The sequence below is a fragment of the Xenopus laevis genome, chromosome 8S (genome assembly GCF_017654675.1).
Source record: "Xenopus laevis strain J_2021 chromosome 8S, Xenopus_laevis_v10.1, whole genome shotgun sequence".
Classification (NCBI taxonomy): domain Eukaryota; kingdom Metazoa; phylum Chordata; class Amphibia; order Anura; family Pipidae; genus Xenopus; species Xenopus laevis.
Window position 1 is genome coordinate 103,654,458 of NC_054386.1, and position 51,369 is coordinate 103,705,826.

Sequence of the window (51,369 nt, forward strand, 5' to 3'; positions counted from 1 at the left end):
TGATCACTATATATAAATATATAAGGGGATGTGATCACTATATATAAATATATAAGGAGATATGATCACTATATATAAATATATAAGGAGATATGATCACTATATATAAATATATAAGGGGAATATGATCACTATATATAAATATATAAGGGGATATGATCACTATATATAAATATATAAGGGGATATGATCACTATATATAAATATATAAGGGTATATGATCACTATATATAAATATATAAGGGGATGTGATCACTATATATAAATATATAAGGGGATATGATCACTATATATAAATATATAAGGAGATATGATCACTATATATAAATATATAAGGGGGATATGATCACTATATATAAATATATAAGGGGATATGATCACTATATATAAATATATAAGGGGATATGATCACTATATATAAATATATAAGGGGATATGATCACTATATATAAATATATAAGGGGATATGATCACTATATATAAATATATAAGGGGATGTGATCACTATATATAAATATATAAGGGGATATGATCACTATATATAAATATATAAGGAGATATGATCACTATATATAAATATATAAGGGGGATATGATCACTATATATAAATATATAAGGGGATATGATCACTATATATAAATATATAAGGGGATATGATCACTATATATAAATATATAAGGGGATATGATCACTATATATAAATATATAAGGGGATATGATCACTATATATAAATATATAAGGAGATATGATCACTATATATAAATATATAAGGGGGATATGATCACTATATATAAATATATAAGGAGATATGATCACTATATATAAATATATAAGGGGATATGATCACTATATATAAATATATAAGGGGATATGATCACTATATATAAATATATAAGGGGGATATGATCACTATATATAAATATATAAGGAGATATGATCACTATATATAAATATATAAGGGGGATATGATCACTATATATAAATATATAAGGGGATATGATCACTATATATAAATATATAAGGGGGATATGATCACTATATATAAATATATAAGGGGATATGATCACTATATATAAATATATAAGGGGATATGATCACTATATATAAATATATAAGGGGATATGATCACTATATATAAATATATAAGGGGATATGATCACTATATATAAATATATAAGGGGATATGATCACTATATATAAATATATAAGGGGATATGATCACTATATATAAATATATAGGGGGATATGATCACTATATATAAATATATAAGGGGGATATGATCACTATATATAAATATATAAGGGGGATATGATCACTATATATAAATATATAAGGGGATATTATCACTATATAAATATATAAGGGGGATATGATCACTATATATAAATATATAAGGAGATATGATCACTATATATAAATATATAAGGGGATATTATCACTATATATAAATATATAAGGGGATATGATCACTATATATAAATAAATAAGGGGGGATATGATCACTATATATAAATATATAAGGGGATATGATCACTATATATAAATATATAAGGGGATATGATCACTATATATAAATATATAAGGGGGGATATGATCACTATATATAAATATATAAGGGGATATTATCACTATATATAAATATATAAGGGGATATGATCACTATATATAAATATATAAGGGGATATGATCACTATATATAAATATATAAGGGGATATGATCACTATATATAAATAAATAAGGGGGGATATGATCACTATATATAAATATATAAGGGGATATGATCACTATATATAAATATATAAGGGGATATGATCACTATATATAAATATATAAGGGGGGATATGATCACTATATATAAATATATAAGGGGATATTATCACTATATATAAATATATAAGGGGATATGATCACTATATATAAATATATAAGGGGATATGGCTGATTAGTGCACCGTGGGGTGTCCTGGACTCTGTATATAGAGAGGATGTTGATGTGGGAGACCTGGAACAAGAGTTAGATATCTGCCCTGGTGAGAGTCAGAACTGTGGGGTCTGCATTTGAACCTTACATACAGACATGATTGTGTTGCCTGTTACTCTGCAGAAGGACATATAGAAATGATATACGAGACTTTGCTGGACCTTGAAATACAACTTTCCCAGGAATGTCCTGCGGATCAACATCGTGATCTACACTGATTTACCCACAGAGCACGCGAGATGGATGGGGATTCACTTGAGTTGAATCTCAGTGGGGGTGGTAACTGACTTTATTTTTTACTTATTTTATTATTGTTTCCTTTTCTTCATTCAAGTATTGTCTTGTGCTATATTTATCTGTGATTGCACATGTATCTACAACAACGTGGAGTGGCAAGATGGTGGGCTTTAGTATAATCTCATTGCAAACAAACCATGAGGCTGTTACTAAGGGTTCACTGTCATGTGAGAAGGAACACTTATGTCAAGTAGCAAGCGGGACTAGATTGTGTTTTGAGGATCATGGGGACATATATATGGGGGTATTTTTCAAGGGTCGAATTTGGAGGGGTTAAAACTCTTGAAATTCGACCATCAAATTGAAATCCCTCGACTTCGATATTCAAAGTCGAGGGATTATAAGCGTATTCTATCGATCGGATAGAAATCGTTCGATCGAACGATTAGATTGTTCGAATCGAACGATTTTTAGTGATCGATCGAAGGATTTCTATTCGACCAAAAAAACGTAGAAAAGTTCTGTGGAAGGTCCCCATAGGCTAACATTGCACTTCGGTAACTTTAATTCGACGAAATATGAAGGCAAAGGTTTTTTTTAAAGAGACAGTACTTCGATTCGAATCGAAGTCGAATGGTCGAATATAGCCTATTCGATATTCAAAATTTTAACTTTTTTTGACATTTAAACCATTCACTCGAGCTTAGTAAATCTGCCCCATAGAGTGAGCGACATGTGAGCAGTCTGATAGGGGCATTAAGGGTACCGGTGGGCTTCAGGGAACGGTGGGGTTTTCACTAGCCGTTAGTAGCACAACTTGTAGTACTGGGAGGTAAGGGAGTAACATTCAGCTTAAAGGGGATGTTCACTTTCCAAACACTTTTTTCTGTTCAGTTCTTTTTAGATTGTTCCCCAGAAATAAAGACTTTTTCCGATTACTTTCCATTATTTATTTGTTACTGTTTTTTCCAAAATCTAAGGGGCAGATGTATTAAGGGTTGAATATCGAGGGTTAATTAACCCGCGATATTCGACTGGCGAATTAAAATCCTTCGACTTCGAATATCGAAGGATTTTGCACAATTTGTTCAATCGAACGATTCGAAGGATTTTAATCCATCGATCGAAGGATTATCCTTCGATCAGACCTTCCCCATAGGCTAACATTGACTTCGGTAGCTTTTAGGTGGCGAACTAGGGGGTCGAAGTTTTTTCTTAAAGAGACAGTACTTTGACTATCAAATGGTCGAATAGTCAAACGATTTTTAGTTCAAACCGTTCGATGGTCGAAGTAGCCAAAAAAATAATTTGAAGTATTTTTTATTCTATTCCTTCACTCAAACTTAGTGAATGGGCCCCTAAGTGTAAAGTTGAATGTTTGTGTCTCTGGTGTGAGTCCGACAGCTCAGTAATTCAGGTGCAGTCTCTAAACTGTTACAGTTTTACAACATTTAGTTGGTACATTTAGTTCTTACACTTAGTTCATACATTTAGTCGTTACATTTAGGGGCACATTTACTATTGGTCGAAGTAAAATCCTTCGAATATCGAAGTCGAAGGATTTACCGCAATTTGTTCGTTCGAACGATCGTAGGAAAAATCGTTTGATCGAACCATTAAATCCTTCGAATTGAACGTTTCGAAGGATTTTAATTCATCTATGTAACAATTTTCCTTCAATAAAAAAATACTTACAAAGCCTATGGGGACCTTCCCCATAGACTAACATTGGTGCTCGGTAGGTTTTAGGTGGCGAAGTAGGTGGTTGAAGTTTTAAAGAGACAGTACTTTGACTATCGAATAGTCGAATGATTTTTAGTTCGAATCGTTCGATTCAAAGTCAAGTAGCTGAAAAAATTCGAAGTTTTTTTCTTCAAATCCTTCACTCGAGCTAAGTGCCTCATAGTTGTTACATTTAGTTGTCACATTTAGTTGTTACATTTAGTTGTTACATTTAGTTGTTACATTTAGTTGTTACATTTAGTCAATACATTTAGTCGTTACATTTAGTTGATACAATTAGTTGATACATTTAGTCAATACATTTAGTCGTCACACTTAGTTGATACATTTAGTCGTTACATTTAGTCGATACATTTGGTCAATACATTTAGTTGTTACATTTAGTTGATACAATTAGTTGATACAATTAGTCGATACATTTAGTCGTCACACTTAGTTGATACATTTAGTTGTCACATTCAGTTGTTACATTTAGTTGATACATTTAGTTGTCACATTTAGTTGTTACATTTAGTTGTTACATTTAGTTGTCACATTTAGTTGTTACATTTAGTTGTTACATTTAGTTGATACATTTAGTTGTCACATTTAGTTGTTACATTTAGTTGTCACATTTAGTTGTCACATTTAGTTGATACATTTAGTTGTCACATTTAGTTGATACATTTAGTTGTCACATTCAGTTGTCACATTTAGTTGTCACATTTAGTTGATACATTTAGTTGTTACATTTAGTTGTCACATTTAGTTGTCACATTTAGTTGATACATTTAGTTGTCACATTTAGTTGTCACATCTAGTTGATACATTTAGTTGTTACATTTAGTTGTCACATTTAGTTGTCACATTTAGTTGATACATTTAGTTGTCACATTTAGTTGATACATTTAGTTGATACATTTAGTTGTCACATTTAGTTGTCACATTTAGTTGTCACATTTAGTTGTCACATTTAGTTGATACATTTAGTTGTCACATTCAGTTGTTACATTTAGTTGTCACATTTAGTTGATACATTTAGTTGTCACATTTAGTTGATACATTTAGTTGTCACATTTAGTTGTTACATTTAGTTGATACATTTAGTTGTCACATTTAGTTGATACATTTAGTTGTCACATTTAATCGATACATTTAGTCGATACATTTAGTCGTCACACTTAGTTGATACATTCAGTTGTCACATTCAGTTGTTACATTTAGTTGTCACATTTAGTTGATACATTTAGTTGATACATTTAGTTGTTACATTCAGTTGTTACATTTAGTTGATACAATTAGTTGATACATTTAGTTGATACATTTAGTTGTCACATTTAGTTGATACATTTGGTCAATACATTTAGTTGATACAATTAGTTGATACATTTAGTCGTCACACTTAGTTGATACATTTAGTTGATACATTTAGTTGTCACATTTAGTTGTCACATTTAGTTGATACATTTAGTTGTCACATTCAGTTGGTACATTTAGTTGATACATTTAGTTGTCACATTTAGTTGATACATTTAGTTGTCACATTCAGTTGGTACATTTAGTTGATACATTTAGTTATCACATTTAGTTGTTACATTTAGTTGATACAATTAGTTGATACATTTAGTCAATACATTTAGTCGTCACACTTAGTTGATACATTTAGTTGATACATTTAGTTGATACATTTAGTTGTCACATCTAGTTGATACATTTAGTTGTCACATTCAGTTGTCACATTCAGTTGATACATTTAGTTGTCACATTTAGTTGTCACATTTAGTTGATACATTTGGTCAATACATTTAGTTGATACAATTAGTTGATACATTTAGTTGTCACATTTAGTTGATACATTTAGTTGTCACATTTAGTTGTCACATTTAGTTGATACAATTAGTTGATACATTTAGTTGTCACATTTAGTTGATACAATTAGTTGATACATTTAGTTGTCACATTTAGTTGATACATTTAGTTGTCACATTCAGTTGTCACATTTAGTTGATACATTTAGTTGTCACATTTAGTTGATACATTTGGTCAATACATTTAGTTGATACAATTAGTTGATACATTTAGTCAATACATTTGGTCGTCACACTTAGTTGATACATTTAGTTGATACATTTAGTTGTCACATTTAGTTGATACATTTAGTTGTCACATTTAGTTGTCACATTTAGTTGTTACATTTAGTTGTCACATTTAGTTGTCACATTCAGTTGATACATTTAGTTGTTACATTTAGTTGATACATTTAGTTGTCACATTCAGTTGGTACATTTAGTTGATACATTTAGTTGTCACATCTAGTTGATACATTTAGTTGGTACATTTAGTTGGTACATTTAGTTGATACATTTAGTTGTCACATTTAGTTGATGGTTCCTGCTACAAAGAGTTGCTGGGAAATAGTTCTGGCCCCGCCTACAACATTCATTGGTGGATAATATTGTCTCTCTTTGGTAGGGATGCTGGAGTCTGACACATAATGTGAGTGCAATATTGGCTCCTCCTCCTGCAGCCCCTCCCCATATAACATGAGATTGTGTTGTGGTTGCAGCTGGTTGGTGGGCATATATTTCCCAGAAGGCTTTAGAGTGATGCCCCCAGGGATTACTGATTAGTGATAGTATTTATTGAGGGGTATAGGGAGTAACTAATTAGTGGCAGTATTTATTGAGGGGTACAGGGAGTTACTGATTAGTGATTGTTCTTATTAAAGGGGTACAGGAAGTTACTGATTAGTGACAGTGTTTATTGAGGCGTACAGGGAGTTACTGATTAGTGACTGTGGGTATTGGTGGGTACAGGGAGTTACTGATTAGTGACTGCTTATTAAAGGGGTACAGGGAGTTACTGATTAGTGATAGTGTTTATTGAGGTGTACAGGGAGTTACCAATTAGTGACTTTGCTTATTAAAGGGGTACAGGGAGTTACTGATGTTTGAGGGGTACAGGGATTTACTGGTTAGTGACTGTGCTTATTAAAGGGGTACAGGGAGTTACTGATTAGTGATAGTGTTTATTGAGGGGTACAGGGAGTTACTGATAAGTGGTGGTGGGTATTGAGGGGTACAGGGAGTTACTGATTAGTGAATGTGCTTATTAGAGGGGTACAGGGAGTTACTGATTAGTGACAGTATTTATTGAGGGGCATTGATGTGAGGGATTGCTGCCCCCGTGTGTATTGTGTACAGACTGTACCATTTTGCCGTGTCCCAGGTGGTGCATGAAGATGAGCTTTATTGTGGGTGGGTAGGGGGGTCCCTAGAGCGAATTCATTGCGCTCATGTTGTATATTCCCCATAGAAGGAGGTGATGTTATTATCCAGCCAGACACGTGCTCATGGCGCCACCTAGCTAACACTTGCAGTATGACACTGGCTTTGCAGCACTGTTTCCATGGCAACTCAAGCAGCCATGTCTGCAGCCTGATGCATGGATACTGTTGCCAGGGAGATCTCTGGGCACGGGCCAATCACTGTGTGTGTGTCACTCCTTGCTGTGTAGCTGAAGGGGTTAGCAGAAAGAATCAATGCGAAGTGCAACGTTTCGGGGGACACGCCCCTTTCTCAAGCATGAAGCAGGGTTTTACATATGAGCTGTTATATGCATTATATTTTTTATAGAGACCTCATTGTTTAGGGGTATAGTTTTCCTTTAAGATTGTTCTGTGGTAAAGGAACATGATTGTACTGTGAGAGAGCTTCAATCTCACTGACTCTTCTGGCCAAGTTCATCACCAACAAACACTACATTTTAAGTTGAGCAATTTCATAGAAGTGTTCTCCAAAGGCTCAGGTAGCAAGAAGGTCAAAATATTCAGTACCAAGTTAACATCCCAAGGTCCAAAGGCCCTCAAGAGAAATTCCACAATCTGAACTTCTGTAGCTCTTGAAGGGTCACGCCCAGACTCTTTAGACTAGTCTGAAAACATTTGACAAATCAAGAAATATATTTGAATAGTGGAAGGCTTCCTAGCTGGCAATAAGAGTGGAAATCGATCTAGTAGAGAGAGACCTCAAGATTCAGCCTTTCAAGAGTCAAACCATTAGAGCCAGTTCCTCTGGATGGGGGTATAGGATCCCTTCTTGTCTGAGAAGTTCTGGTCATGCCAGAAGCCCAAAACATGAGGGATTTTGAGAATATGGGGAAATACATACGCCCTGCAGAATGTTCCACTGGATGGAAAAGGCATTTATCATTTTGGCACCTTGTTCTTGATGCCTTGGAGAAGAATCCCCAGAACTGAGGTACTAAGATGATACTTCTGGAGCCTACATTTTGGAGAAGAGCTTGTTTCCAGAGAAAGATGAATAATCTGTTCTCAGCACAAATGGTTGTGACCACATTTTGAAAGAAACTCATGCTGTAGCGTTCTGGAGTACCCATTGCCCATTTCACATACTCCACTCTTGCTCCCACTATTCCCAGGACCTGTTGGCAGAATCTTGCTGCCGAGGTGGGAAAATTGATGAGACAAGACACCGCCACCCGAAAGTCTGGAATTTTCCTGATGGGAGGAGTCAAATTGAATGAAGATCAACACTCCAAGGATCTCCAGACTCTGAGTTGGAGATGAACAGCTCTTCTCTTCCTCTAGTTGGTAATCCAACCCAAGACCAGTTTCATTTGCTGAACCAACATACCCTTGGAAGGAACCCTTGTAAAGATGTTTTCCAGGTAAGAAAAAGATTGGATGCTGATTTCACCCTGAACGTGGGAATATTGAGATATTGATGGAAATCTCTTACATTTAAGATCACTCTATAAAGTCCCCATTTGGCTGTCTTATGAGAAAAAGGTGATATACTTCTATCTGCCTGTGGGCCATGAAACTGCCACCCAGCGTGAACTGCCTGCCCAAACAGCCCTGTCTAATGGGTTTGGGTAGTAGGGATGGGATTGGGTTGCTAGGATTCTGAGGGTTTTGGGTGGTAGGGATTGGGGTGCTAGGGTTTCAAGGTGCTTGGGTGGTAGGGATTGGGGTGCTAGGGTTCAGAGGGGCTTGAGATTGGGGTGGTAGGGTCCTGAGGGGTGTGGTTGCTAGGGTCCCGAGGGGTTTGGGTGGTAGGGATTGGGGTGCTCAGGTCCCGAGTGCTACAGATTGGGGTGTTATGATCCCGAGGCGGCTTGGGTGCTAGGAATTGGGGTGGTAGGGCCCTGAGGGGTGTGTGTGGTAGGGATTGGGGTGCTATGATCCCAAGGGGCTTGGGTGCTAGGGATTGAATGGGGGTGGTAGGGATTGGGGTGCTAGGGTCCCGAGGGGCTTGAATTTGGTTGGTAGGGTCCCGAGGGGCTGCAGTGCTAGGGATTGAATTGGGGTGCTAGGGTCCCAAGGGGGTTGGGTGCTAGAGAGATGGGGGGGTGGTGCTGGTGGGAGAAGACATCTCAGGAGCCAATCAGTGTTGGGGGTGTTGCTCAGGACTATGTATTATATTTATATATTTGTATAGCGCTCCTTGAGGGCAAAGCACTGTACAGCAGAACAATTAATTAGTAGTAACAAACAAGGGACTAATAATAATAATTATTAGAAATACAATTCACATAAATATAAAATTACATTCAAGTAAAGGACTTGGAGCACCCTACCCCGTAGAGCTTACAGTCTAAATGACTAGAGAGGGAATTTCCTGTGTTTTGCGGCTGGTGGGCAGGGGCCCCGAGGGCCACTAGGAAGCGGTTCCTTGTGCAGAGTGAGTGGGCTTGGGGGCGGGGCACTCTGTAATTGGACAATAAAGTAATGCAGCACTTAATTCGATTTGTCCCCCAGCAGCGACATGGAAGGGTTGGAGGCATTTGGCCAGGGAGAGGCATATGGGGAGGAGCTTGAGGACAGACTCCATTTTCTATGGAGGCGGAGCTAAACCGGCAGGATGTCTGCATGATAAGTTTCCTGGACGGGGCATTCTGAACTGTGGGACATACCCTGTACCAGCCCCAGAAAGAGTGAGTATAAGGGGTGTATTTACTCTGCCCGGGGGCAAGTGTCACAGGAACCCTGTGTTTCTCCTCCCCCAGGACCTACACATGTACCAACTGCATCATGGGAATTGCCCATCTGGCCAATCACAGCTCTCTGTCCTGTCACTCTCACTTCCAACCTGGGCCGGAGACCTGACCCACCTGCTCATTAGTGTCACCCTCAGTCTCATGGCAGTGCCGCTCTCACCCTGGTGCAACTGGCTGACCCCTCAACTTGTCCAGCAGGAAGGTAAGTGGGTGGGGCTTGTGTTTGCACTGAGTGTGAGCTGAGGGTTGCTGTGTGTCACTCAGTGAGTGCTTCTGTTTCAGGTTAAGATGGTGGCTTCCTCCCTCACGGATCCATTAGCCATATCTAGTGGCCCCACCATGGACATGTTTCACTGGCTATGGGGGGCAGCAGAAGCTTCTCCCAGTCAGTCGTTGTGAGGGGGCCCATGAGGACTAGCACATCAGGTAACTATGGGCCCAGGAGTTTTCTTATGCATTGCCGATTGGCTGAGCTGAGAATGTGTTTCCACCAGACCCCTCCCTCCCAGGACAAAACCCCGTCGGTGCTCCATACGTGCAGCTCAGCTGCCAACCCTCGTGTTACCTGCAGGTGAGAGGCAGGAGGATGTTAGGCCACACCCACTCACTAATAATTTGGCTTGTGACTTACAGCTTGGCCAGTGTTCTGCAGAGCCCATGTAGCCTGAGCCTGACCTTCCAACAATCCTTTTCTTCCCACGTGACCCGAGACAGAGTGAACGTAACCATAGCAACACATTCCTCTCACTGCCCCCCAATATTGTAGCTGGATGGGGTAACCTCCTCCCCTTGTTTCCCCTCCCCCGCAGCTGTAGATTCCACATTGCAGATGTCGCTGTCCCTGGGGCCCCTGTTGCACGGCTTATATAAGGAAGTGCGCCAGGTTGATGTGTGGCGCTAGCGAAGCTTCCTGAGAGCAGGGTGGAGACTGAATATGCCCCACCACTGGACTATTGCCCCACATAGGGTTGTATTTACAATAAAAACCCCATGCAAAGAGCAGGAATGTCTCACTGTAACACAAAGGGGAAGTATTCCTGCAGCATTTAATACCCCGGTAACCCCACCCACTACACACAAGTCCAAGCCCCCCCCCCTAAAAAGTCCTTCCTTTCAAGACAATTACTGGGCTAGTCCTCGCCCTCCACTTCCTGGTCGGACAGCATTTCCGTCGTACTTCCTGCTTCCTCCTCTTCATCAGAGCTGGTAACACAGGCCGTCTGGAAAAGCAATACCAGTTCCTGGAAGCGCCGCGACACCTGCACAAAACGCACAGTCACTATCACGCCCCACCATGATTGGCTGAAACTCTGCCTCCCGCCCACCATGGGAATCTCACCTCATCTGCGCTCTTGTTGCCCAGGCTCCTGGAAATTGCAGCAAAGGTCTCCGGCTGGGCCCCCCGCTCCTGGCACATTGTGAGGATCACTCGATCGGCCTCCCTGCCCCAAAAGCACATGCTCGTCAGTCTGGAACCCACCTGTGTGCCCCACAAGCTTGCAGTCTACTCCGTGAGTTTGCACATTATTCAAGATTATTTAAGGACAGCTACGAGAATGCTCTACAGATGGAGCCATGTTACTATCCTGTGATACGGATGGGCCAAACTACCAGCATGCTTATAGATGGAGCCATCTGGATGTGCCCAGCTATGAGAATACTCTACAGATAGAGCCATATGGATGGACCCAGCTATGAGAATGCTCTACATATGGAGCCATGTTTAGTATCCTCAAATATGAATGGGGCCAGCTACGAGAATGCTCTACAGATGGAGCCATGTTTAGTATCCTGGCATATGGATGGGCCAAACTATCAGCATGGTCTACAGAGCGAGCCATAACTGGACTGTTAACTGAACTTTTCTTTACACACCTGGACTATCTCAGAGACACACTCTGATATCTGTACTAGCTGGAGCCACGTCATCTTGTCTCACTGTGTATTCGTATACTGCGGCGATGACGTTTACTTTGACATATGGATGGGCCCAGCTACTAGAATGTTCTACATATGGAGCCATGTTAGTACCCTACCATATGGATGGACCCAGCTACGAGAATGCTCTACAGATGAAGCCATGTTTGAACCCTGCCATATGGATGGGCCCAGCTATGAGAATGTTCTACAGATGGAGCCATGTTAGTATCCTGCCATATGTATGGGCCAAACTACCAGCATGCTTGCAGATGGAGCCATATGAATGGGCCCAGCTACAAGAATGCTCTACAGATGCAGCCATGTAGTATCCTGCCATATGAATGGGGCCAGCTATGAGAATGTTCTACATATGGAGCCATGTTAGTGTCTTGCCATATGATGGACCAAACTACCAGCATGCTCTACAGGTGGAGCCATATGGATGGGCTCAGCTATGAAAATGCTCTACAGGTGGAGCCATGTTCGTACCTTGACATATGGATGGGCCTAGCTATGACAATATTCTACAGATGGAGCCATGTTAGTATCCTGCCATATGGATGGGCAAAACTAACAGCATGAACTACAGATGAAGCCATATAGATGGGCCCAGCTAAGAGAATGCTCTACAGATGGAGCCATGTTAGTATCCTGCTATATGGATGGGCCTACAGATAGCCATGTTAGCAAAGCATGCTGGTAGGTTGGCCCATCCATATGGCAGGGCAGTAGCAACAAGCAAAACAGATGGAGTCATTCCTTGCTTTATACACACAGTACCTGGTCCACAGAATGACCTTCTCTCCGCTGGAGCTGACTTTGATGTTCTTGGCACACATAGTTGAGGTTTGCTCCTCGAGGGTGGGGGAAGGACTTTTCTTGTCGATGTTCGGATATAGGGGCTTGGGATAAGGAGGAACAGAGGCAGAGCTTCCAGATGAGCTGGGAATGATGGACACTTCGCTCCTCTCAATCACATTGGGTAGCGTGGGGTTTAGCCCCAGGGAAGGTGCAATGCTATTGGGCAGTTTCTCAGGCTCCTTCATGCACAGAGATCTGCGGCTACTCCTAAGAGGGGCAGAAGTGCGGGGGGAGTCTCTGGTGGCAAGTCTGGCTTTGCCAAGGGAAGTGCAGTCTGATGCAGATGAGCCTCTCTGGGTGGGGGCACGAGTTTTGTTACTATCTGCCCCGCTGACATCACTGCTGCCCCTCTGGCCTACAGACGGCTCTGCACAAAGTCTGTCCTGTGTGTCCCTCGGTGGAAGAGTGCCCTCGCCAGGAGCTGAGACAAGAGAACTTAGAGATGGACTCCCAGTATACAGTGGGTCAGTGACCCAATAGTTTCCATGGTTACACTCACCCAGTTCCTTCAAGCTGGAACCCTGCCGAAGAGATCGGGGCGGCCCACCTACTGTTGCATCAGGAGCTTCTCTGGTTCGCTGGGCGCGGCTTTCACACACCTAAATGTGCAACACAATGAGTGGAGTTTATAGGGCAGAGCAGGGAGAACAATTGCCCCATGGTCCTGGCAGGAAAGTGAGTCTGACCTTAGTGTTGCACTGGCTGCACGTCCTCCTCTTACTCCGCTTCATGCGCTGCTCTGCACTGCTGTCCTGGTACAAACACGGGCACTCCTTTCCCACTGTGTCCTGCCACTCGGCCTCCTAAACACACACAAGCCTGTTAGTAGCTCCACACCCCCCCCTCCCGAACGCCCCAAAAATACCCACTTTTTCTTGGTGCACATCCTTCTTTCTCTTGTTCCGGGGTGCCGCCGCCTTTCCCAGCTCTTCCTCCTCTTCCAGTTCTGGCAACGTAACCTCTTCATATCCATCGAACTGTGGAACAGGGTGCACTGTCAGTTACCCCTGTGACCCCCCCTCACCCTACACGACAGGTCAATGGGAGAACTTTATAAGGACATAGACGACTGCCCCAAGCCATCAGTCTAGCCATATTTACCCCTAACCCACTATAGGCTCCACCCAGTGCAAACCTTATAGTCTTTATCTTCTGGCCAGTGCATGACCTCAAAGTCCCCGAGGCAACTTGCTGGCGGCCTCAGCTGATCAAAGAACAGAGAGAATTCATCCTGGAGATGATTGTGGCCCCTCAGCAACTGCCACATCTGCGCCTTTAGCTACAGAGAAAGCAGAGAGTCAGGGGCATAAGTATGGACAGTGCCAGACAAAGAGAAGGGCACCCAAGGGCAGCTCTTCTCGCCCAACAAATTCATACATACTACAGTAGGCTAGCGATATATCCTGTAGGGTGCAGTACAGGGACTGGGGGTACCATGTTATTTCCTGTAGGGGGAAGTAAAGGGGGTACCTTTGTTATTTCCTGCAAGGGGCACTCTGCGCAACTTTGCAGCAGTCTGATGATCTTCTGATGCTGCGCGGGATTTTCCATGAAACAGATTTCCAACTGGCGGAGGAACTTGCGGCTCTTGTCGAATGCCTGCTGCTCCTCAAACTAAGGGAAAAATGGGGCGTCACAGGCTAAGTGATCTGATTGGTCTCTGTAGGGCAGAATGTGGGGTAATGGGAATACAGAGGAACAGCAGGTTTTGTTTCCAGCATATTCCTGAGTGCAGTGCAAAGCATTTACAAACAAATGATTGGACAAGCATTAACAAGAGGTGGGAGATCAGAGGGTCCTGCTTGTGCACCCCAATATCTGTACATGCCATTCCTCTAACTGGCCTGGCAGGGCCCTGTTTGCTGCCCCAGTTGGCAGAGAACCAATGCTGCCCCTCACTCATTTGGGCACAGGCTGTTGCTGGAGCACAAGGCTGGGGTGTCCACTTTCCACCTAGTTGAACCACTGACAATACCAGTGTGCTCCCTGCCCACTCTTAAAGGCCTGAAAATTGCCAATACTGAGCACGCACATCCCTTTATGCCAATCATATGTTATTATAGTGAAAGGGCACACGGTCATTTGACCCCACAGTGCCAACATTCCCCAATACATTTAATGTCGCACCAATCACAGAGAAGATGGACACTCTCCTGCTAACCATTTGGGGGTAGAATAAATCTACTAAAAATGATTTTTCTCCCCAAATACCTCTAAATCCTCCACAACCTATTTCACTAAACTACTCCCTAATCAAACCTCACTCGTCTGGGGACAGAAATCCCCCCGTTTTGCCCAATAGGAGGGCCTGTTGGAGAGTTGGGGGTTCTTGTTGTCTGCACATTATGGTGCTTCCACCCACACCCCAATAATCATTATTATATGGAGTCCATACAACACAGAAACACTGCTTATACAACATTCAAAGCAACACAAACATCTTTCACTTGATACAGTCAATGAGTTGGGAAAGAACAATGATATTCCCTAATATTCCCTTCACTTTCTCCTAAGGAATAACACACATTTCATCCATTTTTCTTCAAGATTTGGAATACAATGTGCAATGTTGCCAGTGCATTTGCCCATATGGAAATAAAACCTATAATAAGGATTTGGAGCAACACCCTGCTATTATTCTGAACACACGTGTGTACAAAGAAACAACCCCCTTACAGTTGCACCCCCATGGCTTGGGCTCTACAGCTGCACCAATAGTGCCCCCCACTGTTGTCCCTAAGCCCCACCCTATGGGATGACTCCCTCATGTATAGGAGATGTCCCAGGTCAGAGATTAGAAGCCTCGGGAGATGCCACGTCATTTGGCCAAAGCCTGACATCATTAATGGTTGCCATTCCTTCCCAACACAATCACTTCACCCACATTTCACTGTGTGTTACACATTTACGGCTCCTCCAAACTGTTCAGCAAGTTACATTGTCAATTCATGGCTACAGATTGTCTTGAGGGCATCACACTCAGCAGCAGTGTCTACTCCCAAGTTTCTACTGAGTGGGACGTACACAGAAGCCAAACCAATATCTACTCACACATTCATCCAATTATTATTGCTCCAACTGAAAACGCCAACTGTCCCACTGGTCTCTGGTGCCTCTCCAACCCTTCTTTTGCCTAATATGCCTCTCTAGCTGTCCCACTGGCCCCTCTCCAATCCTCTGTTTGCCTGAAATGCCTTCACACCAGCCTCGCTGGTCTCTGGTGCCTCTATTTACAGAGAACATTGTACAGAATAAGTTGACTCACCAATCCGCACTCCAGGGCTTCCTCTGGGAGAAGAAAGGCAGCAAAATCCCTGACGAGCTGTGGCCAGTCCCTGAGAAGCGCCCGGAGCCTCTCACACAGATCCATGGCCGTCCTCTCCTGCCTGCTCATCTCAAATTGGTAAATGAGCTGCAGGAACTGCTCATACTTCCCCGGCACCAACTGCAATGCCTCCCGCACCTGCACCCAAACACACGGCCAATGAGCTGCATGCCTCCCTATTGGTATCACCAAACCTCTGGGACCAATGGGATGGACTCAGAGCTGTAATGTGCATAAAAGCACAACCCCCATAAGGAATCTTAACCCCAAAATTAGCTAGGCACCCCCCCCCCCAGGAGATGAGAGCAGACCCTTCCATGAAGAAGTCCTTACCCTGTTGAGATACGACTGTGCAAAGGCCATGTCCTTCTGCGCCCTCAGAGGATCCTTGGCCAGAATGTTCTCATCATAAAGCAACAGTAATTTAGAGGCATCTTTGCTGGTTCGAGCCCGCCCCCTTCTGCTTCGGACCCTGTGAGACCCGGGGCCCCTGCTCCCACCTCTGCGCCTCTCACCTTATCAGAAAAGACAGGCAATTTTAATGCAAATCCTCATTTGCATATTTCAATATAAACAATAACAAAAGACCAATGGAAAGGCTTTCAGTCACCTTGGGTTGCCCATTCTTGTCATTTGGCATAACACTCACCAGCAGGAACTGCACTCGTTGGCGCAGGAGTCGGTAATGGGGGGCACAGGTGACTCTGGGCACTTTCTGCCCCCCCTTCAGTCACTTCATCTGTCATTTCTTCCTCTTTCTGTGAGGAACGTTCAATGCCTTCATCACCCTCCTCCTCCTCTTCCTCCTCCTGCTCTGAGTTCTCCTCCTGGGAGTTTTCCTCAGAGTCTCCCTCCTGACTCAGTCGCCTCTCTGATGCCAGCCACGTCAGCTTCTCCATGGTCTCCTGGCACCACAGACACAACCTGTCACACACCTGCCATCTTTACAGCCTCCAATCCTCTCTCTATATATACACAGTATACAGTAGAACCCCCATTTTACGTTTTTCAGGGGACCAGAAAATCCAGGAAAAAGTATTATGCATAATATATAGGTGGGACCACAAAACAACAATGTAGAATGAGGGAAAACTTAAAATTAGGGGATGTAAAATGGGGATATATATATATATATATATCTTACACTACCCCAGTAACTACAGCTTGAATTCATGTTCCAACTGCCACCCCAGTAACTACAGCTTGAATTCATGTTCCAACTGCCACCCCAGTAAGTACAGCTTGAATCTCTGTACCCAGAGACAGTGCCCATAATGCCCTTACCTGGAGCTCTGGCACAGACAGAACAGACTCCTCCGAGGCTGAGGAAATTTCTTCTTCATCCTCATCCTGGGTCAGGTCATCAAAGTCTTCCTCCTCTTCCTCTTCAGCGCCATCTTTGTCATTGCCACTCTCAGGTCGCCCTGAAGGGCTTGAAGAATCGTGCTGTGTCCCGGCCGGGCTGCTTATGTCCATATCTCCATCTGTGGATGAGGAAGTGTTTTTAGGAGACTCTGCAGCTTCGGGATTCTGGGTGTCATCGGCCCCATCCTCTTCCTCCATAGCTTCATCTTCAGGCTTCTCTTCCTCCTTATTATCAGACTCCTCCTCCTTGAGCACAAGTGAAGTGCTGGCTCTATTCCCATCCTGCTCTTTGGTTTTGTCACCCATAGTGTGGCCCCTGTGCCTCTGGCCTGCAGAGAACCCTGAAGGCTCCTGGGCTCCAGATCCATCCCCTACAGTCCCATACCCCTCCTCCGGAAGCCCCTGCCCAACCTGCTGCTCACACAGTCCAGAGCCATTTTCACAAGTTGGAGCCCCCTCTCGTTGCTCTGTTTCTAGGGGGTCACATTCAGAAGCGGGTTTCTGTTCTGCTGGGAACAGTGGAACTTGTGTTAGATTAAAGGGGCAGCCTTTCTTTTCAGGGGATGTTTTCTCTGGGCAGCACGGAGAGGCTTCCTCCTCTTTTATATCATTTTTTGCTGAAGTCCCTTCTCCCCCACAGTCTCCGTGCCCCCCAGGGCCCAGGCTCCCCTCCTCCTTCACCTTTATAGTAATGGAGACGCAGTCCCACTCATCGTCTTCTTTAAAAGTGGTCTCCTCTTGCCCTTGCACGTCACCCTGTGTAGAGTCAACATGGCTCTCTGGCTCAGTGAGGTGGGTCTGGTTGAGGGGGGAGGGGACGATGGTCTGGCTCAGAGGGATTGTTGGGGGGTTAAGCAGTAATGTGGTGATTGGAACTCCTGTGCTGCTGCTCATTGGCTGTATCACACCACATGGAGACCCAAGACTCACCAGCTTTAACGTGGTACTCGGTACGGCAAAAATAACAGGGGTAGAATGAACGAGGGGGGCAGATTTAAAGGCAGGGCCTCGGATGGCACTCCTTCTTTTGGACATACCACCCAGGAGTCTCCGGGCTCTTTGGTTCAACATTGCAGGTTGCAGCACTTTGGCCGGGGCAATAGGAATAGGGGCAATAGACGTAGGGTTTAAACGAGAGGGTCTGGGGGCACAGAGCGATGTGGGGCGTACTTCTTGAAATTTACACCCCACTGGCACATCCACAGGACGTATTCCCAGAATTCCCTGCACTGGCACGACAGGTGGCACCAGACTGGGCACCCTGGTATATAAACCAATAGGGAATGGGTCTTGGCCTGAGACTTTGGTCACCGTTTTGGGAAGGAAGTTTGTGTTGTTGCTGGTGCTGCTGCTATTGGGCCGGATGAGAAGGGGCTTTAGAATGGAGGGTCTCTTCTGTCGCCAAGTTCTGTGCAGAAAGCGCTGAGGGAGGGGCTTCAAGTTAAGCTGCAGGCCTGGAGGTATCATTAGGGGGAACTTCTGCACCTCCTTTTTGTACTTCCCAAACTCTTCCTCGATGCTGCTCAGGTTAGCCTGTCCGGAGAGAATAACAGATCGGCCATGACCCTATCCAACTCCCTATCCACCAAGTTATGTTTATCAGTCACCTTTTAGGAACTATTTATATAAAGAGTGTTCAAACAAATCCATTTAATCCATGGGCCCCTGTTACATAAAGACCTGGGATTAGTTTCTTGCACTGCAATTACCTTGAGCCAATATGGCAGCCGATGTTTCTCCCTCTCCACCGGGGCTTTGGCATCCCGCCAGTGGGCATCATCACACAATTTAAACATTATTGGCAGAAGCTTGGTCCTCTTGTAAAACTGGCGGAAAGAAAGCATCAGCGTATGTGAGTGAGGAGGTGCAGCATAGGGCTGATCACTGGCAAACTCTGCCCTCAATGCACCCACACAGTGCCCTACTATTCACCTTAATGATATTATCTGCACTCACCTTAATGATATTATCCGGAGTCTTTTTCATGGTCAGGTTCTTTATGCGCACAGTCAGCTGCTGGGCACTCTTGCCCGTCACTAGGTACTTGCTGATCAGGGGCTTATAATAGTCTGTCCCCTCAAAATGCTTCAGGCCTAAAGCCAACAAACTAAAGGACAAATGTTAGACACCAGCAGGATGGTCAGATGGGTGGGAAGGATATTCTGCCAGGGTCACACTCTAGCCCCATGGCACATCACACCACAACTAACTAGAAATACAATAAAAGGAAGGTCTGGAACCTACTTGTCCTCAGCCTTTGTGAAGTACACTCTGTCCCGAGGTCCTTTCTCCTTCAGGGCACAGATAGGCAGCAGCTCCGGGTACATAAAGAGGGGACGTGTAGCCATGATCCATGCCACGTGCTTGGGTAGGCTGGTAGCCTCACTGGCTGTAAGGAATAGGTAGCAGAGTAAGAGATGGCACAGACACACACACATGCCAAGTATCAGACACAACAGGACACACACGTGGCACATACCATCCCCTGCCCCACAAGGGAAGCAAGCTGGCACATACCATCCCCTGCCCCACAAGGGAAGCAGGCTGGCACATACCATCCCCTGCCCCACAAGGGAAGCAGGCTGGCACATACCATCCCCTGCCCCACAAGGGAAGCAAGTTGGCACATACCATCCTCTGCCCCACAAACAAGCAATCTGGCACATGCCATCCCCTGCCCCACAAGGGAAGCAGGCTGGCACATACCATTTTTTTTTAGGGGCTTGGGTGGGCACCGCTCTTCAAGGACCTGTCGGTGAAAGTCATGGAGTAACTGCAGAGCTTCCTTAAGGTTCCAGGGTTGGAAGGCGCTGTGGAACTGTGGGTTAGTCATGCGATGGTGCATCATGGACTTCTCCGCAAAACTGGAAAGTTCCATCTTTAAAAAAAAAGGGGCATCATCCAATTAGAGAGCAAACAGACATAAGGAAAGACTGGGCAAAGAAATGACACAAGGCAGGTAAAAATAGTGATTTATTAAGGCCACACCATCTCTGAAGTAATGGAGGGTGCACCAGAAAGGCAGGGACTGCTGCTTATGGTCAATATAGAAAGTATTTTAGCAGCTTTGAGCTACTGCCTCTGCTGCACACAACACCCTTTATAGCTGAATACAACTTATCTGTGTGCCAGGCTGGCTGCCATTACAATTGCTGGAGAGATGGGCACAAGCCCCCTTACCAGAAACATGCGAGAGAGCTCCGCTGGCTGGCTCAGCTGCTGGTTCTGGCAGGTCAGAAGGTGCATCTGGCTCAGAAGTTGGATGTGCTGGACAAAAGCAATGGAAGAGAGAGAATGGAACCTTCTGCACTGTCTGGGGGGCTGAAACCAACAGGGAATTGTGGGGTGACCCTGCTGGAGGGAGAAGGGTGGGATGTTCTCACATGCCATGAACACAGGGGGAGCAGAGTGTATGGCTTAGAGAGGTAAGCTGTATTTTTAGGGTTGCAGGCTACTCCAGCAGATGCTTATTGATTAATGACAAGAGGCTCCTGGGTAGTTTAAATAATCAGTGCGGCTCTTAAAATACTGCAGAAGCCCCTGCAGGTGGGCAAATTGGGCAGGGGGAGGAGCTTTGGGTCTTACTGGGGCAGGTGTGTACCCAGCAAAGGTACATGTTTTACACACACATTTACCTGTTGCATTTGCTGCTGCAATCTCCTCCTCTGTGACACATCAAGGAACATGACCGGGGCAGCCTTGGCAGGGGGAGGAGCTTTGGGTTCCTCTGGGGCGGGTGTGGACTCATCTGTCCCCTGGGGTTGGGACTTTGGCAGAAATTTCCTCAACCTCAGAAACTCAAGCTGCGCCTTGACTGTGCGGTGCTGCTCATTGAGTAGGTTGGCAAGAGGCTCTTCGAATCTGTACGGGACATGTAGATAAACATCAACTCTAACCCTGTCAAGGAGAGGCACTGACGCATGCCAACCTTAGTAGCTACAGCATGGGTGCCATAGAGAGATGCCCAGCCCTCAGTGCAGGATGAAAGGGGCTAAGTAGCTACTATGGAGGGCAAGCAGAAGCAAGCAACTCTCTCCAACACTACGTTCACACACTGGCATCAAGAACTACAAAGATGCCTCCAATCTACAGCCTGGTCACCAAGTGTTCGGTAGCAGAGACCAGAATTAGCTAAGGTGCCATGCACGGGATGCAGACATGATGGCCACACGTCTCAACCATGGAGTGTCCAGGTACTTCTCAGAGACCCTACAGCAGAAGGAGTCCATGCTCTGGTTGTGCTACAGTATTCCTTAGGCACAAGGAAAGAGGCAGAGCCATCTCTCTATGATAACCAAGAAGAACCTGCTGTACAGATCAGAAGAGGAACTATAGGTTCTTCCCAAAGATCAGGATCTTCTGGTGCAAGAACTGTCCTGCATACAGAATGGCCACATGTAGAACGTAGACTCGTAGAGGCATGAATATGGAGACAGACAGAGCTGGTGGCAGCAGCTAGGTCACTTGCTTCAGTTTATCCTGAACTCAGAGCAGAGTAAATGAACCCCAGTCACATGATACACACACTTATATACAGTTAGGTCCATAAATCTTTGGACAGACAACTTTTTTTTCTAATTTTGGTTCTGTACATGACCACAATGAAGTTTAAATGAAACAACTCAGATGCAGTTGAACTGCAGACTTTCAGCTTTAATTCAGTGGGTGGAACAAAAAGATTAAAATGTGAGGAAATCTGTCCAAAGATTTATGGACCTAAATATGTATATATCTATATATATATATATATATATATAAGGAAGAACAGTGCCTCCTGCAGGGCAATAAGCAGTACGACAGGGCATTGACATATGGATGGGAACCATGTATTTGGGTGCATTCGGTACTTCAGGATTACTGGGTGCAAAGTTATACTGTGGAGAGCTTCGAGGATCCTTTCTGCAATAAATCTCCAGCTGAATGGAGCATTGTCTCTAGCTTCCCTGCCCCAATTTGAAGGAGGTTCTCTGCAATGCAATTGGACAAAACAAAATAGGCCCCATTTCCCACAAAGCTCTTGTCTAATTGTGGAGGCGGAGCACAGGGAGCCCAGGAGAAGGCCCACCCACTCATCTGCCTGTTACCTGATTGCTTGAGGTGTATTGAAATTGGGCTGGGCTTCCTGGTTACTGTCCTCATCGGGCCCTTCATCGTCCACATGAGAGAAGCCAATTTCATCCTGAAACTGAACACAGCAAAACCATTTCTTCCCCCATCACAGACCAACCCAGCGCCATGACATACAAACCAAGATCCACAAAGTGGGCGGGACTTAGTGACAAACATTATGAACAAGAAGGGAAATGGAGCAAATGGACACTTACTGTTTCAAACAGCTCCTCCATCAGCTCACTGACTTCTTTCTCTGGGAGGGGCACAATGGGTCACATTCATTACAAAAATATAAACGGTCACCTCTGTCACCCACTCACCACATTCTAGCACCCACTATAGTCCTGCAGCCTTTTATTCTCACTGGCCAGACCTGTGAAACCCACCCACTTAAGCCCTGCACCCTTTCATTCCCACAAGCACCTACTTGTGATCCTCACAGCTCGGTCATTGCGGAGATCTTCTGTATCGGGTTCATCGAGATCCTCCAGGATGTTGTACTCTGGGTCATCATCATCATCACCTTCATCTGAAATACAGAGAGGAAGTAGACCCAGCTGGGTGCCAGGGAAGATAGGTAGGAGGATGAAGGGGCAGTTGAGGGCACAAAGTTGGGGTGAATGAGGGCTGGCCATTAGCCAGGGAAGTGACAGTTGAGAATGGCAGCTGAGAGGTCATCAGAAAACCAGTGCAGCCATACCGCAGGCCTAGCAAGAGGGGGCACCACTCACCTTCATTACCAACATCATCTTCCATCAAGCTGATCAGCCACTTTTTCCATTCATCATCATCAGCGGTGTTCTGTTCATACATATCAGGGGTGATGTCCGGGGCCTTCAGCTTGGCCTCTAGCTGCCCAATAGGAACATCCTTCAATGGCCTCTTAGAGCGTGTGCGGAAAGCAATTAGGCTCTCATCCAGCGACTGCCAGGGAGGATGACAAGCGCATTAGCCTGGGGTCAGCCATGAGACCCCTAAACAAGAGGCGGGAAGATCTTCAGTCCTCAGACTGGTCCCTTAGTTCCCACCCTTATAGTCATCGCTACTAACCTATCCCCCCTCACCTGGTAGGAATCCATGCACATGGGGCTGAAGGCCAACTCTTCATCCACAGCGTGTAGCTTCTCCATAAATGTGCTGTCCTGTGTAGGCTTGGATTTTGGGGGTGGCGGAGGCCCCATAGTGGCCACATCTGCACCGATGTGCATGACTAATCCAGGTGTATCAGAGGCCTCCTGAGAAAGCAACACATGGATAAGAGGACAGCTACAATGGATTCCATTCCCAAGAATTTGTCCCCGTTCTGCCCTCACTATTTACCCCAGCAGCACAGAAATTGTGTGGTGCACACCTACCTGCTGCCCATCTGCACTTTCATCCTCCTCTATCCCTACTGGCTCAGGCAGTTGCAGAACCTTTGGGCATTTGTGGCCTCGAGGCGATGAAGCTGTACTCTCCACATCGCTCTCCAGCAGGCTCTGAACAAACAAAGAGGGAGTGAAGATGCCAGTCCTTGCACCACGACGGGTCAACAAGGCAGAAAAGGCACCAGCGGACAAGGGCAAAAGCCTTCAGATGACATTTGCACTCACCTCTTCTGCAGTTTCATCTTCATCTCCCTCCTCAGGCCAATACTCTTCATCCGATGAATCGTCCTCCTCCAGGTGAATGTCCACAAACTGGGGGACCTGCAGAGAGTGAAACATGGGCACCATGGGGTCCTACACATGCTGTATGAGAGGCTTGTGCCATAGCACCTTTGTGCCGATTTCATCTTTGTTTTTATGTAAATTTGTGACATGGCGTCCATTCCAACTTGCCTCCATGTGATGACTACGGTTTTCTCTACCTCTCTCGTTCAATGAGGGTTGGGCTATTATTATGTATCATTATATGTCTTTGGAGCCATTTTTGCTTTAAATGGTCACTAGATTATTCCTGATGAAGGCTGATGATTACCTTACGCATTTCGTTTGTTTTACAAAAGACCTAAAAGTGCCAGACTCTGTCCATATATAAATACTGGCACGTTACATAGTAACACATCCATCAACTGCAGCCTTTGTCTGTATAAACCTGCCCAACTGCCAGCTGCTCCAGAGGAAACAAAGACCCCCCAACGTGCCCCACTGTGTCTCTTCTGACTCCAAGATGCAACTAGACCAGTCCCTGGATCTGCTGGTGCTAAGAGCCAAGTGTCTGTTGGAAGGATCTACCAGTGAATTCATAGACACAGGCACCATACCAGAGCAAATCTGAGATATAGGGGTCGGTCTAAAACTGAACTAAGCTCTCTTAGAACCCGTGGGTGTATGCCATCTGGCCCTGGAGACTTGTTTACATAAATCTTTATTAAAGCTTTATGGATCATATCCTGAGTCAGCCACTGACTAGATTGAGCTGAGCCATCAGTGCTGCTATGCAAACCCCATAGGGAACCCAGGATCAACCATGGCACTCCTACTGGAAGGTGCAAACAACACAGGGAGCCCAAGGAAAAAACATTTCCCCCTCCCGGGAGGTGCAAGTGTGTCCCATTGTATGCACATAACAGAAAAAAGTGATGCCAATGGCCACACTGACAGCACAGGAGCTGGATGATGATGAAGGGGCACAATACAGTGATACTCACCTTGACTTCTGTAACTTTCTTGATAGGGGACAAATTCCATGTAGGGATGACCTGGGGGAAAACGTAGGCTCATCAGAAGCAGCCAATACACACTTAAAGTGGTGTAAAACTACCCCCGAAGTACAAACTTACCACCCCTTTCTCTACCACCTCCTTCAGTTTGGAGCGGGTCATTTTGGGCTCCTGTAGGAGAGAGAGAGAGAAACATGATAAAGGTGCATTCAGGAGCAAAGCTGGGGCAAGGCCTAATGGCTGGGTATGTGGGGTAAGCACTGGGCACACACAGTGTTACTTACAAAGAGGGGCATGTCCTCAGTGTCAGTTATAGCCGCTTTCATCATGGCTACCACATGCTCATTGGTGATCACCTCCTGCAGAAATATGGACGTCACAATGTAACAAAAGCTCAGGCCCAGTAAAGGTGGGTCAGGGGCCCCCAAAAAGTTGCCATACAGATTTAAAGGGAAAGTTCATAAATAATATGTTGTATGCCCGTTTCCTACAGATGAGGGGGAGCAGCTATACAGGCGCCCCCCATTCCATCAGACCAGCACTAAATAGCCAGCTGAAAGGAAAAGGACTGATTGCCTAAGCTGTGCTCAATTGTCACTATCCCACTGGTAACTAGTTCCATGCATAGAGTGAAGACATACAGCCGTGTACAGGGAGTTTAAAGGTGCTGCTTTAGGGGCTCCCAGGGGCCACTCACATGCAGAATGTTGCGCACATTGACAGCTGTCAGGTTGTGCTGCTTGGCTCGATCCTCCAGCGCCTGGTCCAATGTCTCATCAAAATCACACACTTCTTTCCGCTCTTCCTCATCTTCCTTTTCTCGCTTCCTCTTCCTCCTATGCTCCTCCCCCTCCGAATCCTGATCATCTGTGCAATGGCCACCACAAGAGTGAGCAAGAGACTAACCAATCAGCTTCAGCCTTGTCACAAACACAGAGCCCATTTCTCTGCACCTCAAGCCCCGTACCCCCAAATCCCTCCACAGTGTTAAAGCCCAGCATGGGCAGAGGTCACTACCTACCCAAAGTGACACACAGTTCCACATCATCCTCACTTTTATTGGGGTCCTGTTCTTGTTGGGATGTGGTCACAGACTCTGGGGGTTGCATCCCGCCCCCCGACACAGAGTGGCATTTCTCTGTAAGAAGAGATATTGAGTGTCCAATGAGCAGTGCTGGGGGGCGGGTGGATCAGTCAGAGAATAATAATCAACATTTACAACCAGTCGCAATAATGTAGCAACTGTGACTCCTAATAACTTTATATTGCAATAAAACTTACAGTCTGCAACAGAACAGTCATCATAATAACAATAATAATGCTTGTTCTCTAATGAACCCCAACATTCAGACATTTTCAAGGGTACTTCCAAATACAGTGGTGTGAAAAACTATTTGCCCCCTTCCTGATTTCTTATTCTTTTGCACGTTTGTCACACAAAATGTTTCTGATCATCAAACACATTTAACTATTAGTCAAAGATAACACAAGTAAACACAAAATGCAGTTTTTAAATGAGGGTTTTTATTATTTAGGGAGAAAAGAAATCCAAACCTGTGTGAAAAAGTAATTGCCCCCTGAACCTAATAACTGGTTGGGCCGCCCTTAGCAGCAATAACTGCAATCAAGCGTTTGCGATAACTTGCAACGAGTCTTTTACAGCGCTCTGGAGGAATTTTGGCCCACTCATCTTTGCAGAATTGTTGTAATTCAGCTTTATTTGAGGGTTTTCTAGCATGAACCGCCTTTTTAAGGTCATGCCACAACATCTCAATAGGATTCAGGTCAGGACTTTGACTAGGCCACTCCAAAGTCTTCATTTTGTTTTTCTTCAGCCATTCAGAGGTTGATTTGCTGGTGTGTTTTGGGTCATTGTCCTGCTGCAGCACCCAAGATCGCTTCAGCTTGAGTTGACGAACAGATGGCCGGACATTCTCCTTCAGGATTTTTTGGTAGACAGTAGAATTCATGGTTCCATCTATCACAGCAAGTCTTCCAGGTCCTGAAGCAGCAAAACAAGCCCAGACCATCACACTACCACCACCATATTTTACTGTTGGTATGATGTTCTTTTTCTGAAATGCTGTGTTACTTTTACGCCAGATGTAACGGGACGCGCACCTTCCAAAAAGTTCAACTTTTGTCTCGTCGGTCCACAAGGTATTTTCCCAAAAGTCTTGGCAATCATTGAGATGTTTTTTAGCAAAATTGAGACAAGCCTTAATGTTCTTTTTGCTTAAAAGTGGTTTGCGCCTTGGAAATGTGCCATGCAGGCCGTTTTTGCCCAGTCTCTTTCTTATGGTGGAGTCGTGAACACTGACCTTAATTGAGGCAAGTGAGGCCTGCAGTTCTTTAGATGTTGTCCTGGGGTCTTTTGTGGCCTCTCGGATGAGTTGTCTCTGCGCTCTTGGGGTCATTTTGGTCGGCCGGCCACTCCTGGGAAGGTTCACCACTGTTCCATGTTTTTGCCATTTGTGGATAATGGCTCTCACTTTGGTTCGCTGGAGTCCCAAAGCTTTAGAAATGGCTTTATAACCTTTGAAATTGAACTCAGGTGTGATAAACCACAGTTAAGTTATTTTTTAACAAGGGGGGCAATCACTTTTTCACACAGGCCCATGTAGATTTGGAGTTTTTTTTTTCTCCCTTAATAATATAAACCTTCATTTAAAAACTGCATTTTGTGTTCAATTATGTTATCTTTGACTAATAGTTAACAGTTTTTGATGAGCAGAAACATTTAAGTGTGACAAACATGCAAAAGAATAAGAAATCAGGAAGGGGGCAAATAGTTTTTCACACCACTGTATTTATTGATGAGAAGTAAAAGATCAAACATTTCAGGGGCCGCCTGCCCCCTTCGTCAGTGACAGTAGACAAATGTCTAGACAAATACTTGTGTAACTGCTCCTTTCCTGACGTGTCCATAGCGTAATACGTAAACATTGCGTTTCACATCACTGATCAGTTCAGTTCATGGGATAGCAGCCGTCGCCATATTGCCAATCAACTGATGGTGGGAGGAGCCATCTTGGCAATCATTCCCTGGTCGCCATTTTGCCAACCACAAGCGACAGCTGCTAACCATGAAGTGAACTAATCAGAAGCGTCAAATGCACATTTACGCATTGCGTCTTTTGCAGGAAGTGTTCATTTTATAACCGTGAGTGTGTCAAATCCATTTATTTTGTACCATAAACCGAGGAGTTGGATGAACAATTTACAAACTGACTCCAGAGCTTGAGAAAAGAACCCCCTACTCTGTTCCTTTAAATGAAACTTCTTTTCCTCTAGTCTGAAGGGGAGGCCTCTGGTACGTGATTCTCTTTATGGGTAAAAAGGTCCCCTGCTATTTGTCTATAATGTCCTCTAATGTACTTGTAAAGTCTAATCATGTCCCCTCACAAGCACCTTTTTTCCCCCAGAGAAAACAACCCCAACCTTGTCAGTCTCCCCTCATAATTTAACTCTTCCCTCCCTCTAACCAGTTTAGTTGCACTTAGTCTCTGCACTCTCTCCAGCTCATTTATATCCCTCTTAAGGACTGGAGTCCAAAACTGCCCCCATACTCCAGATGAGGCCTCACCAGGGACCTATAAAGAGACACAATTATGTTTCATCCCTTGAGTTAATGCCCTTTTTTATACAAGAACTTTATTTGCTTTAGTAGCCACAGAATGACACTGCCCAGAATTAGACAACTTGTTATCTACAAAGACCCCAAGATCCTTCTCATTTAAGGAAACTCCCAACACACTGCCATTTAGTGTATAACTTGCATTTATATTATTTTTGCCAAAGTGCATAACCTGCATTTATCAACATTGAACCTCATTTTCCAGTTTGCTGCCCAGTTTTCCAGTTTAGACAAATCATTCTGCAAAGTGGCAGCATCCTGCATGGAACCTATAGTTCTGCACAATTTAGTCTCATCTGCACAAATAGAAACAGTACTTTCAATGGCACCTCCAGGTCATTAATAAACAAGTTGAAAAGCAAGGGACCTAGTACAGAGCCCTGCGGTACTCCACTAACAACACTGGTCCAATTAGAAAATGTTCCATTTACCACCACTCTTTGTAGTCTATCTTTTAGCCAGTTCTCTATCCAGGTACAAATACTATGTTCCAGGCCAACATTCCTTCATTTAACCAGTAACCTTCTGTGTGGCACTGTATCAAATGCTTTAGCAAAGTCTAAGTAAATCACATCCACTGCCATCCCAGAATCCAGGTCCCTGCTCACCTTCTCATAAAAAGAAATTAAGTTAGTCTGACAAGATCTATTACGCATAAAACCATGCTGCCACAAACTCATAGTATTATGATTTGCTATGAAGTCCAGTATCTTATCCTTTATTAACCCTTCGAAAAGCTTTCCTACCACTGACGTCAGACTAACTGGCCTATAGTTTTGAGGCTGAGAACGGGATCCTTTTTTGGATAGAGGCACCACATTAGCAATTCGCCAGTCTCTAGTGATGGATGAATCTGACCCATTTTCTTCAACAAAAACTTTTGTCTATGGGCGTCATGTTTGAGTCGAAACTCGACAAATAATTTCACTCATCACTACCAGTCTCTTGAGGGGGGTCAGAGTAGAGGAATAGGAGGGGAGAATATCAATATCAGGGGGTACAGGGGTAAGAGGAGAATATCAGGGGTGAGAGGAGAATATCAGGGGGTACAGGAATGAGAGAAGAATATCAGAGGGTACAGGGGTGAGAGGAGAATATCAGAGGGTACTGGGGTGAGGGGGAATATCAGGGGGTACAGGGGTGAGGGGGGAATATCAGGGGGTACAGGGGTGAGGGGGAATATCAGGGGGTACAGGGGTGAGGGGGGAATATCAGGGGTACAGGAGTGAGAGGAGAATATCAGGGGGTACAGGGGTGAGAGGAGAATATCAGGGGGTACAGGAGTGAAAGAATATCAGGGGGTACAGGGGTGAGAGAGAATATCAGGGGGTACAGGGGTGAGAGAGAATATCAGGGGGTACAGGGGTGAGAGGGAATATCTGGGGGTACAGGGGTGAGAGGAGACTATCAGGGGGTACAGGAGTGAGAGGAGAATATCAGGGGGTACAGGGGTGAGGGAATATCAGGGGTGAGAGGGAATATCTGGGGGTACAGGAGTGAGAATATCAGAGGGTACAGGGGTGAGAGGGAATATCAAGGGTGAGAGGGATTATCTGGGGGTACAGGGGTGAGAGGGAATATCAAGGGTGAGAGGGATTATCTGGGGGTACAGGGGTGAGAGGGAATATCAAGGGTGAGAGGGATTATCTGGGGGTACAGGGGTGAGAGGAGACTATCAGGGGGTACAGGAGTGAGAGGAGACTATCAGGGGGTACAGGAGTGAAAGAATATCAGGGGGTACAGGAGTGAGAGGGAATATCAGGGGGTAGAGGGGTGAAAGGGAATATCAGGGGGTACAGGGGTGAAAGGGAATATCAGGGGGTACAGGGGTGAGAGGGAATATCAAGGGTGAGAGGGATTATCTGGGGGTACAGGGGTGAGAGGGAATATCAAGGGTGAGAGGGATTATCTGGGGGTACAGGGGTGAGAGGAGACTATCAGGGGGTACAGGAGTGAGAGGAGAATATCAGGGGGTACAGGGGTGAGGGAATATCAGGGGTGAGAGGGAATATCTGGGGGTACAGGAGTGAGAGAATATCAGGGGGTACAGGGGTGAGAGGGAATATCTGGGGGTACAGGGGTGAGAGAATATCAGGGGTGAGAGGGAATATCTGGGGGTACAGGAGTGAGAGAATATCAGGGGGTTACAGGGGTGAGAGGGAATATCTGGGGGTACAGGGGTGAGAGAATATCAGGGGGTACAGGGGTGAGAGGGAATATCTGGGGGTACAGGGGTGAGAGGAGACTATCAGGGGGTATAGGAGTGAGAGGAGAATATCAGGGGGTACAGGGGTGAGGGAATATCAGGGGTGAGAGGGAATATCTGGGGGTACAGGAGTGAGAGAATATCAGGGGGTACAGGGGTGAGAGGGAATATCTGGGGGTACAGGGGTGAGAGAATATCAGGGGTGAGAGGGAATATCTGGGGGTACAGGGGTGAGAGGGAATATCTGGGGGTACAGGGGTGAGAGAATATCAGGGGTGAGAGGGAATATCTGGGGGTACAGGAGTGAGAGAATATCAGGGGGTTACAGGGGTGAGAGGGAATATCTGGGGGTACAGGGGTGAGAGAATATCAGGGGTGAGAGGGAATATCTGGGGGTACAGGGGTGAGAGGGAATATCTGGGGGTACAGGGGTGAGAGAATATCAGGGGTGAGAGGGAATATCTGGGGGTACAGGAGTGAGAGAATATCAGGGGGTTACAGGGGTGAGAGGGAATATCTGGGGGTACAGGAGTGAGAGAATATCAGGGGGTACAGGGGTGAGAGGGAATATCTGGGGGTACAGGGGTGAGAGAATATCAGGGGTGAGAGGGAATATCTGGGGGTACAGGAGTGAGAGAATATCAGGGGGTACAGGGGTGAGAGGGAATATCTGGGGGTACAGGGGTGAGAGAATATCAGGGGTGAGAGGGAATATCTGGGGGTACAGGAGTGAGAGAATATCAGGGGGTACAGGGGTGAGAGGGAATATCTGGGGGTACAGGGGTGAGAGAATATCAGGGGTGAGAGGGACTATCTTGGGGTACAGGGGTCAGTCAGAAGGAGACGCAAGCGCTGAGGAGAGTCACGTGATGATGTTTAGGGTACAGTCAGTGAGTCAGTGAGTGAGAGAGAGAAGAGACGTGTGAGAGAAGTGACTATATACACAAGTCTCCGCACTCCCATAAGCACCGCTAATAATAATTACCAGCACGGGACATCCCACCGGCGGATGCAGACGAGCCAATCAGACGTTGCCGCTTCCGGGACGTTGTTTCCCAGCCATAGAACAGCCGCGCGCCAAACAGCTTTCCACAAGCATCATGGATACCGCAGTCTGTAGCTGCACGTCGGCGTCATTGCGTCAGAATGAACGTCCTGCCGCGCTGTGCATGATGGGAGGGGCTTTCCTCCCTTTTCTCTGTCGCATCATGTGACTCGAGGCAACGCTCTTCCCCACCCGGAATCCTTGCCCCTCCCCGCGAGCAGGTGGGCGTGGCCAGGACTCGCATCAGGACCAGGAGCTGCGCCTGACGGAAAGCGAGAAACATGGCGGAGATGAGCAGCATCACCCCGAGCTTCGGTCAGTGCATTGTGGGGAACGAGGGATGATAGTGGGGAGATCTGGTAGTAATTGTGTTTCACCCACTTACTGTCACTGAGGAGACTGAGGATTGTGGGTAATGAGGAGTCAGGGAGAGTCTCCCCTAGTTACTGTCACTGAGGAGACTGAGGATTGTGGGTAATGAGAGTCTCACCCACTTACTGTCACTGAGGAGACTGAGGATTGTGGGTAATGAGAGTCTCACCCACTTACTGTCACTGAGGAGACTGAGGATTGTGGGTAATGAGGAGTCAGGGAGAGTCTCCCCTAGTTACTGTCACTGAGGAGACTGAGGATTGTGGGTAATGAGAGTCTCACCCACTTACTGTCACTGAGGAGACTGAGGATTGTGGGTAATGAGGAGTCAGGGAGAGTCTCCCCTAGTTACTGTCACTGAGGAGACTGAGGATTGTGGGTAATGAGAGTCTCACCCACTTACTGTCACTGAGGAGACTGAGGATTGTGGGTAATGAGGAGTCAGGGAGAGTCTCCCCTAGTTACTGTCACTGAGGAGACTGAGGATTGTGGGTAATGAGGAGTCAGGGAGAGTCTCCCCCACTTACTGTCACTGAGGAGACTGAGGATTGTGGGTAATGAGAGTCTCCCCCACTTACTGTCACTGAGGAGACTGAGGATTGTGGGTAATGAGGAGTCAGGGAGAGTCTCCCCCACTTACTGTCACTGAGGAGACTGAGGATTGTGGGAAATGAGGAGTCAGGGAGAGTCTCACCCACTTACTGTCACTGAGGAGACTGAGGATTGTGGGTAATGAGAGTCTCCCCCACTTACTGTCACTGAGGAGACTGAGGATTGTGGGTAATGAGGAGTCAGGGAGAGTCTCCCCTAGTTACTGTCACTGAGGAGACTGAGGATTGTGGGTAATGAGGAGTCAGGGAGAGTCTCACCCACTTACTGTCACTGAGGAGACTGAGGATTGTGGGTAATGAGAGTCTCCCCCACTTACTGTCACTGAGGAGACTGAGGATTGTGGGTAATAAGGAGTCTCCCCCACTTACTGTCACTGAGGAGACTGAGGATTGTGGGTAATGAGGAGTCAGGGAGAGTCTCCCCTAGTTACTGTCACTGAGGAGACTGAGGATTGTGGGTAATGAGAGTCTCCCCCACTTACTGTCACTGAGGAGACTGAGGATTGTGGGTAATGAGAGTCTCCCCCACTTACTGTCACTGAGGAGACTGAGGATTGTGGGTAATGAGAGTCTCACCCACTTACTGTCACTGAGGAGACTGAGGATTGTGGGTAATGAGGAGTCAGGGAGAGTCTCCCCTAGTTACTGTCACTGAGGAGACTGAGGATTGTGGGTAATGAGAGTCTCCCCCACTTACTGTCACTGAGGAGACTGAGGATTGTGGGTAATGAGAGTCTCCCCCACTTACTGTCACTGAGGAGACTGAGGATTGTGGGTAATGAGAGTCTCACCCACTTACTGTCACTGAGGAGACTGAGGATTGTGGGTAATGAGGAGTCAGGGAGAGTCTCACCCACTTACTGTCACTGAGGAGACTGAGGATTGTGGGTAATGAGAGTCTCCCCCACTTACTGTCACTGAGGAGACTGAGGATTGTGGGTAATGAGGAGTCTCCCCCACTTACTGTCACTGAGGAGACTGAGGATTGTGGGTAATGAGGAGTCAGGGAGAGTCTCCCCTAGTTACTGTCACTGAGGAGACTGAGGATTGTGGGTAATGAGGAGTCAGGGAGAGTCTCCCCTAGTTACTGTCACTATGGAGACTGTAGGGGATGTGGGGTGCTGAGGATTGTGGGTAAGTGGAGAAGACTCACTGGCACAGCATGGGTTATTTCTAGCAGGGAGCAAGTCTTTTAAGTTTCTAAGTAATTGTACTTACTAATTAGAGCCTAATTTGTAATTCTTTAAATACTGTGTTCACTGACATCCGGTATTGTTGACAAAGGAGTTCCGCCCCGAAATGTTGCATGGGCGGCAATAAATGAGCCAGGCTTCTCCTGCTAGAAGTAACCCATGCTGTGCCAGTGATTCTTCTCCTCGTCACGCTGAACTCGAGGTGGCCAACGCCTCTGTCATTGAGCACCTGGGACTCATACAGATTAGGAAGGCCAGGGTGTGTCAGGGGAATCTCTCTCTATTCCTTTGGTTCCATTGTGGGTAAGTGTCAGGGAGGGTAAATTTAGCTCCAAGAATTGCCCCTAGTGTGCAGGCTGCCCCACTGCTCTATAAAGGGCCAGTCACAGGCTATAAGCCCCGCCTTCTTTGCTTTTAGTGGGAACTTCTTGCCCCCGCCCCTTTCTGCCACGGGAGTTGTATGTTTCCCTTTATTGATTTTCAGCTTCAATGGCAGCTCCAGTCCTTCAGCCACAGCCTTCCACCTCTCAGCTACTGCCATTAGCTCCTAATATGCAACATAATGAGATGCACTTCTTGCCCACCCACCTAACTGCTCCTTCCCTTACTATGGGCTCACAGGTTACTTGGTCTGGCACCCAAGCCTCATCTGGTCTGGTGCCCAAACCTTCTCTAGTCTGGCATCCAAGCCACTCCTAGTGGCCAGATCCAAGCCAATACGCTATGGTGGGATTTGCTACTTTCCATATTGTGTAGCTTCACATTACTAACCCATCCTCCATATTCGCTCCCTAACCCATTAACTAACCCATTCCCTCTGGATCCCTTATGGAGATCCAGCCTAGAACATGATGCATTTGAACGACTGGTCATATAGACATGAAGCTCATGCCACAGCTCCATGCCAGGCTCATGTATGTGACGGTGCTGCCCAGTTTCCCTCTATGCTGATACCATCTCCATTTCACAGATATATCTCCAGTAGCAGCGGGATTTGTCGGAGCTGCTGTTCTGGTGGTCTCCGTCTCAGTGACGGTCTTCATCTGGACTTGTTGCCATCACTGGGCACAGAAGAAACTGAAGAACCCACCATACAAGTTCATACATATGCTCAAGGGCATCAGTATCTATCCCGAGTCACTGAGCAACAAAAAGACAAACGTTAGCATCCGGCGAGACAAACCCCCTCCGGAGAGCGATCCTGCCCAGAATAATCTTGTGGGGAACCACGGAGACGCTGGTTTGGTGAGGTCTGAGAAGGGTCCTAATGGGCTGGCCACAGCCACCTGCACAGACCATCTGCCAATTAATCTACATTATAGGGATGAAGTCAGCCCAGGGCAGAGTCTGACTTCCAGCGGCAGCAAATCTTCGTCCCCATCATCTCCAGAAGCCGATGCTACCCTTGGCTCTCTCAGTCTCTCTGTGGATTATAATTTTCCCAAGAAAGCCCTGGTGGTCACCATCCAAGAGGCTCATGGTCTCCCTGTTATGGATGAGCAATCTCAGTGCTCTGACCCATTCATTAAGATGACTATACTGCCAGACAAGAAGCATCGCGTCAAGACCCGGGTCCTTCGCAAGACCCTTGACCCAGTGTTTGATGAGACCTTCACTTTTTATGGTATCCCATACAGTCAGCTCCAGGACCTGGTACTTCACTTTCTGGTTTTGAGCTTCGATCGCTTTTCTCGCGATGATGTAATTGGGGAGGTTTTGGTTCCTCTTGCAGGGGTGGACCCCAGCACTGGCAAAGTACAAATTACCAGAGATGTCATCAAGAGAAACTTTCAGGTAGGTACCACAACTAGCCCAGCTTGTTACTGTAATAGAGATTGGAATCTACTTACAGGGACCTTGTCGATAGCTGGGCTGTGTACTCAATGAGATGGTCAAGAAAAGGAATCTGAGATGGGAACAAACATTGGGAACTAGGGGTACGAACCCAGACAGAACTGTTCAAAACTAAAAGCAGATTAGAAACCAAAAACCAACCCAGCTGTGACAGACCAGAGCTAGACAAGGGACCAGGTACCAACCCAAAGGGAACAGACCAGAGTTAGAATCAGACAAGGAACTAGGTACTAAGCTCAAACATGACAGGCCAGAGCTAGAAACACACAAGGGACCAGGTACCAACCCAAACTTGACAGGCCAGAGCTAGAGTCAGACAAGGAACTAGGTACTAAACTCAAACATGACAGACCAGAGCTAGAAACACACAAGGGACCAGGTACCAACCCAAAGAGAACAGACCAAAGCTAGAAAACAGACTAGCAATCATTTTCAACCCAACCAGAACAAATTAAATCTATAATAACAAACTAAGAACCTACACTCATGGAGATTTTTTAGCAGTGATACTGAGGCTGTGCTCCATCAGTAATAGTTTTTATTCGTTTGTAAATGATAACATTGTATTTTACCAGGAAACCCTAGCTGCACAAAGTGATATTTCCCCTTTAATGAGCAGCACAAGCTGTATTGATTGCACTCATGTTGCCATATGGGATACTGTCCCTTTAATGATCTACCTGAAATTAGGTATTTTATTGAGTTTCTCTTTTTCCCTGGAATTGGGTATTTCATGAAGTTTCTCAGTCTCCCTAGAATTGGTTATTTTCTGGTGGTGTTTTTATGCCTTCCTGGAATTGGCTATTTTCTGGGATTTCTCTGTCATCCTGGAATTTTGGCATGTTTTCCCCTGTCTCCTTGGGATTGGGTACTTTTCAGGTGTTTCCCTGGAATTGGCTTCAGGGCCCAAGCCCCTGTATGTCCTCCCACATAGACATTACTTCAGCTGGAGACCACTGCACTGGTGCCCCATAGTTTCTCCAGGGTCCATCCTCTATTGGGTGCATCCAGACAGTCACAGAAGTAGCTCACACCAGATCATATTTTCCAGACAGATGTTAAGCTTTTTAAACCCTTTGCTCCTATTTGGCACCAGTTTTGCCTGTAAGTGCTGGGAAACAGCTGATTAGGTGAGGAGATAAGTAGGTCCCTGAGTGAAGCCACAGGGAAATACAAGAACCCTGGGATGTGTTCAGCCACACTGTGTATTCTGTCATTTAACAGCAAGGTGTGTGTGCTGAGATCTTTTGTATGTAGGTATGTACTTACTGCTCTTATACAGAAAATCACAGAGAGAGCTGAGAGAAAGCAAACGAAGAGGCAGAACTTGCTGCTAAGTGCTCTTATACAGAGCTGTGTATGGTATTACTCCTGTTGTACAGAGCTGTGTATGTTATTACTCCAGTTGTACAGAGCTGTGTATGTTATTACTCCTGTTGTACAGAGCTGTGTATGGTATTACTCCAGTTGTACAGAGCTGTGTATGGTATTACTCCAGTTGTACAGAGCTGTGTATGGTGTTACTCCTGTGTACAGAGCTGTGTATGGTATTACTCCTGTTGTACAGAGCTGTGTATGTTATTACTCCTGTTGTACAGAGCTGTGTATGTTATTACTCCTGTTGTACAGAGCTGTGTATGTTATTACTCCTGTTGTACAGAGCTGTGTATGTTATTACTCCTGTTGTACAGAGCTGTGTATGGTATTACTCCTGTTGTACAGAGCTGTGTATGTTATTACTCCTGTTGTACAGAGCTGTGTATGGTGTTACTCCAGTTGTACAGAGCTGTGTATGGTATTACTCCTGTTGTACAGAGCTGTGTATGTTATTACTCCTGTTGTACAGAGCTGTGTATGTTATTACTCCTGTTGTACAGAGCTGTGTATGTTATTACTCCTGTTGTACAGAGCTGTGTATGTTATTACTCCTGTTGTACAGAGCTGTGTATGGTGTTACTCCAGTTGTACAGAGCTGTGTATGTTATTACTCCTGTTGTACAGAGCTGTGTATGGTGTTACTCCTGTTGTACAGAGCTGTGTATGGTATTACTCCAGTTGTACAGAGCTGTGTATGGTATTACTCCTGTTGTACAGAGTTGTGTATGTTATTACTCCAGTTGTACAGAGCTGTGTATGTTATTACTCCAGTTGTACAGACCTGTGTATGTTATTACTCCTGTTGTACAGAGCTGTGTATGTTATTACTCCTGTTGTACAGAGCTGTGTATGTTATTACTCCTGTTGTACAGAGCTGTGTATGGTGTTACTCCAGTTGTACAGAGCTGTGTATGTTATTACTCCTGTTGTACAGAGCTGTGTATGTTATTACTCCTGTTGTACAGAGCTGTGTATGGTGTTACTCCAGTTGTACAGAGCTGTGTATGTTATTACTCCTGTTGTACAGAGCTGTGTATGGTGTTACTCCTGTTGTACAGAGCTGTGTATGGTATTACTCCAGTTGTACAGAGCTGTGTATGGTATTACTCCTGTTGTACAGAGTTGTGTATGTTATTACTCCAGTTGTACAGAGCTGTGTATGTTATTACTCCAGTTGTACAGACCTGTGTATGTTATTACTCCAGTTGTGCAGACCTGTGTATGTTATTACTCCTGTTGTACAGAGCTGTGTATGTTATTACTCCTGTTGTACAGAGCTGTGTATGGTGTTACTCCTGTTGTACAGAGCTGTGTATGGTATTACTCCAGTTGTACAGAGCTGTGTATGGTATTACTCCTGTTGTACAGAGTTGTGTATGTTATTACTCCAGTTGTACAGAGCTGTGTATGTTATTACTCCAGTTGTACAGACCTGTGTATGTTATTACTCCAGTTGTGCAGACCTGTGTATGGTATTACTCCAGTTGTACAGAGTTGTGTATGTTATTACTCCTGTTGTACAGAGATGTGTATGGTATTACTCCAGTTGTACAGAGTTGTGTATGTTATTACTCCTGTTGTACAGAGATGTGTATGGTATTACTCCAGTTGTACAGAGATGTGTATGTTATTACTCCTGTTGTACAGAGATGTGTATGGTATTACTCCAGTTGTACAGAGATGTGTATGGTATTACTCCAGTTGTACAGATCTGAGTAGTTAAAAGAGAAGTTTGGTCCCCCTTTACCAACTGACAAGTAGTTAGGAAGTAGCTGTGGGGCAGAGACAGATTGGAGTACGGTATATAAAATAAAGGGCAATAAGAATTGTAACTACTGGTATCTCTTGTCCCCCCACAGAAATGCCTGAGTCGGGGGGAGCTGCAGGTGTCCCTCTCTTACCATCCGGTGGCCCAGAGAATGACTGTGGTGGTGCTGAAAGCCAAACACTTGCCCAGAATGGACATCACCGGCCTCTCAGGTAGCAGCTATTTCTCTGGCCCCTCATCCATCAAACATACACAGATCTGACCAGACTCTTCCCCCGGGAGCAGATAGAGCAGAAATACAATTGAGGAAACAAGTGTAAAAGCTGTAAAACAGTTGAATATTCGATCATTTAGTTGAAAACTAAAACACAATTGAATCTTGAGACACCAATCAGGTCAAACCATGGAGAAACTAGTTAACCGCCCCCAAATCCCATTCTACCAACAATTCTCATTTGCTAAATTTCAACTCAAAAACTCAGACCTTGAATTTTGCTCATACATCCCATCGACTCCCCAACTTGTACGTGGCGGTGTCTGGGCTATAAATGAGGGGTTATTTACAAAGTGTAAGGTAATATGCAAATCCAGAGGTGCACATGTACAGAAGTGCGGCATGTGGAGCTCTAGAGTGGGCAACCTCCATCCTGCCCCTATTTGCATCATTCAATCATACAATGGAGTGCCAGTGGGTGCACAACAGGGTTACTTTGCATGTACTAGTGCTGCAAGAAAAACATCCTATGCTGATGGTGAGATCTCCTTTCCTCCCACCAATGAATCACTCATTCCCCTCTCTTGGTAGGGAATCCCATAACCTGACTGTCCTTACAGTAAAGAACCCCTTCCTATGCTGATGGTGAGATCTCCTTTCCTCCCCACCAATGAATCACTCATTCCCCTCTCTTGGTAGGGAATCCCATAACCTGACTGTCCTTACAGTAAAGAACCCCTTCCTATGCTGATGGTGAGATCTCCTTTCCTCCCACCAATGAATCACTCATTCCCCTCTCTTGGTAGGGAATCCCATAACCTGACTGTCCTTACAGTAAAGAACCCCTTCCTATGCTGATGGTGAGATCTCCTTTCCTCCCCACCAATGAATCACTCATTCCCCCTCTCTTGTAGGGAATCCCATAACCTGACTGTCCTTACAGTAAAGAACCCCTTCCTATGCTGATGGTGAGATCTCCTTTCCTCCCCACCAATGAATCACTCATTCCCCTCTCTTGGTAGGGAATCCCATAACCTGACTGTCCTTACAGTAAAGAACCCCTTCCTATGCTGATGGTGAGATCTCCTTTCCTCCCCACCAATGAATCACTCATTCCCCTCTCTTGGTAGGGAATCCCATAACCTGACTGTCCTTTAAGGAACCCCTTCCTATACTGATGGTGAGATCTCCTTTCCTCCCCACCAATGAATCACTCATTCCCCTCTCTTGGTAGGGAATCCCATAACCTGACTGTCCTTACAGTAAAGAACCCCTTCCTATGCTGACAGTGAGATCTCCTTTCCTCCTCACCAATGAATCAGTCATTCCCCCTCTCCAGGTAGGGAATCCCATAACCTGACTGTCCTTTAAGGAACCCCTTCCTATACTGATGGTGAGATCTCCTTTCCTCCCCACCAATGAATCACTCATTCCCCTCTCTTGGTAGGGAATCCCATAACCTGACTGTCCTTACAGTAAAGAACCCCTTCCTATGCTGATGGTGAGATCTCCTTTCCTCCCCACCAATGAATCACTCATTCCCCTCTCTTGGTAGGGAATCCCATAACCTGACTGTCCTTTAAGGAACCCCTTCCTATGCTGATGGTGAGATCTCCTTTCCTCCCCACCAATGAATCACTCATTCCCCTCTCTTGGTAGGGAATCCCATAACCTGACTGTCCTTACAGTAAAGAACCCCTTCCTATGCTGATGGTGAGATCTCCTTTCCTCCCCACCAATGAATCACTCATTCCCTCTCTTGGTAGGGAATCCCATAACCTGACTGCCCTTACAGTAAAGAACCCCTTCCTATGCTGATGGTGAGATCTCCTTTCCTCCCCACCAATGAATCACTCATTCCCCTCTCTAGGTAGGGAATCCCATAACCTGACTGCCCTTTAAGGAACCCCTTCCTATGCTGATATTGCCTTTTCCACGATTCCTATGGTTTTGTTGCTATGTTTTGTGCCACCCCCAGGTCTTTATTAGGGTTGTTGAATAGTTTAATGTGGGAGTTTCTGTCGTTCCTTTACAGACCCGTACGTTAAAGTGAACGTGTACTACAGCAGGAAGCGCATTGCCAAGAAGAAGACGCATGTTAAGAAGTGTACACTGAATCCCGTCTTTAACGAGTCCTTCATCTATGATATCCCCGCTGACCTGCTTCCAGACATCAGCATTGAGTTCCTCCTCATCGACTTTGACCGCACCATTAAGAATCAGGTGATAGGTCGAGTGATTTTAGGCGCTCACAGCGTTACTGCCCACGGAGTTGAACACTGGCGGGAGGTCTGCGAGAAGCCAAGGAAGTCAACGGCCAAGTGGCATTGCCTGAGCGAGTACTAAAGGGCTCTTCTTGGGCTCGTGTGTACACAGCGTGGGCTGGAAGGGTTATATAAGGTCCATTTTGTGTTTCCTTCTATAACCCCACCAGTGACCAGGGCACCTTTACACGACTGGAGGTTGGCCCATTACAGATGGTGTTCACCTCGTATTAGTGCTAGATGAGACTTTGTTTTTATAGGCAGTTGGCTCTTACAATGAAAAGCAGGACATTCTAACCCTATTTACTAACGAGAGCATAACTAATCTCTACTTATCTATTCCTATTCAGGACTATACTCAATTGCATGTTTACCAAACACTGGACTCTGTACCCTTTCTAGAGCTTCATATTGAACCTGTGGCCAAACTCCTTGTTAGCCCTGCGCATGTGCTGCCATGTGGCTTCCCAGAGAGCTGAGCACATTCCTAGGGTTGCTGGGAGTCAATACTCAGAATAGATCTGCTTTTCCCCCATGTACGGGTTGGGAACGGTACTCATCAGCCCTGTATATTCCACAGCGTTGTATGTGCTTGTGCTCCCTACTGTCTTGGACCAGCTTGTATGTTGTATGAGGCACTAATCTGTGGAGACGGCTACAGCCAGACTTCACTGTTATAACTCCCGCTCTAAGGCATCGTCCGTTTCTCCGTATTACAAGCGAGAGCATTTTCCTCCTCAGTCAGCCCATAGCACTGTACTCATATTAGTAGGAGTCCTGACATGGTCAGTCTGTGTGAGCATTCATACAGGGAATACGTTTGCTTTTCCTCGTTCCTATTAGCTCCCTGTTTATCTATAGGATAGCAGTCAAGTCATGTGTATATGTGCAATAGGTCTGCCTGCCTTCATATTGCCTCCTATTAACTGCAATTATACTTCCCTAGAGCAGCACTATTGTGCAATAATTGCCTTTAGTGGAGAAAATCTCCCAGCAGCCTCAGAATGAGGCTGAGTATTGCTATTCTGTAGTAGGAAGATATGGGTAGTGCTTGAATGTCCCATCAGCAATGCATGAGGGGCCAGAAACTCTGCAATCAGAATGTGGACTGTACTCCAAAAACACTATTTTCCTACCATAGATAAACAGTAATGACAATTTCATGGCTATGTTCTCACTTTGACCAGGTCTGTTCTTTTTCTGTTCCAGGGCCAACATTGTTCCTTTTGTGCTCAATAACTAAGCTTTGCACACTTTTTGCTTCATGACCAAATAGCCTTGTTTTTTATGTGCTCCATGACCATGCTTGCATTACTGTGCTTCATAACCGAGTTTGCATCTAGGTGCTCCATGACCGAGCTTGCTTCTCGGTGCTCCATGACTGAGCTTGCATCTAGGTCCATGACTGAGCTGGCTTCTCGGTGCTCCATGACCGAGCTTGCATGTAGGTGCTCCATGACCGAGCTTGCTTCTCGGTGCTCCATGACTGAGCTTGCATCTAGGTCCATGACTGAGCTGGCTTCTCGGTGCTCCATGACCGAGCTTGCATGTAGGTGCTCCATGACCGAGCTTGCTTCTCGGTGCTCCATAACCGAGCTTGCATCTAGGTGCTCCATGACCGAGCTTGCTTCTCTGTGCTCCATGACTGAGCTTGCATCTAGGTCCATGACTGAGCTGGCTTCTCGGTGCTCCATGACCGAGCTTGCATGTAGGTGCTCCATGACCGAGCTTGCTTCTCGGTGCTCCATAACCGAGCTTGCATCTAGGTGCTCCATGATCGAGCTTGCTTCTCGGTGCTCCATGACTGAGCTTGCTTTGGGTCAGGGGTCCCCAACCTTTCTTACCCATGAGCCACATTAAAATATAAACAGAGTTTTGGGAGCAACACTAGCATGAAAGAAGTCCCTTGGGTGCCATGAGTTAGGGTCATGAGTGGACAGGAGGATGTTTGGTGGTTCACCTGTTTTTTATACAACCAAAACTTGCTTCCAAAGCAGGAATTGAAACATAAGCACCTGCTTTGAGGCCACTGGGAGCAACATCTAAGGGTTGGTGGGCAACATGTGGCTGGCAAACCACTGTTTGGGGATCACTCCATGACCAAGCTTGCTGCAAGGTGCTCCATGACCGAGCTTGCATCTATGTGCTTCATGACCACATGTGACGCAGTGTTTTTCATGCTCTATGACTTTGTTTTTCTCCAGGCCTGTGTTTGCTTTCTCATAGCTCCATGAATAAGCTTGCTCGTTCTGTACTCTTTAGCTTTATGACTTACCTTTATTCTATTCTGTAGTCATGCTATGTCATGTTAGTAACGGTTATTCTTCCGTGGTGGAGTTTTATTCATTCCGTGCTGTATGGCTAAGCTGTGCCTCTGTGCTGTAGGCTCTTCTCTTACCCCATCACCTCCTCTAACTTCTTGTATCTTTTTTGCTTCATGAACAAACTGTATTGTGTTTGGCTTGGTCATTGTCAGGCTCCTTCTTTTATATTTCTGGGCGTGTTCCATTCTCAACCCATTCTTTGCCAATCAAGTGCCAGTCATTTTAATTGGTTACCCAGGAGATGACCTTTCATTTTCCACTAAAAGATCTTTTTCTGCTGCCTTTTCTTTCTGAGCTTCAGGATGAGTACTCTTTCTCCATTGTGTGTATAATGCAGGATTCAAACATGGGGGGCTAAACACAGCTACTGAAGTGATCTATTTCATTGCAGTGGCAAAGTCGCTCTTTGTTACAACTTTTTATCCAAGAAGCATTTTGTGTGTTTGTGTTGGAGCAGTGACACACTATGGCCAAAATACTGCACCCGTCTGACGTCATATTGAATCCAATTCCTGAGCTGCTTCTTTTTCTCTTTCACTCGCACAGTCCTTCGTTTTGTGCCCCTGCCCCGAGCTCTTGGCACCAGTATCAGGGGGCAGCATGGGGAGCACAGGACAGGGGGTAGAGATGATGGTCAATATAGAGCAGAGGAGGCCCAGGCTTTACTCACTAACTTTTACTGAGTGAGTACTAGTTTTAGTAGTGCCAGATACAATGCCATTGGTTAAATGGAGGGGGTATGTGACAAAGTGCAAGGTCTATTCTCATTGTAAATTGAGTTTTCTTAGGGGTGGCTGATTACCCCAAAAGGGTTCAATGTAAGCACCTATGAAAGTGATGGGAGCTGAGGATCAGTAAAATATAGATACATGAAGAAAAGAAGCTGAGGTTACAGTTCGTTGCATAATTAATGGCGCTTTCCCCCCGATCTTCATGAAAACTGTGTGTGAAGTCAGGGGCCACCTTGCTGCACTGCCCCAGACCCTGCTTGTTTAGCAAATAATGCATAAAGTGGGCCATTTGGGCACATCGCCCCCCCAATAATCGACCCCACCCTCCATCACCCTGGGAAGATCCAGGACCTTTGCACTAGGATTGTATTTGCACTCGTCTCTTTATCCATGTCCCCTCCCCAGAGCTGAGAGGGAGAAGGGGCTTCTGTTAGACGGGAATGAGAGAGGACATCAGTGCTCTTCACTAGGCAACGTACAAGGGCTGCACTTTGCTTGGGCCCTGCTGGCATTCGCACACGGACTGCAGTGGGGGGGGGGGGCATTTTCATGACACACACCCCCAGATGCCTTGTTGTGGGATGATTGCTTTCATGGTTGGTCACAATGACTCCATAACTGAGCAATCCTGGCCAATCATGTAGTGAACTGTAGGGTTCCCTTAGCAAGTTGTAATACAGGAGCCTCGACATTCCGCCCCATGTACTGACTAGTGGCCAGCTACCAGTGCAGGGGCCCCATTCTCTCCCAGTGCTTGGGCCCCATTATCTCCCAGTGCAGGGGCCCCATTCTCTCCCAGTGCAGCGGCCCCATTCTCTCCCAGTGCAGGGGCCCCATTCAGGGGCCCCATTCTCTCCCAGTGCAGGGGCCCCATTCTCTCCCAGTGCAGGGGCCCCATTCTCTCCCAGTGCAGCGGCCCCATTCTCTCCCAGTGCAGGGGCCCCATTCAGGGGCCCCATTCTCTCCCAGTGCAGGGGCCCCATTCTCTCCCAGTGCAGGGGCCCCATTCTCTCCCAGTGCAGGGGCCCCATTCTCTCCCAGTGCAGGGGCCCCATTCTCTCCCAGTGCAGGGGCCCCATTGTCTCCAGTGTGTGGGGCATATCTGGCAGTGCCTTGATGTTCATAAGAGAAGGGGCTATTCTCGTCCCTGTCAGTACTAACATACAATGAGATCATGTATAATGCGTGTGCGTGTGCATATAGCACTGTGCTGTCTGTAACACTATTCTGTACATTGCAGTTGTCACTAACACACCAATAAACATTCATTCACTCCCAGTCACTGGCTCCAATGCGCCTGCTTGTGGGGGGTTAATAGCCATGGGCTGAAACAAAGGGAGGCTTGGTGGGCTGATGTCATGCTGGTGCATGCTGGGAAAGTGCTGAGCCATGGGGCCAGTTAGCTCACTCTTTCCAGTTAACTCTGGAAGGCCTGAAACTGCTCCAGCACTTGGGATGTTCCAGGAGGATAATGGGCAGCACAGGGTGATTTCCCCTCAGTGACACATCTGTGTGTTTCTCCATGTTCTGCCTCTGAGCTGCAGTTGTATCTGGGGAAACAATCAACACAAGGCAATGAGTGAGTGCTACAGTCATGTGCAGGTTATATAGAGAATAAAGTACCCCCTCTTGTAAAATATAAGGATATTATAAGTTACCGAGGAGTTTCATGACCATATAAAAGTACGAGGCTGAAGGTCATGGAACTCTGAGCTAACTTCTAATATCCTCATATTTTGCAACTGGGGGTACTTTATTTATTATAATACACAAATTTTAGTGAGTCATGTGACAGAAATGACATCAGAACTCACCGTTTATAACTGATGACATCAGAACTCACCGTTTATAAGGATATAATTTACAGGATATTCATGGCTTTTGTGTATTATATATATATATATAATATACAGACAGTGTAAACCTTCATAACACTCACCTACCCACCCACTTACCTACCTACCTACCTACTGCAGGGACAAAGCCTGCCATGTAAGCTTGGGAATGGCTCGGTACCACAGGAGAGGGAATGGGTCGGTACCACAGGAGAGGGAATGGGTCGGTATCACAGGAGAGGGAATGGGTCGGTATCACAGGAGAGGGAATGGGTCGGTACCACAGGGGAGAGGGAATGGGTCGGTACCACAGGAGAGAGAATGGGTCAGTACCACAGGAGAGGGAATGGGTCGGTACCACAGGGGAGAGGGAATGGGTCGGTACCACAGGAGAGGGAATGGGTCGGTACCACAGGGGAGGGAATGGGTCGGTACCACAGGGGAGAGGGAATGGGTCGGTACCACAGGAGAGGGAATGGGTCGGTACCACAGGAGAGGGAATGGGTCGGTACCACAGGAGAGGGAATGGGTCGGTATCACAGGAGAGGGAATGGGTCGGTACCACAGGGGAGAGGGAATGGGTCGGTACCACAGGAGAGAGAATGGGTCAGTACCACAGGAGAGGGAATGGGTCGGTACCACAGGGGAGAGGGAATGGGTCGGTACCACAGGAGAGGGAATGGGTCGGTATCACAGGAGAGGGAATGGGTCGGTACCACAGGGGAGAGGGAATGGGTCGGTACCACAGGAGAGGGAATGGGTCGGTACCACAGGGGAGAGGGAATGGGTCGGTACCACAGGAGAGAGAATGGGTCAGTACCACAGGAGAGGGAATGGGTCGGTGCCACAGGGGAGGGAATGGGTCGGTACCACAGGAGAGGGAATGGGTCGGTATCACAGGAGAGGGAATGGGTCTGTACCACAGGAGAGGGAATGGGTCGGTACCACAGGGGAGAGGGAATGGGTCGGTACCACAGGAGAGGGAATGGGTCGGTACCACAGGAGAGGGAATGGGTCGGTACCACAGGAGAGGGAATGGGTCGGTATCACAGGAGAGGGAATGGGTCGGTATCACAGGAGAGGGAATGGGTCGGTACCACAGGGGAGAGGGAATGGGTCTGTACCACAGGAGAGGGAATGGGTCGGTACCACAGGGGAGAGGGAATGGGTCGGTGCCACAGGAGAGGGAATGGGTCGGTACCACAGGAGAGGGAATGGGTCGGTATCACAGGAGAGGGAATGGGTCTGTACCACAGGAGAGGGAATGGGTCGGTACCACAGGGGAGAGGGAATGGGTCGGTACCACAGGAGAGGGAATGGGTCGGTACCACAGGAGAGGGAATGGGTCGGTATCACAGGAGAGGGAATGGGTCGGTACCACAGGAGAGGGAATGGGTCGGTACCACAGGAGAGGGAATGGGTAGGTACCACAGGGGAGAGGGAATGGGTCGGTACCACAGGAGAGGGAATGGGTCGGTACCACAGGAGAGGGAATGGGTCGGTGCCACAGGGGAGGGAATGGGTCGGTACCACAGGAGAGGGAATGGGTCGGTATCACAGGAGAGGGAATGGGTCTGTACCACAGGAGAGGGAATGGGTCGGTACCACAGGGGAGAGGGAATGGGTCGGTACCACAGGAGAGGGAATGGGTCGGTACCACAGGAGAGGGAATGGGTCGGTACCACAGGAGAGGGAATGGGTCGGTATCACAGGAGAGGGAATGGGTCGGTATCACAGGAGAGGGAATGGGTCGGTACCACAGGGGAGAGGGAATGGGTCTGTACCACAGGAGAGGGAATGGGTCGGTACCACAGGGGAGAGGGAATGGGTCGGTGCCACAGGAGAGGGAATGGGTCGGTACCACAGGAGAGGGAATGGGTCGGTATCACAGGAGAGGGAATGGGTCTGTACCACAGGAGAGGGAATGGGTCGGTACCACAGGGGAGAGGGAATGGGTCGGTACCACAGGAGAGGGAATGGGTCGGTACCACAGGAGAGGGAATGGGTCGGTATCACAGGAGAGGGAATGGGTCGGTACCACAGGAGAGGGAATGGGTCGGTACCACAGGAGAGGGAATGGGTAGGTACCACAGGGGAGAGGGAATGGGTCGGTACCACAGGAGAGGGAATGGGTCGGTACCACAGGAGAGGGAATGGGTCGGTGCCACAGGGGAGGGAATGGGTCGGTACCACAGGAGAGGGAATGGGTCTGTACCACAGGGGAGAGGGAATGGGTCGGTACCACAGGAGAGGGAATGGGTCGGTACCACAGGAGAGGGAATGGGTCGGTACCACAGGAGAGGGAATGGGTCGGTATCACAGGAGAGGGAATGGGTCGGTACCACAGGGGAGAGGGAATGGGTCGGTACCACAGGGGAGAGGGAATGGGTCGGTACCACAGGGGAGGGAATGGGTCGGTATCACAGGAGAGGGAATGGGTCGGTACCACAGGGGAGAGGGAATGGGTCGGTACCACAGGGGAGAGGGAATGGGTCGGTACCACAGGGGAGAGGGAATGGGTCGGTACCACAGGGGAGGGAATGGGTCGGTACCACAGGGGAGAGGGAATGGGTCGGTACCACAGGAGAGGGAATGGGTCGGTACCACAGGAGAGGGAATGGGTCGGTACCACAGGAGAGGGAATGGGTCGGTACCACAGGGGAGAGGGAATGGGTCTGTACCACAGGAGAGGGAATGGGTCGGTACCACAGGGGAGAGGGAATGGGTCAGTACCACAGGAGAGGGAATGGGTCGGTACCACAGGAGAGGGAATGGGTCGGTACCACAGGAGAGGGAATGGGTCGGTACCACAGGAGAGGGAATGGGTCGGTATCACAGGAGAGGGAATGGGTCGGTATCACAGGAGAGGGAATGGGTCGGTACCACAGGGGAGAGGGAATGGGTCTGTACCACAGGAGAGGGAATGGGTCGGTACCACAGGGGAGAGGGAATGGGTCGGTGCCACAGGAGAGGGAATGGGTCGGTATCACAGGAGAGGGAATGGGTCTGTACCACAGGAGAGGGAATGGGTCTGTACCACAGGAGAGGGAATGGGTCGGTACCACAGGGGAGAGGGAATGGGTCGGTACCACAGGAGAGGGAATGGGTCTGTACCACAGGAGAGGGAATGGGTTCGGTACCAACCAGCGGAAGAGGGAATGGGTCGGTACCACAGGAGAGGGAATGGGTCGGTACCACAGGAGAGGGAATGGGTCGGTATCACAGGAGAGGGAATGGGTCCGGTACCACAGGAGAGGGAATGGGTCGGTACCACAGGAGAGGGAATGGGTCGTACACAGGAGAGGGAATGGTCGGTACCACAGGAGAGGGAATGGTCGGTACCACAGGAGAGGGGAATGGGTTGGTACCACAGGGGAGAGGGAATGGGTCGGTACCACAGGAGAGGGAATGGGTCGGTACCCACAGGGGAGAAGGGAATGGGTCGGTACCGACAGGAGAGGGAATGGGTCGGTACCACAGGAGAGGAATGGGTCGGTACCACAGGAGAGGGGAATGGGGTCGGGTACCACAGGAGAGGGAATGGGTCGGTACCGACAGGAGAGGGAATGGGTCGGTACCACAGGAGAGGAATGGGTCGGTACCACAGGGGAGAGGAATGGGTCGGTACCACAGGAGAGGGAATGGGTTGGTACCACAGGAGAGGGAATGGGCGGTACCACAGGAGAGGGAATGGTCGGTACCCACAGGAGAGGGAATGGGTCGGTACCACAGGAGAGGGAATGGGTTGGTACCACAGGGGAGAGGGAATGGGTCGGTACCACAGGAGAGGGAATGGGTCGGTACCACAGGGGAGAGGGAATGGGTCGGTGCCACAGGGGAGAGGGAGTTGGTCGGTACCACAGGAGAGGGAATGGGTCGGTACCACAGGAGAGGGAATGGGTAGGTACCACAGGGGAGAGGGAATGGGTCGGTACCACAGGAGAGGGAATGGGTCGGTACCGACAGGAGAGGGAATGGGTCGGTGCCACAGGGGAGGGAATGGGTCGGTACCAAGGAGAGGGAATGGGTCTGTACCACAGGGAGAGGGAATGGGTCGGTACCACAGGAGAGGGAATGGGTCGGTACCACAGGAGGGAATGGGTCGGTACCACAGGAGAGGGAATGGGTCGGTATCACAGGAGAGGGAATGGGTCGGTACCACAGGGGAGAGGGAATGGGTCGGTACCACAGGAGAGGGAATGGGTCGGTGCCACAGGGGAGGGAATGGGTCGGTACCACAGGAGAGGGAATGGGTCTGTACCACAGGGGAGAGGGAATGGGTCGGTACCACAGGAGAAGGGAATGGGTCGGTACCAGCAGGAGAGGGAATGGGTCGGTACCACAGGAGAGGGAATGGGTTCGTATCACAGGAGAGGGAATGGGTCGGTACCACAGGGGAGAGGGAATGGGTCGGTACCACAGGGGAGAGGGAATGGGTCGGTACCACAGGGGAGGGAATGGGTCGGTATCACAGGAGAGGGAATGGGTCGGTACCACAGGGGAGAGGGAATGGGTCAGTACCACAGGAGAGGGAATGGGTCGGTACCACAGGGGAGAGGGAATGGGTCGGTACCACAGGGGAGAGGGAATGGGTCTGTACCACAGGAGAGGGAATGGGTCGGTACCACAGGGGAGGGAATGGGTCGGTACCACAGGGGAGAGGGAATGGGTCGGTACCCACAGGAGAGGGAATGGGTCGGTACCACAGGAGAGGAATGGGTCGGTACCACAGGAGAGGGAATGGGTCG

General features: G+C 47.0%; 2 protein-coding genes across 8 annotated transcripts; one reads left to right on the top strand and one right to left on the bottom strand.

Moving 5' to 3' along the window:
• Nucleotides 1–9,466: 9,466 nt before the first annotated feature.
• gon4l.S (gon-4-like S homeolog) lies at nt 9,467–32,176 on the bottom strand. 4 transcript variants are annotated; one of them, XM_041574640.1, is made up of 31 exons: nt 32,019–32,176; nt 26,212–26,328; nt 25,888–26,057; nt 25,475–25,549; nt 25,311–25,361; nt 25,179–25,229; nt 24,139–24,234; nt 23,902–24,024; nt 23,611–23,781; nt 23,278–23,470; nt 22,974–23,075; nt 22,759–22,799; nt 22,519–22,619; nt 21,070–21,295; nt 20,615–20,701; nt 20,141–20,312; nt 19,679–19,823; nt 19,391–19,541; nt 19,144–19,260; nt 17,354–18,967; nt 16,719–16,974; nt 16,403–16,584; nt 16,010–16,207; nt 14,215–14,358; nt 13,880–14,023; nt 13,614–13,721; nt 13,431–13,547; nt 13,244–13,343; nt 12,664–13,165; nt 11,303–11,405; nt 9,467–11,222 (listed from the first exon to the last, which is right to left on the bottom strand). In XM_041574640.1, the coding sequence occupies exons 1-31, from the start codon at nt 32,029–32,031 to the stop codon at nt 11,094–11,096; spliced, it is 5,799 nt and encodes a 1,932-aa protein (XP_041430574.1). In that variant the 5' UTR covers nt 32,032–32,176; the 3' UTR covers nt 9,467–11,093. The 4 variants fall into 4 exon arrangements, with proteins under 4 accessions (XP_041430574.1, XP_041430573.1, XP_041430571.1 ...); XM_041574639.1 differs by having other exon boundaries at nt 12,664–13,343; nt 26,245–26,328; XM_041574637.1 differs by having other exon boundaries at nt 12,664–13,343.
• A 52-nt stretch (nt 32,177–32,228) lies between these two features.
• Nucleotides 32,229–46,064, top strand: syt11.S (synaptotagmin 11 S homeolog). Of its 4 annotated transcripts, NM_001092774.1 has the most exon segments (6): nt 32,305–32,393; nt 35,225–36,048; nt 39,345–39,468; nt 41,503–45,270; nt 45,337–45,518; nt 45,785–46,062. In NM_001092774.1, coding segments are annotated over 4 exon segments (1,293 nt in total). In that variant the 5' UTR covers nt 32,305–32,359; the 3' UTR covers nt 41,814–45,270; nt 45,337–45,518; nt 45,785–46,062.
• The last annotated feature ends 5,305 nt before the right edge of the window (nt 46,065–51,369 follow it).

Bases quoted from the DNA above. Each gene is read 5' to 3' on its own strand.
- gon4l.S (XM_041574637.1), bottom strand. The intron at 16,585-16,718 runs GTGAGTGTTATG...TTTTCTGATAAG, and splicing joins AACGAGTGCAGTTCCTGCTG to GTGAGAGGCGCAGAGGTGGG. The intron at 13,548-13,613 runs GTGGGTATTTTT...GTGTGTGTTTAG, and splicing joins AGGATGTGCACCAAGAAAAA to GAGGCCGAGTGGCAGGACAC.
- syt11.S (XM_041574222.1), top strand. From the start codon at position 32,360: ATGGCGGAGATGAGCAGCATCACCCCGAGCTTCG. The intron at 32,394-35,224 runs GTCAGTGCATTG...TCCATTTCACAG, and splicing joins CAGCATCACCCCGAGCTTCG to ATATATCTCCAGTAGCAGCG. The intron at 36,049-39,344 runs GTAGGTACCACA...GTCCCCCCACAG, and splicing joins TCATCAAGAGAAACTTTCAG to AAATGCCTGAGTCGGGGGGA.